Here is a 72,089-nt window from a genome sequence, read left to right on the forward strand (position 1 = left end):
GTTCTGCAAGACAGGATACTCAGTGACCACTGTCTCATTATTCTGGTTGCAAAGACTGAGTTTGTCAGATCTTTGCGCTCTGATTTCCCAAAAGCTGGCTATGCCTGGTTTGGGGTGTGCTATCACCACCACTGCCCACCAATGTGACAATCCAGCCCCGCGATCCCGTCCAATCTACTTCCGCTAGCGTACGCAGGAAGTACGGGTGCAGACGGAGAACGAAGACCGGTTGCTGGGTTGTCAGGGGAAGAAGGTTAATGCGACAGAGCGTGCCAATCCCGTCTAATCTGCTCCAGTTAGCATACGCAGGAAGTACGGTGAACAGACTGACAATGAAGATTGATCGTGCAGCTGCCGACAATATGTAATGGGACAATCACTCACTAATCCCGTATTACTAGGCCACTGTTGCCATGCAGGTCTCATGCACTAGAGACTGCTGGAGGCAAATTCACTGTGTCCGTAGTAAACGGTTAAGATTGGTTGGAGGTGCCCATACATGTACAATCCCGATTGTATGTACAATCGGTAAACTAAAAATATCAATTTCGCACTGGAAATCAGGTAAATTCACTGCCACCACTGTCTGGTTGTATGGAGCAGACAGTCTCCAACTAGCTACTCCTAAAAGGAAGAAACGGTTATTTACAACCTAGCTAGCAAATCAACAATTTATAAGTAAATAATAAAACAATGCGGTAGTATGACTGACTCTTCAGAGGGCAGATTCGTTATAGCAGCAATCAGATGACCAGAACAGACACAAGACTGAACGATAAAATTGTTAGTTTTATTCTAAAACTACATACACAGCTTAATTTAGCCCACAGATAGATATACCTGTCCGGCAGAACAGATTGGTTTGATAGAAAGAGAATAGAGATGAAAAGAAACAGAATGTCTTAATATACAGTTCAAATACTGTTATTGGTAGTCCATGTGGCAATCGCAAGTCTTTGGAGGAAGTCCAAAATGGCAGTTTTGCGCCAGTGTCCAACTGGCTGTTAGGATGTTGTTAGGCAAAGATTTTCAGATGATGGACCCTGAGCAACCGGGGCCCAGTTAAGTTATACCCCTCACTTCAGCAAGGAGGAGTTAGGGGGCGTGGATCACACACCTCTTTGGAACATGAGATATGCCCGCCCCTCTGATGGACACAAGAATATATCTGAATCATGATAGGTATTCTATCTTCAAAACCATACAGGTTATGTTAAATCTAATAACATTTTTAGGTTTATCAGAATTTATCGAGAACATTGATATCAAACTTGAGGGGTCAGACCCCTGGGGTATTACAGGGTTATTTTAAAACAGTCTTACTTCAGTTCTGGGGGTCCGATTGGTAAGGAAACCTCTCAGAACCAGTGTCATGTGGAATCTAATGCACTCTGTGAATTTGAAGGACCTGCGATCTTGGAACACCAGAAATATTACAAAACTGTGCCTATTATTAAATATAGCTTGTAATGATGGGTACACACTATGAGATTTTCTGCTCGACTTACTATCAGATCGATTATTTCCAACATGTTAGATTTGCTTTCCGATCGATTTCCGAGCATTTTCCGATCAATTTCCTATTAAAGTGCACGGAAATCGATCGGAAAATGCTCGGAAATCGATCGAAAAGCAAATCGGACATGTTGGAAATAATCGATCTGACAGTAAATCGACTAGAAAATCACATAGTGTGTACCCAGCATTGGGTTTGTTGAACTTTTGCGCGTCTCCAGTTGGCGTGATAAGGATCACTCCTGTCTTCTTTCAATTCAGGCCAAAAGGCTGCTATGTGTTGGACACCTGCTGGGTCGGTGCCTAGCAGTCTAAAAAAGAGCAGTGTAGGTGTGAGATTTCTCTCTCTCTGCCTGGTTGGGTGTCCTGGATGCCAGGAAACCCGCTGGTCACACTTAGGTGAGAGAAGCCATGTAACTAGAGACAAAGCCAGGAAGAAGAGAGGGAAAAAAAACAGTGGATTTAAACCAAGAATGTCATTTTGGTGGTTTTGCAAAGAAACTTGCGTTTGTGACTCCATGACGCATTCGATATGTCATATCGACGGCGTCACACGCCACCTTGAGTTTTTTTCCTTTATCTTGTGCTTATCGCTAACCGGAAGCACAAGGACGGGGAAACTTTTTTTTGCAGAAAGACTGAGGCCTCTGGTAAGAAACCATTGGTTTTTCTGCTGGGGCTTGTGATCGGTGATTGGGAACCATGTTCCCGTTCACTGATCACAGGGTTACTGGGGAAAAGCACAGGGGCGCGCCCGCGATCGCGTGCAGGAGCGCGGCACCGCAGCCGCCTGGACGTGAGGATCACGTCTGGGCGGCTGAAGGATGGGAAAACAAATTTTTTAGTAGAGAAATATATATATTTACATAGAAAGAGTGACAAAGTCCTGAAAGAGGGACAAATGAGTAGGAAAGAGGGACAGGGTTCCCACAGAGCAGAGCCGGCCTTTGGGGGTGGCAAGTGGGGCAATCGCCCCAGGCCCCGCTCCTGAAGAGGCCCCGCACCCTCTGCAGCGGTGGGGAGAGCGGGCATAGTAGTTAAAACTCACGTGTCTTCCTCCGATCCTCACAGCTACCATCTATTCCCTCTCCCAGCATCTGTGTATTGGTAACAGCGCCCCTTGTGGTGACATGCGGTCACGTCATCATAGGGGGCGCTGTTACCAATACACAGATGCTGGGAGAGGAAATAGATGGTAGCTGTGAGGATCGGAGGAAGACACGTGAGTTTTAACTACTCTCCCCACCGCTGCAGGTTGCAACCACCTTCATATCTAACCTGTACTGCGGGGCACCTACCTATCACATCTGTACTGCAGGCACCTATCTAATCTATACTGCAGGCTGGCACCTATCTAACTTATACTGCAGGCACCTACCTATCTAATCTATACTGCAGGCACCTATCTAATCTATACTGCAGGCTGGCACCTACCTATCTAATCTATACTGCAGGCTGGCACCTACCTATCTAATCTATACTGCAGGCATCTACCTATCGAATCTATACTGCAGGCTGGCACCTACCTATCTAATCTATACTGCAGGCACCTTCCTATCTAATCTATACTGCAGGCACCTACCTATCTAATCTATACTGCAGCCACCTTCCTATCTAATCTATACTGCAGGCTGGCACCTATCTATCTAATTTATACTGCAGACACCTATCTAATCTGTACTGCAGGGCACCTACCTATCTAATCTATACTGCAGGCACCTATCTAATCTATACTGCAGGCACCTATCTAATCTATACTGCAGGCACCTATCTAATATATACTGCGGGGTACCTACCTAACTAATCTATACTGCAGGCACCTATCTAATCTATACTGCAGGGTACCTACCTACCTATCTAATCTGTACTGCAGGGCACCTACCTGTCTAATCTATACTGCAGAGCACCTACCTACCTAATCTATACTGCAGGGCACCTACCTATCTAACCTATACTGCAGGCACCTATCTAATATACTGCAGGCACCTATCTAATATACTGCGGGGCACCTACCTATCTAACCTATACTGGAGGCACCTACCTATCTAACCTATACTGGAGGCACCTACCTATCTAACCTATACAGAGTGTGTGCTTCCACAGCGTGTGTGCATCCACAGCATATGTCTCTAGGCCCCGCATATGACACTCGCCCCAGGCCCCGTGTCCTCTAAGGCCACCTCTGCCACAGAGGGACTGTCCCTCTGAAAGGACAGTTGGGAGCTATGCATCCTGGATGTTTGATTTTATTTTGTCCAGCTATATACCGCATTGTCTGTGTAGTGAACAGAACTATTAATTACTGTATGATATCAGATATTCAAAACGATATTAAACGACAGTATTTGAAAATAAATGTAGATCATCAATCAAATGTATAAAAAATCGTGTGGTTATGCATTAGGGAATTTCGTCAGGTCAAAGAGCTGCCATGCAACTACAAGAAGCAGCAGCACATGCGACAGTGACTAGATGTACAGATCAATGGATGACGATGAATGACCCACGACCCCGCGCCAAGCGCTCCATGCCGCACTCTAGAACTCTCCCAGTCTGGCCACTTCAATGTCGTCACAGCACTCAGGGCTCCGCCTACTCTCTCAGAACCCGGCACCGCCTCCTGTGTGCAGCGTGCGCATGCGCGGTACAGCTCGCGCGCCTGGCAGTGAGCGGAGTCATGATGGCGGCGGACAGGCCGTGCTGATGAGACAGCGAAATAAGCAGCGGCTACAGGAGAGCGCGACTGGCTGACTTGTACGGCGTCCACCACATAAGCAGCACCGCTGCTGTGCAGGGACACAGAACCGGAAAGCAGAGGCTGATAGGACTCTCCTGTGAGCAGCCCTCTGCTGCCCCTCGCAGCTAACTCGAGGCCGGAGTGCGCCGGATACCAACACTGCAGCGCACGGGACCGAGAGGGTCACTTAGCACAGCCGCCATGCAGATCACAATGAAGACGCTGCAGCAGCAGACCTTCAAGATAGACATTGACAGTGAGGAGACGGTAAGGCCCGGGCACTGCTCGCACTGCGGCCGCTCGCGTGCAGGAGTCATACGGAACACACGTGAGCTCTGCCGACACGCCATGCTAGCTTGTCAGGCGCGGGGGCTATTTACAACGCTTGCGTTCTGTAAAGGGTTAAAGGAGTGCGGAGGAGGCGGGTTGCAGGCGCGTGCTCGTGGCGGAAGGAGTACACATGACCGAGCTGTGCCGCGCAGCCGTGTCACGTGGGAATGAGCTGTTTGCGCTAGGTGGTGCGCGCGGCCAGAAGGAGGGCTCGTGCACGCGACTTGTAGTTCCAGCAGGTATACATGCTGCTTGTGGGACTCCTGCAGCTGTTGCTCTGCCACTGCTCCAGTCATGCGCAGCTAGCAAAGCGCCTGCTCTCGTCTGCAGTTTTATTGTTCCTGATATTCTGGACTGGAAACTTTTTCTATAGTGCATGCGAGTTTTTAAAGTTACAAAAAAAACTGCACTTCTCAATATAAAGAACTTGCTGTCTGTGTAATTTGTCTCAGCACTATGTCAGTGTGTCTCTTGCAATAGAATGATTGGGTGTGTCCACATATAGAGGTACTTTTCATGCGGAGAGCTATGCATTTAACACCTTCCTTGTTCTGTCACATGGAAGTAGCAGATTTTCACATCTAGGCCTAGTAGGTTAGATGCTCATGACAGTTGCTGTGTAGAGTGGGTAGAGTGGAACATTGACCAGCTTGTATCTACCAAATGTGGTGGTTGGTCAGAGCAGCACATTCATGCTGCATGGTAGTAAGACTGTACACAGAATGTACTATATGTTTGTATTTAGAGATCTAGATTTACGCCATGCACAGTTCAGTGTGTGTGTATGCCGCTCCAGGTGAGGGTACCCTTGGAGACTTTCAAATGGTTTTAACGGAAACCAGAGATTATGTAAATTAAAAGATTTATACATACCTGGGGCTTCCTCCAGCCCCATCCGCATGGAATGCTCCCACACTGCCATCCTCGGTCTTCTCCAGCTCCGGTACTGGGTTCCGTAATGCCGGTCAGTTACTTACTCCTCCAGCCCGTACTGCACAGGTGCAGTAGTTCTGCGCCTGTGCGGTATTGTCCTAATGACGGGGAAACCACGTGACCCGTGCCATGGAACGCAGAAGAAGCCGACCCGGCAAGGTCGCTGTGCCAGCGGAGAAGACCGGGAGCCGCTGCGGCAAGGGCACAGGACGGATGCCACGGGCTGGAAGAAGCCCCAGGTAAGTGGATCTTTAAAAAGCTTAGATCACTCCTTTAAGGTAGCCAGTGACTCCCACTAGGTAGCATCCTCCACTCAGTGTAGGCAGTCACCACTCCCACAGTCAGTGGCTATCGCTTACCAGTACAAGCTTCGTCCTGTTTTTCAGCCACAAAATGCAGCTCCGCTGCTTGGCCTTCTGTCCCTTTTTATTTTTACTGCTTCTGTTGCGCCGATCCGCCTCTCTCCTGTCGTTCTCTTGCCAATTGACCAATGTGTTTTTGCTGGTTGTCAGGATTATGAGGCAAGTGTTAAGTAATATGGCCAGATTGGATATCAATCTGTAGTGGCATAAAGCAACATAGAGGATTGCACCAGGCTGAGAGGAGGGAAAGTAATGCAGGCTAAAGCCAGCTATTTTTCATAGGAGTTGCTGTCGCTGTTTCCTTAAAGAACAAGCGACATCCATGCTAACCTAGAAATAAAAACCACATATATAAGTAGGTAAATACTACCTCTACTTAACAGATGTATTGTGCTATCCACGTAACGATTCATGTCAATTTTAACAAGGAAAAGCAGAAAATCCTTTTCTAGGCAGTGGCCATCTTGCCAAGCTAATGCTGACATCATATCCTTCCTGACTCTCTTGTTTTCCTCCTTCTCTTGCTCATTGTGTATTCATTAGCTGCCCTCCTCCCAGAGTCTTTTTTTTTTTTCTACACATCCAATCACTGAGTCACCTCAGCCTTGCTTGTAAACACAAGTGATCAGCTAGGCAGGGAAATAGATGGAAGAGGAGGAATATATTATAGATAAAAAGAACTCCCAGCATTCAACTTTTTGGCACTAGGGCCAGTGCTCCTATAGTATGTAATAACTCCAAACCATAACAGCAGAAAAAAGTTTTGAATGCAGGATTAGCATCTTTATCACTTAATACATTCAGACCAGTTGCTGTTGAAATTTGATTTTTATGGTGAGAATACCGCTTTAACCACTTGAGGACCACAGTATTAAACCTCCCTAAAGACCAGGCACATTTTTACTAAATTGGCCACTGCAGCTTTAAGGCCAAGCTGCAGGGCCGCACAACACCACCCACATGAGTGATTTTCCCCCCCACCAACAGACCTCTCTGTTGGTGGGGTCTGATCGCCCCCAAGTTGTGTGTATGTATGTATGTATGTATGTATGTATGTATATGTATATGTGTATATATATATATATATATATATATATATATATATATATATATATATATATATATATATATATATATATATATATATATATATATATATATATATATATATATATATATATATATAATTTTTTTATATAAATATTTATATCTTAATTTTGTTAATATTGTTTCCTATTTATTTATATTTTTTTTTCTTTTCAGATCCCTCCCCAGCCGGCCAATAACGGCGATCGGCTGTCATAGGCTTCTGCCTATGAGAGCCGATCTTTCTCTTGTCCCCAGTACAGCGATCGCAGCGCTGTACATGTAAATAGACGGTGGTTTCGCCATCTTTACAGTCATCCCGAGTGGCAATGCTCGGAGACTGAAGGCGGGGCGGAGCTTCTGCCCCCCGAGCAGGAGATGTGCGCGGTCTCCTGCAAATCCCAGGACTTGACGCCCACCGGCGTTAGGCGGTCCTGGGTCTGCCGCCATGCCCATCTGCGTTAGGCAGTCCCAGGGGGGTTGAAGGACATCCGAGGTGAAAATAAACTGAGCTAAACAATTGTATCTATCCTCCTAAAAATGACTTTTTTTTTTTTTTAGCTACCCCACAGTTTTATTTTTAAATCTACTTTTTAAGTTTTTACTGCTTCATTGGGCTCTATTCTCAATGAGTTACCGCATGAGTTAAATTAGGTAGTGATAAACACCGACCAAAATATCTCCATTTTCAAATTCACAATTTTTTTTTACCTCATGCGGTAAAAGTGAGGTAAAAGTGTGGTAATTACCTCAAATTTATCTCCAATTTGAGATTCTCAATTGAAAAGTTGGTGTTAATTAAGGATGTTTTTATCACCTACAAATGGTAGGTGATAATTATCACTTCTCTGCTTTTGGCCTTCAGGATGGAGCCTATTGAGCTTTGTTTGCTCGAGTTTATGTCAGTTTTACATAGAAGGCAGAAAAGACGAGTGTGTCTAATCTCAAGGCGCACTTTCCGACCTCGTACAGTCTTTTAGATGATTTAATAGATGCCGAGGAGGAAATTCTTCTCTGCTCTAAAAGATAAGCAACAGCATAATTACCTTTAAAGAAAAACATTTCTTTGTTACAGCTGATACAAATCCAGCAAACAATCTCCAGTGTATGTACTTCCTGCTTTCATGGAAGCAGACATGGGGTTAACATCCTGTGTTTACACATTAGCTACTCTGCTGAGGCAGCCAGCTGGCAAAGCTGAGAGGTCAAATTACAGTTGTGATTATTCACAGATGAGGGGGAAGGACAGGCTAAATTATATACATACAGGGTGCATTTATATATGTTTTCCTTCTGTCCTGTGCAAGAGTTGAGGTCCCACTTTAAACGTGACAGGCTTTCCTGGGTCATCTCTGTGTAATGGGTGGCAAGTATATGGGCTGCCCTACAGTGGTCAAAAAAGCTTTATTTCTGTACCTATTACTGAAAGTTTTATCACCTGTTTTATCACCTGTTTTACCGCACTTTTATCAAACATTTATCACACTTGGTACATTTTTAGTGAATACTCACTTTTTTCACTATTTTTAGTGAATTATAACTGGAGGTAATTTTTCACCCAAAAAAGTTACCGCACATGGTTTTGTGAATAGAGCCCATAGTCTCTGCTCAATGACACATGCGTGGAAGTATGCCAGAGCTAAAATCTATGAATAAATTTCCCTTTTTATCTCTTTCCTGCTCTCAGAAGCCATTTTCTGCCTGGAAAGGGATTTATGGCTGTAATTCCTTACCAGTGAAGGCTACGCTATAGTCCGACCGGTCCCGACCCAGACAAAAACTGTCACTTGCATGCCTGATTTGTAACACTTTCAGGCAGAGAAAGAAAAAAAGGAACACATAGTTATTTGTGTACTTGGCACTGTACATACACGTCTGTCACCAAGTCACTTGTCACCTTGGATGTCCTTTAAAGGGAACCTTAACCGTGGATAAAAAAAAAAGTTTCACTTACCGTGGGCATTCCCAAGCCTTCTGCAGCCGTCCAGTGCCCTCGCAGCTCCTCCAGTGTCCTCCGGTCCCCCGCCGCGGCTTAGTTTAATTTTCAGCCGACTGCCAGTCGTCCTCCGGCAACGCGTCCTACTCTTCTGCATTCCCCGACGTAAAGCGCGTCATTAGGACGCGCTTTACGCCGGGGAATGCGGAAGAATAGGACGCATTGCCGGAGGCCGACTGGCAGTCGGTTGAAAACGACACTAAGCCGCGGCGGAGGACACTGGAGGAGCTGCGCGGGCACAGGACGGCTGCCGGAGGCTTGGTAAAGCCCCAGGTAAGAAACTTTTTTTTTATCCACGGTTAAGGTTCCCTTTAAGAAGTACTTACGACGCACTAGGATGCCACAGGACCCACTTTGAGAAACATGCTATTGCATGCAACAGTGCACATAGACTGAAATGACTCTTAAAGTCAAGTTTATGATCCAACTAAAGCTTCATATGCACACTAGATGAAACTTGTCGGAGGTGGCCGATAACGACCACCTCTGCCAAGAATCTAGTGACAAGAGACAAATCTCTCTCTGAATCTGGTAACAGAGATCTGTCAGCTGCCCATACACAGCAGGCCAATTCCCAATCAATTTTATGCTGAAATGTTTTCGGAATCGGCCTTGTGACGCCGCAATCGACCGCCCAGACGCTTTTTCCCTAATGTTAAGGGTTTCTCCCTGACCCTGATTTCCACTATTACAGGAACTGAAACCCATCCTAGAAAATAAAGGGCGTGCTACTAGCTGCTGATTAAGTAGCTGGCAACTGTAATAAGCATCCCTAATCTCAGGGGGAGCAGGTTCTGAAGGGTTAAGCAGTTTATGAGGAAACATTAGTGTAATTTATATGTCAGGGTTGCAGACTGAATGCTGATTCACACTCGAGAGCTTTTTCTAAGCACTTGCTAATGTAATGCTATGTGTGTGTTCTCGCTTAAAGAGACACTGAAGCGAAAAAAAATATATGATATAATGAATTGGTTGTGTACTATGAATAATTACTTTTAGCAGCAAAGAAAATATTCTCATTTTTTTTTCAGGTATATAGTGTTTTTTCTAACATTGCATCATTCACTAATATGTGCAGATTACACAACACTCAGCATTCAAAATTATTCTTTCAGAGCAGTCTGTGAACTAATGACCTCTCCTCTGGCAGAGAAAAAGAAAACAGTTGAGATAATAAAAGTCAGAAGACAGCCCTCTCCAGGACTTTCAATATTGCATAGAGATAACTGGAGTTTCTTAACTCTTCCTGAACTGGAAACAATTAGACTGATGTATCTGATCTTAATGTTTTATTTCTTAGCTGTACTACACATACAAATCATAATATCATAATTTTTTTTTCGCTTCAGTTTCTCTCTAAAGGACAACTGAAGCGAGAAGTATGTGGAGGCTGCCATATTTATTTCCTTTTAAAGAGACACTGAAGCGAAAAAAAATATTATGATTTGTATGTGTAGCACAGCTAAGAAATAAAACATTAAGATCAGATACATGAGTGTAAATGTTTCCAGTACAGGAAGAGTTGAGAAACTCCAGTTGTTATCTCTATGCAAACAAGCCATTAAGCTCTCCGACTAAGTTAGTCGTGGAGAGGGCTGTTATCTGACTTTTTTTATCTCAACTGTTCCTGGACTATTTACTTTTACTCTGCTAGAGGAGAGGTCATTACTTCACAGACTGCTCTGAAAGACTCATTTTGAATGCTGAGTGTTGTGTAATCTGCACATATTATAGAATGATGCAATGTTAGAAAAAACACTATATACCTGAAAATAAAAGTATGAGAATATTTTCTTTGCTGCTAATCTTCTAGTAATTATTCACAGTACACAACCAATTCACTATATCATATTTTTTTTTTTTTCGCTTCAGTGTCTCTTTAAGCAATACCAGTTTCCTGGCTGTCCTGCTGAGCCTCTGCCTCTAATACTTTTAGCCAAAGCCCCTGAACAAGCATGCAGCAGATCAGGTGTTTCTGACATTGTCAGATCTGACAAGATTAGCTGCATGCTTGTTTCTGGTGTGATTCAGCAACTATTGTAGCCAAATAGATCAGCAGGACAGCCAGGCAACTGTTATTGTTTCAAAGGAGGTAAATATAGCAGCCACTATATAACTCTCACTTCAGTTCCCCTTTAAGCAATGTGGTTTTATAAAAATCACCCATAGCATTCATGGCACCCAGCTGTCCCTCTTTGTTGCAATACAGCAGTCATGTGGGACAAGCTGAGACAACTACGTTTGATTTGTTGGGCCACTAACCGGAATCTTTGATTTGAACAGCTAATAGATTATGTTGTCCACCTCTATCCAATTCACCCACACCACACACACTTTTTTTTTTTACCATAAGGCACCCATCTCCCCCAAAAGTGCGTGTGGGGGGAGTCGGTTTTTTTTTTCCTCCAAATGGTTCACTTCCTGTGTGTCATCAGGAAGAGAAAAATAAATAAATCGCCAGACAAAAGAGCTTTGAAAAGTGCTTAAAGCACAAATTGCTCTAAAAGCGCTCACAAAATCACTCGGCGATTGTGAACAAGGCCTTACAGATTTCTAAATCAGAAAAGGAAATGTCAAAAGTAGTGCTTACAATTTACACTAAAGTGTGTGCTTTCAGAATTTAACCACTTATACGTTCAGTTTAGTTGGTGTTTAAGTACCTGAACTGCAAAAACAATGTGGCTATAGCTGGGGCTTCTTGCAGCTCCTCAAAGTTGCCAGCTGCACCTCCATTTCTGTGCTTTCCTTCTCATTACAGCGAACCTTAATTCAGAATTTCCTCTCTGCTCTAAAATATAGGCAACAGCATAATAACCTTTAAAGAAAAACTTTTTTTGTTACAGCTGATACAAATCCTACAATAAATCTGCAGTATTTCTACTTCCTGCTTTCATGGTAACAGACATATTGTTAACATCCTGTGCTGGCAGTCACCTGACATGGGAGAGATCAAATTACAACTTGTGATTAGAAACAGATGAAATGGAAAAACAGGCTAAAATCTCTAAATACATACAGGGTACATTTCTCTCGGGTTTGCTTCTGTCCTGTTCAAGAGTTCAGGTCCACTTTGAAGCTGCGATAGAATTGATCAATCAGAAATCAATTCTATTAAATCTATCGATCAATTTGCAGCCGATTTCGATGGATTTGATCTATCTGTCAGGATGGAAAATCTAGGTCGATCTGCTGCTGGCAGCAGATCGATGGCCCATAGAGTTGCATTGGATCTAATGGTACAGTAATGCATTTAGATTGATTTCCAATAGATTTCATTCTGAAATCTATTGGAAATCTTTTCCTAGTGTGTGGCACACATCAGATAGATTCCTGTCAGATTGGACTTGACAGGCATCTGACAGAAATCTGTCTGATGGTGGAATCTGCTGCAAATCTATAGGGGCCCATACACCTAACGATTTTCCCGCCGATGTACAGCAGATTCGATCACTGTGATTTAATCTGCCGTGAAATCGTTGCACAAACGCTGACCGAACGATCACTTTCCGTCCGAAACCAATCGTTCCTGTCGATCGGTTCGTGCGGAAGATTTCGCTCGGTCGCCGGCGGGTCGGGAGTGTGTCGATAGCGGCGTTCGAATGCCCAACGACCGACACTAGCGGCAATACATTACCTGCTCCATTGGCGCGTGTCCCCGCTGCTCCTTCTCCGCTGGGTTCCGGCTGGCTTCATTTACTTCCTGTCACGACAGGAAGTTTACAGTAGTGCGCCCTCTGTTTAAACTTCCCCGGACAGAAGTGATGCCAGCTGGAACCCGGAGCCCAGCAGGAGAAGGGACAGGGGGACTCGCACGGCCGGAGCAGGTAATGGTATAGCTGGCGGGGGGCAGTGGCAGCTCCACAGATTGTGAATCGGTTTCATAGTGAAAGGCAGCCATACGATCCCTCTCTGATCAGAGAGGGATCTATCTGTTGGTCGGTCTGATGGCAAATCGACCAGTGTATGGCTACCTTAATATGTAGTCGGGCAATGTAGCAAGTAAAGATATCTGGTAAGCTTCCCTTGTTTACAACATCTGTAAAGTGTATATCTAGTGAGTTTTAGTTCTGGGTAAACCAAAATAAAAAAAATAAACAAACCGTAGCAGTGCTGTTTGGTTAAATTGTTATTGGTATGTTTCTGGGTGACCTATTTTGTAACCATAATGCTGCATAAAACTTGGAAAGGATTTGTTGCAATCAGCGTTTTCCTTGTGGTTTGTTTGACAGGTCAAAGCTTTAAAAGAGAAGATTGAGCTTGAGAAGGGGAAGGATCAGTTTCCTGTTGCTGGCCAAAAATTAATTTATGCAGGTAAATTCCGAACAATTTGTCAAAATAATAGCCATGTTTAGCCATATCTATTCATGTTTCCTGAGAATTGTGACATCTGTTCTTGTCAGACTATAACTCTTAAAAATATACCACATCTGCATTATTTCTGACTAATTCAGCAGCTGGCATACTGTATGATTTAAAACCCTACTGAACCCAGGCCTTCTTATGCCAATTTATATATTGGGGGAATGATTAGTACCATTGTAGTTTAAAATTGATGACTCTGTTCCTATTGAGATTAGGTAATTTAACCCATACTCGCTGTAGGAAAAGGATGTTTTCTCACATCTTTCTGAGGGTTGGTGCACACCAGAGTGGTTCTGGCGTGCTTAAGACGCTTGAAGGGGGAAAACTGGCTAATGAAAGTGAATGGGATGGTGCACACCAGAGCGGGTCGTTTTTCCACAAACGCAAACTCGGGTGCTGCAGCATTTTTTAGATTTCTGAGGTGTTTCTGCCTCAATGTTAAGGTATAGGAAAGTGGAAAACCGCTCTGAAAAAAACGCTAGATCAGAGCGGTTTTCCAGGCGTTTTTTGTTGCAGAAGCTGTTCAGTAACAGCTTTACTGTAACAATATTTGAAATGTGATACACAAAAACGCTCCAAAAAAGCGCTAGGCATGTTTAGAAAACATGTATGGAATCGCTCTGAAATATGCTTCAAAAACCTCTAGCGTTTTGCAGATCTGCTAGAGGTTTTTGGTGTGCACTGGGTCAGACAGCTGATCTGAAAACTGCAAACTTGGAAAGTGGAATACAGTGCAGTCAACATGACTACAATTGACTGCATATTGGGTTGAGTGCAGTAGCTTTTCTTTTCCAGGTGCAGGGCATGTGGACCAGCAACTGGAAGGAAAGTCTTAAAGTAGACCAGAGATCAAAAGCAATAAAGATTCGATACGTACCCGGGGCTTCCTCCAGCCCCATAAGCTCATGTGAGCCCCTCAGCCTCCTCCCACGGTTTGCCGTTGAGCCGGCGTTCAGCCCCGGTAACTGGCTCAGTCACGTTAGTCCAGGTCTACTGCGCATGCGCCGGAGGTCCGCGAATGTGCAGAAGACCCAGACTGGACCCGACTGAGCCAGTTACTGGGGCTGATAGCAGCTGAATGGCAGACCATGGGTGGATGGATAGCGAGGGGCTCACACGTGCTTATGGGGCTGGATGAGCGCTACTTACCGGGGGCTTCCTCCAGCCCCAAGCTCCCAGCATGTCCCTCGCCGCAGCTCTGCACGCAGCCGTTCGCTGCAGCTCCGTCCCGGTCCCCGGCGATGTCAGGCCAACCCACAGGTCGGGCCTGCAGGAGAGGCACTGTCAATCGCCGCCACATGCACCGGAGCCACGTGGCGGTGATTGACAGTGCCGCTCGCGCAGGTGCAGCTGACGTCATCGCCGGGGAGCGAGCTGCGACGAACGGCTGATGGCAGAGCTGCGGCAAGGGACATGCTGGGAGCTTGGGGCTGGAGGAAGCCCCCGGTAAGTAGCGCTTATTTTGATAGTAATAGCCTGATAACTACTTTAAGTATTGAATCTTTATTGCTTTTGAGCTCTGGTACATTTTAAAACCCTAGCGGAACTGTTATCTATTCTGGAAACTTTTCACAGGGGGACAGAGGACGACTACTCAGGAGGAAGGGGACGCCAGGTACTAGGGGGACAATAATGGGGGGGGGGGGGGTGTTTGCAGATGCCCCTGCACCATGGACGCACCAGGTTTAGTATATATATTTTTTTTCTTTGGGTTTTGTCCTATAAACCTAGGTGTGTCTTATAGTCCCGAAAAATACGATACTTACATGACAGAAGTCATTCTGGTATCAGTAGTGCAGCAGTGGCTCAATCGCACACCTGAAACAAGCATGCAGTTAATCCAGTCAGACCTCAGTCAGTAACATCAGATCTGCATGCTTGCTCAGGGTCTATGGCTAAAAGTATTAGAGGCAGAGGATCAGCAGGACTGCCAGGCAACTGGTATTGTTTAAAATATTTTTTTTTAAAAAGTCAGGTTCCCTTTAAGCCATTTTCCCTGATAGCTGAGTCTGTGAGGAGGTGTGCCTTCAGCTGACCTACTAAGCACTCCACCCCCATGCCTATGACTAACCTGAAAGTGGTTCAGGCTGACTGGGAGTAAGCAGGCAGCACTAGTTCTCTCAGGAAGTGAATTGATGCAGTGGGCATTTTTTCTTTTTCATTTTTTTTTCAAAGACTGCATTATAAAAACAAAGTACAGGTAGTCCCCAACTTATGAACGCCTGACCCGTCGATACGAACGGCATGGATACTGTTTCCATGGGAACTAGCCAAAAAGAAAATTTTAAAATTGTACTTTTTTGAGAAAATCGATAAACTAAGAAAAAATGGCTTTTAAACTTGTATAAACAGGTACAAAGGGCAGAGGTGACACAAAGGGGGACATTGGTGGCATAGAGGAGGTACAGGGGACAGAGATGGCACAATGTTCCGACTTAAAGGACTTACGAGGCCAAGTTATGGAAAAAAAGTTAATTACCTGCTTCACCTTTTACGGCACGGAGGACGCCGTCCGCGCCCTCCGTGCCGATCCGCCGGGTCCCCCCGCTCGTCAGCCCCCCGGGATGGCTCCCGGCCCCACGGCCGGGTCGGCTCCCCTGCCTCTCCCAAAATGGCCGCTCGCTCTGGCCGCGGCTGCGCAGTCCGCATAGCCGCGAGTGCGGCTGCGCAGCTCTAGGGCCAACCTCCCCAATCCACGCTACGTAGCGTGGATCGGGGAGGTTGGCCCTAGAGTTGCGCAGCCGCACAATCCCAACTGGGATACAGTTGGGAACATCAAACTTGGAGAAGGACTTAGGAGTACTCATCGACAACAAGTTAAATAATCGTACTCAATGCCAAGCCGCTGCAGCTAAAGCGAACAAAATTTTGGGATGCATTAAAAGGGAAATAAAAACTCGAGATGCTAGCATAATATTGCCCCTGTTTAACTCTCTAGTAAGGCCACATCTGGAATATGGAATTCAGTTCTGGGCACCACATTACAAAAAAGATATTGCAGTTTTAGAGCAGGTGCAGAGACGAGCTACAAAATTGATACGTGGGATGGAAGGTCTCGCTTACCAAGAAAGGTTAGATAAACTGGGTTTATTTAGTCTAGAGAAAAAACGCCTTAGAGGAGATCTAATTAACATGTATAAATACATTAGAGGGCAATATAATAGCTTGGCGGATGAGCTTTTTGTCCCTAGGCCTTCAAGGACTAGAGGACATGAGCTGCGCATGGAGGAAAAACGTTTTAGCCATTTATTTAGGAAAGGGTTCTTTACAGTAAGAGTGGTTAAGATGTGGAATGCATTGCCACAGGAAGTCGTTATGGCAAACTCTATACCTGCATTTAAAGGGGGCTTAGATGCTTTCCTTGCGTTGAAAGACATCCATGGCTACAATTACTAGGTTATGCCTAATGATGTTGATCCAGGGATTTTATCTGATTGCCATCTGGAGTCAGGAAGGAATTTTTCCCATTTGGGGCTAATTGGACCATGCCTGGTGGGGGTTTTTTCGCCTTCCTCTGGATCAACAGGGGTATGTGGGGGACGGGCTGGAGTTGTACTTTGTACTGGTTGAACTCGATGGACGTATGTCTTTTTTCAACCAAAATAACTATGTAACTATGTAAGATTGAGAGTACATTACAGCCTTTGAATATACAAGATTTATTACTCAAATGTATATTAGATGTTTGTTATATGGGATTTGACTCCTAATTTTTCTAACTTGTACATCGTGAAGCTGCTATAGTGGATTGTGAAAAGTTTATGTGATATTTATTTTTATGCCTTATGTAGGTAAAATCCTTAATGATGATACAGCACTTAAAGAATACAAAATTGATGAGAAGAATTTTGTAGTGGTTATGGTCACTAAAGTAAGTGTTTGGATGTATTTTTTTTTCTTAGACCTCTCCTTATCAATTATGTGCATGTTTCCACCTTTATTATGTTACTTTACATGTGCATGGTTCCCAGTACAGTTTGCCATGTTTTTCATGACACATGGCACAATTTCCTTGCTGATATTATGTTGTGGAAATATTGGCCATTTAATCCAGGGTTGTGGAGTCTTGAGTTGAGGAGTCAAAGTAATTTTGGGTACTTTTGAGTTGGTGGTTTCATAAACTGAGTTGGAGCTGGATGATTTTTGTACTGATTCTACAGCTCTCATAGGTCTGTGGAGGAGGAGTCAGAGGAATTTTTGGGCACTTGGAGTCGGAGGTTACATACGCTGAGGAGTCGGATGATTTTTGTACCGACTCGCCCACAGCCCTGTTTTTAATCTGGCAACCCCCCCAGCTGACCTCTCTTATATCCATATTTTTGTTTGGTTTTTTTTTTACTTTACCAATAAAAGTTGAGGCTGTAAATTGAACTTGTATTATTATTACTGAGTAATAAGGCAGTCTATTCTGTTTAGTTCTTTACGTTGCTGATTATAGCGGCAGACATTATTTCAAGTTAGTTTCATGTAAGCAACTAGAAAATATACGGCCGAAACAGTTATTCAACTGGCTCTTAAGAGAGACTGTAAAGCCCAATCTACACAATACGATTCTTTGTACGATTAGATTACGATTCTATTTACGATCCGATTAAATCCGACCTGTCTGATCAGGATTCGATTCAGTTCGATTTGCCACAATTGCAAATCGAATTGGATCGAATCCCAATCGGACATCTCTGATTTGATCGGATCGTAAAATAGAATCGCACAAAGAATCATATCGTGTAGATAGGGCTTAAGATGAGTGCCCTAGTCTTAGTGAATTAGTCCATGTGTGGAAAATGAGTAACAATCTCTTGTTCTGTGCAACTAATTACCGTACTCTTGTGGCATGACAGAAAATGTACCGTAGAGCAGTATTCCACAACTCCGTCCTCAAGGCCCACTAACAGTGCATGTTCTGTGGATCTCCATAGTAGTTAATCAGCACTGCTGAAGCACAAATTATCCCAACAATTGGGGTTTCCTGCAAAACATGTAGTGTTGGTGGGCCTTGGGGGCAGGCTGCTCTGGAGTAGTTTACAAGCATGCACAGTACAATTTCAGTAACTTGTCAATCTTGGAAATTCATAAATGGCTGCAAAAATATTACATTTTCTATAGAAATTACAAAAAGACTGAAAGAACAGTGATGTGTTGCAATAAAGTGAAGTTTCAATTTAAAAGTCAGACTAAACCCAAAACTGTACAAGGTTGAATATTAACACAAATGTTGATTATTGTTAAATTTTAAAGTTACTAACTTTAGGACTGGAATTGATGTTGGTAAAGCACTTCTGCAGCTGTGTAGCCTCCATACATGCTCAAGACACTTTCGTGTTTGTAGCTTCCTCTTTAAAGATTAAGGTTTTACAAGTGTTCATCTCCTACTTCCTGTTACCTGGCTTCTATTGCAATGCATGGATTCTGGGAAATACTGTATAGTTGTTAATCTATTGATCCTACTTTGTGGGGTGTTAAGACTCATACACACTCTTTATTTCCTGGAACGACTGGTCCGTCAGACCCTCCTGCTGGGCGGGCGTTCCAGCAACAGTACAGCATGTGTAGTCTGTCAGGCAGACTGATGAGGCTGTTTCTGAACGATCTGCGCAGCGGATCGTTCAGAAACAGCCTTATCAGTCTGCAGACAGACTGTACACACGCTGTACTGTCGCTGGAACGCCCGCCCAGCGGGAGGGTCTGATGGACCCGTCCCAGGAAATAAAGTGTGTGTACGAGCCTTAAGTCACATCTGACTGAGCTGCCCAGCAGCTGAATCCAGATAGGGCAGTAAGCAATATGTTGTAGTGTCATTGGCCAATCAAAATATAAAGTGTATAACAGACTTGTAGCGGGGACTTAATCATGAGCTCCTCTGTGGAACAGTTGGTGACATGTCTGTACTCAGCAAACCCTGCATAAGATTTTAACTTTACCTACCGTAAGTTCCTGGAAATAGTTAATGCCTAGCTGTGGAAAAGGAAGTGCTCTGAAATCTTATTGCTGCAAATATTGAGAAATGTAACTAGCTAGGTGGTGTTTCAGTTAATCTTTGCTTGTATTTTTCATGTGTTTTTTTTTTTTTTTTTTTTTTTTTTTTTTTTTGAGTGCCAATTATTTACCTTATTTTATTTATTTTTTTTTGTAGCCAAAACCATCAGCAACCCCCTCAGTACCAACTCCAGCACCAACCCAGCCTGCTACCACTGCTACTGCTGCCCCTTCATCCCCGCCTCAGACATACACACCTATATCGCGAACCAATGCTCCTGTGTCCCTACCGTTCCCTTTACCTAATGTCCCTACACCTAGTCCAGTCAGTACTGAGCCACAAACTACTACTGGTACCAGAGAAGAGAAACCTGAAGAGAAGACAGACAGTCCTGAGGAAACAGTGAGCCCTTCATCAACTGAGTGCAGGTATATCCACACACACACACACACACCCCACACACACACACACACACCCCACACACACACACACACACCCCACACACACACACACACACCCCACACACACACACACACCCCACACACACACACACACCCCACACACACACACACACACACCCCACACACACACACACACACCCCACACACACACACACACCCCACACACCCCACACACACACACACACACACACACCCCACACACACACACCCCACACACACACACACACACCCCACACACACACACACACACCCCACACACACACACACACACCCCACACACACACACACACCCCACACACACACACACACCCCACACACACACCACACACACACACACCCCACCCCCCCCCACACACACCCCCCCCCCCACACACACACACACCCCCCCCCCACACACACACACACCCCCCCCCCACACACACACCCCCCCACACACACACACACACCCCCCCCACACACACACACACCCACCCCACACACACACACACCCACCCCACACACACACACACCCCACACACACACCCCCCACACACACACACACCCCACACACACACACCCCCCCCACACACACACACACACACACACACACACACACACACACACACACCCCACACACACACACACACACACCACACACACACACCCCACACACCACACACACACACACCACACACACACACACCCCACACACCACACACCACACACACACACACCCCACACCACACACACCACACACACACACACCCCACACCACACACCCCACACCACACACACACACCCCACACCACACACACACACACACACACACACACCTTTAGTGTGAAACAGTGCTGCAACACATGTTAAAGGGAACCCGAGGTGAGAGCGATATGGAGGCTGCCATATTTATGTTCTTGGAAACAATGTCTGGCAGTCCTATTGATCTTCTGGCATAGGTAGGGTCTGAGTCAAAATTCTGGAACAACCATATGGCTAATCCAATAAAACCAAACTCTGCTGTGTCAGAGTACCTGATCGGCATATGTCTGCTCAGTCTATGGCTGAAAGTGCACACACAGAATCAGGACGACTGCTAGGCAACTGATATTGTTTAAAAGGAGTTAAATATGGCGGCTTCCATATCGCTCTCACTTCGGGTTTAGTGATATAGTTAAATATGACCACTCTGCTGAGATCCTGTTTATATTTATTTTTGTATAAACATTTACTGTAATTTACACCAAATTTCTATATTCTGTAAAATCCAATTCCAGCTACACATTTTTCCAAGTGCAGACACCTTGTAAAGCTTGTTTTTAAGAAGCTCATAGTGTAACTGGTCTGTATTAGGCCCCCTGTACACTGCAAATCTGATTTGTGAATCTGATTTTTCCCTGGATGCTATCAAAACAAGAAGAAAAATGCAGCATGCAGTACCGATTAAAAATTGGAATCGCATGTAAAATCACGTCAAAATCACAAATTGGAATCGCATGTAGTGTGCAAGAGCTCTTGACTTGCTGTGCTGAGACTCCGGGTTAACCTACTCTTTATTATACATGCTATGTTTATTGCTTGCTCTTTAGCTAGGTGAAGTAGATGCTGATTTCCCCCCCCCCCCCCCCCCCCTTGCTAAACTGACCCACATATACTACCCTTGAATTGCAGTACTGAGATTCTGGGTTCCATATATAATGCTTTATATGTGTAATGTATTGTGGAGAGTAAAATGGCTTTTACATAGCTGTGTAACACTTCTGAGTCCGACCCTAATGCTGGGAATACACAGCTCGATTCTGAGCCATTTCGATGGCTCAATAGATAATTTCTGACATGTCCGATCTCCGGCCCGATCGTTTCGCAGCTCGATTCTGCATTGAAGACAATGCAAAAAGATAAAAAAAACTAGCGGAAGATAAGTGAATCGGCTGCGAAATCGAGCGGATAATCGAGCTGAAGAAGCGAGTGGCAAAATTGAGCCATGTATGCCCAGCATAGGGGCTGGGGCCCACTACAAGTGCCTTTGCATTGCTTGCCAGCAATCCCTATGTGGATGTTTCTACTGCAGAGCTGTGATTATGGATTCTACCGTACTTTGTTTGCGTGTGTGATAATGTGTAGGTACAGTGTTTACTCTTTTGGCATCTACAGCAAAGATTGAGTGCTTTTTTTTTCCCCTTTTGGTCTACAGCACTGATGTTCTGGTTTGGAGTTAACATGTGACTCTCTCCATGGGTGCAATGTTTATTGCTTGGTATTGTTGAGAGGGAGCTGTCTCTTTTGGTAGCATGTACAATATCCTCAAGGGTTGCAGTACTGAGGCTGGATTGTTACCTTATTTGGTACTTTATATAAGTTATGTCAATCAGTGTAAGTAGTATGGGGAACAGAGGTGTTTCTACTTTGCCAGATGTAGCATTATGTCTGTGTGTGATTGAAGCACTGAGTTTGCCTCGTTTGTTGCTTCTTTCTTGCAACTTATTGCTTATTATCCTTGATTAAAGCCCTGGGTAAGGCAGCTTTTTATATGCACTGAATTAAACATAATTTTAGTTTCAAATAGTTTTGACAAATGTCCGTTTACAAATAGCGAAAAGGTAAGTCCCTGGAAAAATTAAACATAATTTTAAAGTAACTATCTGCATAAGAAAAAGTTGTAGCTATTGGAAAATAAAGAAAAATGCCTCCCATATCAATTTATCGCCTTCTCGCATACTTAGGGGTGTCTGCTCACTGTCTCTATGAACCACTTTCTGTTTAATCACATGGGCCTTCTGGGCTGACATGCTATATCTAGCAGGTAGACCAACACTGTGCAGATAATTTTACATCTGTGCCTAAAGATCAAAAGATGGGCATAAAGAAAACCTGTAAGTGAAAGGAAAGTAAAAAAAAAAAAAAAAACTGGATCAAGGGTCGGCAAACTATGACCAGCGAACTGTACCCAGCCCACCTGTGCAGGGCCGGGATTGTGTGTCCCCCAGGAGGTGAACTGGCTTGTGAGCCAGTTCACTGGCCGCAGCTAACTGATCCAGGCTGTGGGCGTCTGTATTCCGGGGCTATGGGAAAAAGGCATCCGGAGCCCAGCACTGGAGTCTGTCTCCAGTGCTGGGCTCCGGCAGTCCTGCTCTGCCTTGACTGCGCAGGATATTTTATAGATCAGCGATCAACGCTGGAGGCTGAGGATTCACCTGGATGGAGAGCAGTTTATTTTTCTTTTCAGGTGCCACCAGGGCTGTGGAGTCGGAGTTGGAGTCGGGGCAATTTTGGACACCGGAGTTGGAGTCGTGGTTTCATAAACTGAGGAGTCTGAGTTGGAGTCTGAAGATTTTTGTACAGACTCCACAGCCCTGGGTGCCACCATGTACACCAGGGTTACAAGGGGGGGGGGGGGGACATTAAAGGGGAACTGCCTCTTATTTTATAAAGGAATCACTGCCTAATGTTCTAGGAGGAGGTTGTTGGCATACACGGCACAGTATCTGTTTCTTATAAGAAACTCTGCATTGTGTATTTTGTGGAGAAACGCTGCACATTATGCATATTTTGTGAGAAACTCTGCCGCACTGTGTATTTTGTGGGGTAACACTGCCACACAATGTGTATTTTGAGGGGTAATGCTGCCACATTGTGGTTTGGGATAATGCTGCCACAATATGTATATTTTGTGGGATAATGCTGCCACAATATGTATATTTTGTGGGATAACTCTGCCACAATATATATCTTGTGAAAAACGCTGCCCACGTTACGTGCAGGGCTGTGGAGCCGGAGCAGTTTTCGGTATGCGGAGTCAGTTGGTGGTTTTAATAAACTGAGGAGTCTGATGATTTTTGTACCAACTCCACAACTCTGGTAAGAATTAGACTAAGGAGTCTATGCTATTATGGGAACCCGGAGTTGGTGGTTTCATAAACTGAGACATTGGAGTCAGATGTTTTTTGTGCCAACTCCAGAGCCCTAGTTACGTGTATTTTGGGGATAGGCTGCCACATTGCGTACATCTGTCTGAGGGGTCTGCCTGCTGCTCCTGGGCCTGTGTTGGTTGCCAAAGAGGTGTGGCTGCTGATATTTGCTGTTTGTGGCGGAGAACGTTTCATCACAACCCAAGGTAAACCGTTTGGTTACTTAGGTTTTTGATTAAAAAAAAGTTTTAATATGTTGTCTGTCAGCTATATGTTTTTCTTTCATGTATATATGCAGTACAGTACTCGTGTAGGTTAGTACACAGAATGGTGCGTTATATCAGAATATTCTTTTTTGAAAAATTATATTCTGGTATAATGAATGCATGTGTACTGACCAACATGACACCTTATTGTTCATTTATCTGGAAGACAAACCTAGCTGAGGTTTTTTAGTTTGTTTTTTCACTTAAGCCTACTTTTCACTTGGTGTTTGAGGGGGAGGGTCTGACTGCTGTCCCCGGGCCTGTGTTTGGTGCCAAGTCTGGCAGCTGCCATATGCTGTTTGTAGGTGGGGCAGAGCTGGATCATCCACAAGGCAAACCTAGGCAGTTGCCTAGGGCCTGGGCAGGACATAGGGGCCTGATGGATGCTAGCTCCCACCAAATCTTAAAAAAAAAACCTGCAGGTGATCATCAGCAGTGTGCAAAAACTGCTATCTTGCCTAGTGCCCTATTTCATCTTAATCCATTTCTGGGTGGGGAGCCTGACATTTGTCTAATTACCTTTAGGATCACTTTGACTGAGTTTTGGGATAAAACTCGGGCCCTCTTCTGTCTTTGCATTACACTGTTACATACATTAGTTCTGCCCACATCCTGTCTTGGCCACACTAATTTTTCGCACTTACTCCTGTTCTGGTCCAGACCCTCAGGCAAACTTGAGAACACCATGTGGCCTCAAGTCAAAAAGTTTGCCCATCTTTGCTCTATATGCACTTGTTGGATATCTTCAGAGGAACCCTGGGTGGGAATGGGTGGGCTTAAGGATTGATTATCCATATGCTTCCCTCTACTGAGATACTGTATATATCCATATTTTTTTTCGACCCCAGTTCAGTTTCACTTCAAGCATTGCTCTTTTCCTTTGTTTTAACTTGTCCTCTTGCACCAGCTAATGGAAGGTCCACTTTTTATCCTCTTTGCAGTGTACCCAGTGATTCTACTCGGCCATCTATTTTTGAAGATGCAACAAGCGCCCTTGGTAAGTTTCATAAACCAAATAACTTTTTTAAAAAGCCAAAAATTAAAGTGTTTTGTCTGAGAGAAGGTTTGTGTAGACATGGAAAAACTATTAGACTACCTCCAGTGTATTTTATATACAAATAAATGCTGTTAATGGTATCTTTATAATACCTGAATGCACCTTTGGCGACTGGCAATATAAATCTGCCGGTCACTTCGAAGTGGCCAAAATTGTTAAACCCGAAGTCCTGGTATCTGCTTTCCTGAAGTCCTGGTATCTGCTTTCCTGAAGTCCTGGTATCTGCTTTCCTGAAGTCCTGGTATCTGCTTTCCTGAAGTCCTGGTATCTGCTTTCCTGAAGTCCTGGTATCTGCTTTCCTGAAGTCCTGGTATCTGCTTTCCTGAAGTCCTGGTATCTGCTTTCCTGAAGTCCTGGTATCTGCTTTCCTGAAGTCCTGGTATCTGCTTTCCTGAAGTCCTGGTATCTGCTTTCCTGAAGTCCTGGTATCTGCTTTCCTGAAGTCCTGGTATCTGCTTTCCTGAAGTCCTGGTATCTGCTTTCCTGAAGTCCTGGTATCTGCTTTCCTGAAGTCCTGGTATCTGCTCTCATCCCAGTCAAGTGTCTGGTCCTCCTATATTCCCAACTCCCTCAGTCCTGTCACCTGCTCTGTATGGGGAGGGCTGTCCGTTGGGGTAAATTTAGTATATTTTTAGTGATCTGGGTTGAAAAGGTCCATTTAAAGTCTGGACAATTAGCAATCCGTATACAATTCATATTTCCAGGAAGTAGGCACTCTAAGATTTAATAACTGTACATATATTTATATACCTAGATATCCACTAGGTAATCTTATGTCCTGCTATGTCTTTCCATTCTCTCTTTAGTAACTGGTCAGTCGTATGAAAATATGGTAACTGAAATCATGTCTATGGGGTATGAAAGAGAGCAAGTTATTGCAGCTCTTAGGGCCAGCTTCAACAACCCAGACAGGGCTGTGGAGTATCTCCTTATGGTGAGTATACGTGTTCTTTTTACCACAATTACGTGTTTTAATATCAATTTGCAGTTTTTAAGTGCACTAGAATAAATTAATTCTTGAGTAGGTTTTAGGAAGAATCCACTCCATAAACACAAAGGGATAATTAAGTGAAGGAAAAAAAGATTTCAACTTACCTGAGGCTTCTTGCAGCCCCCTGGAGTCCTCCTGTGCCCACAACGTCCTCCTGGTTCCCTCCGGTAAGCAGCGGCGACCCCTGCAAATCCGGCCATTCGCTGGCTATTGCGCATGTGCGCACCCTGATTGTGCTCCCGCTGCCAGGAGCACTCTGTGCATGCACAGTACGCATAAAGGCAACTAGTGATGACTGCCGGGGTTGCTGCTGCTTACCAAAAAGAAACTGGAAGATGTTGTGGGCACAGGAGGACTCCAGGGGCTGCAAGAAGCCTCTCAGGTAAGTTAAAATCATTTTTGTTCCACTTAAATATTCCTTTAAAGCTGTCAAATATGTTATCTGGAATACATGACAGCTGAGTGCTGCATATGTTTAAACATAAACTGAGATTGTTGGGCCAAAGAATGGCCTCTTAAAATGTATTACCCTTTCATGCTGGTGTGGTAATGTATAGCTACCTCTTCTTTATTCCAAGTCACTGGTTTCCTCTCTATGTGATGCCTTTTCTCACTCCAATAAAATGTCTGAACTCAGTGATGTACCCTAACTTCACTATGGCAATCGGGCTGCTCCAGAAATATGTTAGAATGCATCAGCTGCCGAGTCCAGACACAGTGCCAGATGGAGAATCCACAGAAGAGTGGAGCACGGCAACTTGGAATTTAGGAATGATTGCTATACACCACCTCCAGTTTAGCCTGCATAGGGGAATCACTGATGGATGAAGGCAGAAGAGCATGTTGCGGGTGAGGGAGGTACTTTGCTGCTGTGGTTGGGACACTACCTTTACAAAAGTGGGGTTAAGGTTGGGGAGTAACTACATTTTGGTCTGTAATCTAGTCAACCGTTTTTATTCTCTCAAGTAAAGATGGGGGTTTTGTGGAGTATCTATTAACTGTGTGTGTATGCACGTGGGAGTGCGGCCGTTGCTTGGGGGGGGGGGGGGGTGAGGGGGGTAATGGGAGAGCCCTAGTGCTCGTTTTTAAACAGGCAGGCTTATTTCTAGTTAACTTATGAGAATACTAAAGGAAGAGAACCAGGGTGGGCAGGCCCTCGGTTGTTGAAGCATTCAGTAGAGGCACAAGGTAATGAAAAGCATGCTCAAAACATCTAGGATCTGTTTGACACTATTCACTTTTCCTTATTTGTTGCATTATGGCAGTAGTTCCCAACCCACATACATGTGTCGCGGCACCTTCAGGTATGTGTCGCCGTGTCAGCGCTCTGTCTCCCTCCGCGCTGCTCTGCCCTCCCCCTTTGTTCCGTCCCATTGTAGTTAGTAGAGGACTACAATAAAATGGCCGCCGACAGCGGCCATTTTATTGTAGTCCTTTATCTATTATGGGACTGAACGAAAGGGGAAGGCAGAGCGAGACAACAGCAGCGCGGAAGATAATGTCCAGGTGGAGGAGGAGTGGATGGAGAGGCAACCTGGAGCAAGGACAGTGAGTGAGGCACTTTCGTGCCACACCTCTGCACATATTTAGTAGCTCCCGTTCCAGCAGCAACCCCTGGCTGTGAGAGAAGCAGCCCCTGTGCTAGCAGCAACCACCACTATAATAGCAGCAGCCCCTGTGCCGGCAGCCATCACGCACCAGCAGCCCCCACTATGCCAGCAGCAGCAAACGCCACCCACTAGCAGCCCCCACTATGCCAGCAGCAGTAGCAAAAGCCTCGCACCAGCAGCCCCCACTATGCCAGCAGCAAAAGCAACCCATCAGCAGCCCCCACTATGCCAGCAGCAGTAATGGCCACTTACCAGCAGCCCCCACTATGCCAGCAGCAGCAAAAGCCTTTCACCGGCCGCCCCCGCTATGCCAGCAGCAAAAGCCACCCACCAGCAGCCCCCACTATGCCAGCAGCAGCAAAAGCCACTCGCCTGCAGCCCCCACTATGCCAGCAGCAGCAAAAGCTACTCACCAGCAGCACCCACTATGCCAGAAGCGGTAACGGCCTCTCACCAGCAGCCCCCACTATGCCAGCAGCAGAAGGCTCTCACCAGCAGCCACCACTATGCCAGCAGCAGCAAAAGCCACTCACCAGCAGACCCCACTATGCCAGCAGCAGCAAAAGCCACTCACCAGCAGCCCCCACTATGCCAGCAGCAGTAATGGCCACTCACCAGCAGCCCCCACTATGCCAGCAGCAGCAGCAAAAGCCTTTCACCGGCAGCCCCCGCTATGCCAACAGCAAAAGCCACTCACCAGCAGCCCCCACGATGCCAGCAGCCGCAAAAGCCACTCGCCAGCAGCCCCCACTATGCCAGCAGCCGCAAAAGCCACTCACCAGCAGCCCCCACTATGCCAGCAGCCGCAAAAGCCACTCACCAGCAGCCCCCACTATGCCAGCAGCCGCAAAAGCCACTCACCAGCAGCCCCCACTATGCCAGCAGCCGCAAAAGCCACTCACCAGCAGCCCCCACTATGCCAGCAGCCGCAAAAGCCACTCACCAGCAGCCCCCACTATGCCAGCAGCCGCAAAAGCCACTCACCAGCAGCCCCCACTATGCCAGCAGCCGCAAAAGCCACTCACCAGCAGCCCCCACTATGCCAGCAGCCGCAAAAGCCACTCACCAGCAGCCCCCACTATGCCAGCAGCCGCAAAAGCCACTCACCAATAGCCCCCACTATGCCAGCAGCAGCAAAAGCCATTTACCAGTAGCCCCCACTATGCCAGCAGCAGTAATGGTCACTCACCAGCAACCCCCACTATGCCAGCAGCAGTAATGGTCACTCACCAGCAACCCCCACTATGCCAGCAGCAGCAAAAGCCTTTCACCAGGCATCCCCTGCTATGCCAGCAGCAAAAGCCACTCACCAGCAGCCCCCACGATGCCAGCAGCCGCAAAAGCCACTTGCCTGCAGCCGCAAAAGCCACCCGCCAGCAGCCCCCACTATGGCAGCCGCAAAAGCCACCCGCCAGCAGCCCCCACTATGCCAGCAGCAGCAAAAGCCACTCACCAGCAGCCCCCACTATGCCAGCAGCAGCAAAAGCCACTCACCAGCAGCCCCCACTATGCCAGCAGCAGCAGAAGCCACTCACCAGCAGCCCCCACTATGCCAGCAGCAGCAGAAGCCTCTCACCAGCAGCCCCCACTATGCCAGCAGAAGCCTCTCACCAGCAGCCCCCACTATGCCAGCAGCAGAAGCCTCTCACCAATAGCCCCCACTATGACAGCAGCAACAGCAAAAGCCACTCACTAGCAGCCGCCACTATGCCAGAAATGTAATGGCCACTCACCAGCAGCCGCCACTATGCCAGCAGCAGTAATGGCCACTTGCCAGCAGTCGTTAGTCTACGTGTCACGGAGATCTGAACGTTTGATGTGATGTGTCACGACTCCAAAAAGGTTGGGAACCACTGCATTATGGCATGCATTTAAAATCATAATTCTTAAACACAGTATTTTTATTTAATTTTTTCTCTAAAGGGAATCCCAGGAGACCGAGAAGGTCAGGCAGGTGCGGATCCTCCCCAGGCAGTCAGTGCCCCTACACAACCTCTTCCAGCAGCAGCTGGAGCAACTACAACTACGACTACAACTACAGCTATAACTACACCTACACCCTCCACAACAACTGGAGGTAAATGTTTTTACATCTGTCTTCTAGGTGAAAGGAAGTTGTGCATTTTATGGAATGTTTTTGATCCGGAAATTGGGCTAATTTACCCTTGTATTTAAAGTGGATCCGAGATAAACTTTTACTCATTGCATAATTGTGTTCCTTTCATATAGTTTATAGGGCATTCCTCAAGCCAAATACTTTTTTTTTTTTTTTGTTTTTTTTGTTTTGTTTTAATACTCCTTCTCACGAGAGCCTTGGAACTCTGAGCATTAGTAGCTTATGGGAGCTCAGTCTGGGCAGGAGGATGTGGTTACTAGCCAGAGATTTCAGAGGCAGGGGGGAGAAGGAGTGGAGTGTGACGTTTTCACAGGCTGAGGGCTGGAGATACAGATCAGTTTGCCTGTGTGTAACAGTGTTCTCCAGGCAGGTGGCATGAAAAAATAGCCGGGTGGGGCGAGATGAGAGAATGCAGGGCCGGTGCTTCTGTGTGCAAATCTGCTTACAGAATGGGAGGAGGTGAGCCGATGACAGCCGGGTGTTCACCAAAACTAGCCGGGTGGAGCACCTGGCTAAAAGAGGCTGGGGAGAACACTGTGTAATGTGACAAACGGAACATGGCTGCTCTCATATCACAGGAATAAATAATCATAAACTGTTGAAGCTGTTTGCAGCTAGATTTGCTGTGTAAACGTTAGATAAGATATATTGACAAGTTACTTGTTATAGATAGTTTTTCATCTCGGATCCGCTTTAAAGAGTAACTGTTAGCCCCCAAATTGAAATTTAAAACACTATTGCAATGTTTTATTTATTATATAAGTGAGCCAAAAAGCCAATGTACAAGTTAAAAATCAATCTAATTTTGTTACTATCTAACCTTTTCCCCCAGCTCCGGACGCAAGCCGCATATCAGATACTGTAGCATGCAGAGCATGCCTATGTCTGGCCGACCCCCCTCTCCCCCCCAGGACCAGGTGCCAATATATTCTCCCCACCGCAGCTGACCGCTCTGACACGGAGAGAGAGCGGCAGCACTTCCAGAGCAGCACCGCAGAGCAGCCGCCGCCGAGTCACATGTGAGAGAATCACATGTGAGAGAGATGCACGGCGCTGGCTGCTCTGCGGTGCTGCTCTGGAAGTGCTGCCGCTCTGTCTCCGGTCTCTGGTTCCCTTTAAAGAAGAATTGAATTGACATTTGATTGTGCACTCAATAAGAAAATATTCTTGCACATTTTTTTTTTTTTTTTTTTATGCTTTGAAGGAAACATCCGGGCCATGTAAAGAAAAAGAAAAAAAAATTAGACCTACTTACCTGGGGCTTACTTCAGGCCCTGGAAGCCTGTGTCCTGGCCAGGTCGATGGCTGCTGCGGCGAGGGGCGCATAGGCTTCCAGGGGTTGGAGGAATCCTCAGGTAAGTAGATCTGATTTTTTTTTTTTTCCTTTCCAATTGCCCGAATGTTTCCTTTAGGGCCCTTTTCCACTAGCGAAGTGATGCGAATGCGGTTACCTCGCCCGCATAACTTCCGCATATCCCGGAAGTGAATAGAGGAGACGGGACATAGATGCGGACGTGCGAGAATCTGCAGCATGCTGCAGATTCTCAGACCCCTTCACACCGCTCCTCCATAACCAGCATGCAATGGAAACTGTTCCATTGCTGTGCATTGGTTACAGTTTGGCCTCAGTGCGATGCGGCTATTTAGCCGTATCACATCGCGTGTAGTGGAAAAAGGCCTAAGCCCCGCGTGTAGTGGAAACAGGCCTAAGGGCAGATTCCGCATACGAATTACCGCATCCAAAATGCAACACGTTAGTGAATGGAGCAGTTCCCTCTCAGTGCAAATTTTTGGACATCATGCAGGAAAAATCTAGATGGTACGCTGCATTTTTTCGCATGTGGGTGTGATCTGGTGAATGCAAGTCCCAGGGCTGCATATATCCGCGTTACAAACGTGGAAATTCGGGTTGTGAACGCAGATTTACCCAGCAAGCACATGACATGGTGTTGCTAGGCAATTTTCAAATCGCAATGCAAATATTTGCACAAAATGTGTATGCGTAACGCGTATCTGCATTAAAACTGTATGCAAATTTCCGGACGCGATTGTAGGGAGCAGCCCCCCAAAGGGGTAAGTACTGCGCCCTCCCTTATAAGCTACATTGCTATTTAACTATACAAATCTTTCATGTGTGGTGTTTTTTTTTTTTTTTTTTTTTTTTTTATTCTTCCTGAAGAATTTACAATAAAAGGACTTTGATTGGAATCCTGTTGTCTAAGGAAGGTTAATTACAAGAAATTACATAACTAGGACGGTTCTGTTTTTCTTTCTCCTCTCTTATTTAAAGCAGACCTAAACTCAGAACTTCCCCTCTACGCAAAAGTATAATTATCTTTAAAGGAAAAGATATTTGTTACAGCTGAATGATAGAGTGCAGATTTATTGCAAGATTTATACTTCCAGCTTTATGGAAGCAGGCATATTGTTAACATTCTGTGCTTTCAAATTAACATCTGCCCTGGCTGTCAGCTGAAACACCTGAGGGATCACATTACACTGATTAGACACAGATTGGGGGGGGGGCAGAGAGATTAGACATACTAGACTCTAAAAACCAATCAGAAGTATTAATGTGACCAGATGGGAAGGGTTTTTTGGTCCATTGGGGTGGCGCAGAAACGGCAGCACCGCAGTATTGCAATGCATGGAACCGTTGCAATGCTGCAGGTTGACTTTAGATTCCTTGCTGGAATATATTGAAAATTGTTCTGCAGTGTATAGATTCAGCAAGAAATAGTTTGTTTGGGGCCATTGGGTAAAATCTGTGTGCATGGCTACCTTTACTCCATTGAAGCAGCACTGAGGGAGCTTGTCGCAGCAGGGTTTCTTCTTATAGTTGTGCCCTAAATTGCAAAGACAGCGCATCAGCAGAAGTGCAGCAAATTGTTTCATTGTTCAGCCTGTAACATGACATGTATGCTGTTCATTTATTTTATTTCTAGGAAATCCCCTTGATTTCTTGCAGAATCAACCTCAGTTTCAGCAGATGAGACAAATTATTCAACAAAATCCTGCCTTGTTGCCGGCACTTCTACAGCAGATTGGACGGGAAAATCCTTCATTATTGCAGGTAATTCCCTTATTAGCCTGGAAAGCTGATGTTCATCTTGGTGTGTAAGCCTTGGTGATGCGTTTGCTTGGAGTGTTCATTTTTTCAGTTGGGATTCAGGGCCTTTTTCCACTAGCCCACTTTCAATCGCATGGTGGAAATTGAAACGCGATTGCGATCGCATTTCATAGTGGAAAAGAGCCCTTACTTAGATTTTGGCTTTAGAACGCCTTAATTAGAACTCCCGAAGCATGCGTGTGCCACATTTTATAATCGGAGTAGAATGAATTAAAGCGGATCCGAGATGAAAAACTAACTATAACAAGTAACTTGTCTATATATCTTATCTAAAGTTTAGATAGTTTACACAGCAAATCTAGCTGCAAACAGCTTCAACAGTTTATGATATGTTATTACTGTGATACAATGAGAGCACCAATGTTCTGTTTGTCACAAGCTGAGAGCTGGAGATGCTATCAGCTTGCCTGTGTGTAAATTCAGTCCCCCCTCTATTCTTCCCTCCTCCCCTCTGCCTCTGAAATCAATGGCTAGTAACCTCCTGCTCAGACTGAGCTCCCATAAGCCCTTGCTACAGTGCCAAGGCACAAAAGGAGCTGTGGGCGAAGCTTGTTTAGTTTTTATAGGGAATTAGAGTACTAAAACAAAACAAGTATTTGGCTTGAGGAAATCCCTATAAACAATATGAAAGGAACAAAATTAGGCAATAAGTAACAGTTTATCTCGGATCCACTTTAAAGCTATAGTTATTGTAATGTTTGATTGCTTTTCATAAAATGTAAATCTTACAAAAAGCTTTTTCTGCAGCTTCTTCTCGCTCCCCAACTGTGGGAATTGGGCAATAAAGTCCTGCCTCATGGCGGCTGCTGATTTTGGCTGTGCTAGCCAGTGAATTGCTTGTGATTTTTAGCATGCATGTGACTGGTGGTGGAGGGTTCCTGTGAACTCTGGGGTTTTTGTGACCACTATTGGTGGGTTCAGAGGTTGCCTGAGCAGCTTTGAACTTTAGATCTATTTTCCACTCACACCAGGTTATCCACCAAATATGGCTGATTTTAACCAGTTCGGCCCTTCTGGACGAGCTTTCTCGTCCAGAAAGGCACTGCTGCTTTCCCTGCGTGGTGCGCGCGATCGGGTGCGCACCCACCGCTAGCCCCCCGATCAGTGAATGGGAATATAATTCCCATTCACCGATCTAACTTCCCCGCAGAAATACCGACGCTTTCTATCCAGAGAGCGTGGTATTTCTGCCCCAAGGAAACATCTACCCTGCATTTAAGTTCCTGGATGCGAGATCGTTCGCATCCAGGACTTTTTTCACTGTGGACATCTTGTGGCCAAATAGTAAACTGCACCAACATACATTTTAAAATAAACAATTATACTATTTTACATTTAAAATAGGCAGTTTCCCTCGCACACCAAAAATTACCCACATACATTTTTTATGAAAAAAATACAATAAAAAAAAACATAAATAGTTACCCAACGGTCTAAACTTTTTAAATATGCATGTCAAGAGAGTATGTTATAATATTTAAAATTATAAGCTTATAAATAGTGATGGACGCAAATTGAAAAAATGCACCTTTATTTCTAAATGAAATATCGTCACCATAAATTGTGATAGGGACATCGTTTAAACGGTGTAATAACCGGGACAGATGGGCAAATAAAATACATGGTTTTTAATTACGGTGGCGTATATTAATTTCAAACTATAATGGCCAAAAACTGAGAAATGATTAATTTTTTTCATTTCTTTCTTAATCTTCCTGTTAAAATGGATTTAGAAAAAAATAATTCTTAGCAAAATGTACTACCCAAAGAAAGCCTAATTAGTGGCAGAAAAAAACAAGATATAGATCAATTTATTGTGATAAGTAGCAATAAAGTTATGGGAGGTGAACGTTGCTCGGATGCATGAGATTTTCGGCACTGCGGCGCTGAACCGGTTAAGCAAGTCAATCACTTTAAAGGACACCTAAATTAAGTGTGATATGGGGGCATCCATATTTCCTTTTCAGCAGTACCAGTTGCCTGGCTGTCCTGCTGATCCTCTGCCTCCAATAATTTTAGCTGTAGACCCTGAACAAGCATGCAGCAGATCAAGTGTTTATGACGTTATTGTCAGATCTGACAAGATTTAGCTGCATGCTTGTTTCTGTTATGATTCAGACACTACTGCAGCCAAATAGATCAGCATGGCAGCCAGGCAACTGGTATTGTTCAAAAGAAAAAAAGAATGGCAGCCTTCATATACTTCTCGCTTCAGGTTCCCTTTAAACTTCAGGCTGTCATTCCACTTAGTGAACTGCTAATGTTGTCACTATGCCTCACCAATTCACTTTAACTCTGACTCTAAAGGCGGGTACACGGTCAAGACGGGTTGATCGTTAAAGGAATTCTATGAAAGTTGTACTATTTTCTGGCACCAGCATGAATCAATATGGCAAAAACAGTATGAATGGTTTCAGCATGTTTTTACTGTGCAGTGCTGTTTTTTTTTTAATCTACCTTCCTGACGCCGTCGTCTTAAGAAACTGACGGCGACGGAGCACGGGCGAGTTCATTATTTGAGGTGATTCCTCTTTTTTAGTGAGGCAGTGAAATCACCAGAGCGCGTTATACAGCGCGTGTCCCTCCGAACTAATAAGTTGCTATGAGGAGCTCTCGCTCTTTGTTGTGAAAGGAACTTCTGTGTGCCGCTGGCCCGCTGCTTCATTCTGCTCCATTCGGAGCAATAACGCGCCCACCTCCAGCTCATTCGTTTGCCGTTGCTTAACCAATGAAGCAGCGGCACACAGAAGTTCCTTTCACAACAAGGATTAAGAGCGAGAGCTCCTCATAGCAACTTATTAGTTCGGAGGGACACGCGCTGTATATCGCGCTCTGGTGATTTCACTGCCTCACTAAAAAAAGAGGAATCACCTCAAATAATGAACTCGCCCATGATCCGTCGCCGTCAGTTTCTTAAGGGGACGGCGTCAGGAAGGTAGATTAAAAAAAAACAGCACTGCACAGTAAAAACATGCTGAAACCATTCATACTGTTTTTGCCATATTGATTCATGCTGGTGCCAGAAAATAGTACAACTTTCATAGAATTCCTTTAATTTCCTGCATGATCAATCTGCTCACAATCAACAAAGGGATCGATTTTGTGCAGTACTGATCTGAAATCCAATCTTTTTGTTGTTTGGGAGCAGATTGGACATGCTGGAAATCTTAAGCCCATCAGACACTGGAATTGCATGATGTGTACCAGGCATAAAGGGCCTTTGATGGCAAAAAAAAGCACTACAGTATTACTTCTCTGATTTAACTTCTACCATTGTTTTGAATTGTATGTGTGAATACATTTTTTTTTCCTATTTTATACATTATTATTTGGCTTCAATTTTAACAGCAAATTAGTCAACATCAGGAACAGTTTATCCAGATGTTAAATGACCCAGTCCCGGAATCAGGAGGTCAGGGAGGTGGAAGAGGAGTTGCAGCTGAAGCTGGAAGTGGTCACATGAACTACATTCAGGTTACACCTCAGGAAAAGGAAGCTATAGAAAGGGTAACTTTATTTGTAACTGTAAATGATGGGTAAACTTCATCTGTTGTGATGGTATCCAGCAGTTTCCTGTTCGCATTCTGCTTGATTAATCAGTCTATGTAAGATCCTATGTAGTGTTTCCCAACATTTTTAAAGGACCACTATTGGGAAAAATTATAAATGTGTACATTGTAGATTTCACAAGTAGTACATTTCTCCCAGAGTAAAATGCACTATAAATTACTTTTCTCTGGTGTTACTATCGCTAAGCAATCCCTGGAAAGGATCCTTTCACTGTTGGTCAGACTTCCTACTTGCACACTATTTTAGCAGTTTGACTGAGCAGCTGCTTTTCAAGTGATTTTTGAAAATAAAGAAAACCCAGAGAATCCCCCATGAGGAGCTTGTCTAGTTGAAAACCGGTCAGTTATGTCCAATTTTTACTGACTGCTGTAAGCATCAGGAACATACGAGTAAGTAGTGTAATTTAATCTGGGAGATATGTACTGCTTATACTGTATGCGTATGTACTGCGTATATGTACAAATGTATTTTCAATGTCACAATTTTCCATGTTAGAGGTTTTTTAAGGTATTTACTGTTTTTTTGAAGACTTTACTACTAAAAGTGGTAAACTAAAAGTTTACTAATTACGTACCTTCCTGTTGCAGGTAACATCGAGTAATTAATTATTTAACCACTTCGCATCCAGACCTTGTTTTCCCCTTATTGACCAGAGCAGTTTTGACGCTTTAGCGGTGTCCCATTTTAATCCGCAATAACTTCATCTGTACTCGTGCCACTTAAATGATCTATATATCGTTTTTTTCAAGACAAACTAAGCTTTCATTGGGGGGTATTTGGTACGAAGTAAAAGGTTCCTTTCTATGCATTTTAATGGGACAAAATGGGAAAATTTTTAAAAAAGGCATGATTTCTAAATTTTGACCAATTTCTATTTGGAAATAAAAAGTGCTATTGACATAAACTGTGCCGCCAGTTAAAGTTGCCCCAGTATAGATATCCAGATGTGTCCCCAGTATCACCGCCTCTCCCAGTATAGCCAGATGTGGCCCCAATATCAGGTCCCCTGCGTTTGCCAGCCCTAGAATAGATTGACAGACGCACCCCCAGGAATAGTGCCCCTCTTTATAGCCATATGTGTCCCCGGATCAGGATTACCCCCATTATGGCCAGATGTACTGCTACCCATTATAGCCAAATGTGCCCCCAGTATACGATTATTGCCCCCCCCCCCCCCGATGCACCAAATTAGTAAACTCCCCCTTCCCCTTAGTCAATTAGATGCCCCCCAGCAAACATGAACCCCATTTTTACATATCCTGCCCCCACCCCCCCAGGATCGATAGCCAGATGCCGCCCCACCCCCCATAAGGGCAGCCCCCTCCGTGCAGAAATCGTAAAAAAAATCCTGGGGGGGGGGGGGGGGGTCTAGTTATACCCAAAGATGAGGTTTCTTGGCTGCCAAGTAAGCATACAGGGAGTGCAGAATGATTGGGCAAATGAGTATTTTGACCACATCATCCTCTTTATGCATGTTGTCTTACTCCAAGCTGTATAGGCTCGAAAGCCTACTACCAATTAAGCATATTAGGTGATGTGCATCTCTGTAATGAGAAGGGGTGTGGTCTAATGACATCAACACCCTATATCAGGTGTGCATAATTGTTAGGCAACTTCCTCTCCTTTGGAAAAATGGGTCAAAAGAAGGACTTGACAGGCTCAGAAAAGTCAAAAATAGTGAGATATCTTGCAAAGGGATGCAGCACTCTTACAATTGCAAAGCTTCTGAAGCGTGATCATCGAACAATCAAGCGTTTCATTCAAAATAGTCAACAGGGTCGCAAGAAGCATGTGGAAAAACCAAGGTGCAAAATAACTGCCCATGAACTGAGAAAAGTCAAGCGTGCAGCTGCCAAGATGCCACTTGCCACCAGTTTGGCCTTATTTCCGAGCTGCAACATCACTGGAGTGTCCAAAAGCACAAGGTGTGCAATACTCAGAGACATGGCCAAGGTAAGAAAGGCTGAAAGACAACCACCACTGAACAAGACACACAAGCTGAAACGTCAAGACTGGGCCAAGAAATATCTCAAGACTGATTTTTCTAAGGTTTTATGGACTGATGAAATGAGAGTGAGTCTTGATGGGCCAGATGGATGGGCCCGTGGCTGGATTGGTAAAGGGCAGAGAGCTCCAGTCCGACTCAGACGCCAGCAAGGTGGAGGTGGAGTACTGGTTTGGGCTGGGATCATCAAAGATAAGTTTGTGGGGCCTTTTCGGGTTGAGGATGGTGTCAAGCTCAACTCCCAGTCCTACTGCCAGTTTCTGGAAGACACCTTCTTCAAGCAGTGGTACAGGAAGAAGTCTGCATCCTTCAAGAAAAACATGATTTTCATGCAGGACAATGCTCCATCACACGCGTCCAAGTACTCCACAGCGTGGCTGGCAAGAAAGGGTATAAAAGAAGAAAAACGAATGACATGTCCTCCTTGTTCACCTGATCTGAACCCCATTGAGAACCTGTGGTCCATCATAAATAGTGAGATTTACAAGGAGGGAAAACAGTACGCCTCTCTGAACAGTGTCTGGGAGGCTGTGGTTGCTGCTGCACGCAATGTTGATGGTGAACAGATCAAAACACTGACAGAATCCATGGATGGCAGGCTTTTGAGTGTCCTTGCAAAGAAAGGTGGCTTTATTGGTCACTAATTTGTTTTTGTTTTGTTTTTGAATGTCAGAAATGTATATTTGTGAATGTTGAGATGTTCTATTGGTTTCACTGGTAAAAATAAATAAATTGAAATGGGTATATATTTGTTTTTTGTTAAGTTGCCTAATAATTATGCACAGTAATAGTCACCTGCACACACAGATATTCCCCCTAAAATAGCTAAAACTAAAAACTACTTTCAAAAATATTCAGCTTTGATATTGAGTTTTTTGGGTTCATTGAGAACATGGTTCAACAATAAAATTATTCCTCAAAAATACCACTTGCCTAATTCTGCACTCCCTGTAGTTCTGGTGCTTCAGTTATTAAATTGTCATGGATCGTCGTCATTCAATTTTAGTGAATATAAACCCCATGCTAAATTGTCATAGTTTTTATGGTTGGTCTGATCCATACATTGATACACTAAGCTTACTGTAATGTATGCAGGACTATTTATTATGGTCAGCATAGTGACACAACTTTGCTTGTTTTTCTTCCCTGCAGCTAAAAGCACTAGGATTTCCAGAGGGACTGGTGATTCAAGCTTATTTTGCATGTGAGAAGAATGAAAACCTGGCTGCCAATTTTCTCCTACAGCAAAACTTTGATGATGATTGAAGAGACTATTTTTTATCTCACTTCACGCCAGTGCATTACACTAACTTTGCTCACTGGATTTACTGGGATGATTTGGGCTCATATCCACAATATTGGTGTACAATAGTTGGGTGGGCGGGGTAGGGAAATATTGGAAAAGCTAGGACATTAAGCGTTCATATGCTATAATTGAGCAGTTACAGCAATCTGTGTGTATTACGGAAAAGATTAAAAAAAAGAAAAACACAATTTTTAAAACCAAAATACAGCTTCAGCAAGCATTTTCCCTTCTGAATACCATCTGCTATCTTCTATATATCATTATTTTTCAATAGTATATTTAGATCCAGGAATTAGTGTAATGCCCTGCCTCCTGTTTTCTTTCTAACCTGTACCATGGTCTTGAAAATAATTGGTGCTGCTGGAGGTATTGCATATTTGGCGGTAGCATCAGCTTATGACTTTGCAAGAGTCTAGGGCTTTAAAGGAAGGCTTGTGTAATGTAAATGCCAAACTAAGATAGATGATTATATGCTTCATTGGGTAATTCTGAGTAAAGGCTGAAATTAGTGCACAGACCACCTTTTGTACATGGTAAATGCTGTGAAAACAAATTCAGAAGCTCTTTCGTTGAATAAACTTCATTGGGTGTAAAGTGGCCAGTGGTGGCTGGCAAAACAAATTTTTTTTCTTGCCGTTTAATTGAAATTGGATAGCTCTCTAACTGCTAATTTTCTTCAATTTTTACATTGCAGTAAAGGTTTTAAAACAACTGTTGCATGTTTTTTGGTTTTGATGGAACCCACTTGCTGTGTTTTTTTTTTTTTCAGTGATAACTTCTGTCAGCTGATAATGTGCAGCCTCCTCATGGCCCTCATACCTGCCTCTTACTGAGGCCTGAAATTACACGTCAACCAAACCTGTATCCTTACAAGCTGCATAGTGTGAGGAAGATTTTTTGTTTCTCCCCCCTCCACCCCCAGAAAAATATTCTACTAGTTTATTCTGCTATAATGCTGGAATGACAGGGCTTGAGAGGTCAACACATCCTCTGTTCTTTTCAAAGAAGGCATGGCCTATAATTGAACTGTTAAATGTGTGTATTTACTGCTTATACTTTGGATGAATGGACAGATGGACAATCGGCAAAGAGAAGAAAAAAAACACAAAAAAAATTATGCACAACATTAAAATTTCTCCTTGTACAGTGTGTTGTTAAACTTATTTGTTGTTGTACTTGACTGCTGATCTATCTTGGCAGTGTGAGCCGTTGCCCGCCTGTCTAAATAAGGAGCTGTTGTTACAGGACTTCATAAATGCCGGAGGCCAGGTCATGATGGTCCAGGAAGTGTTTGCAATCATTGTTTGTCCCACTTTAATTTTTAATATTGGATAACACAATTGGGGAAAAAAATGTTCCTTCACTGATCCTATGGCAGATATGCACTGCATCTTTGTCATGTGACCTGTACACAAGACTTCAGTGGTACTGACTGTGCTTGAAAGCAGCGTGTAAAGCTGTATACACATGCTAGATGGTTTTTCTCCAAGGCAGCTATTCGGGGCCACCTCTGCTGAGAATCAAGTATGTGGATGGTGACCCTAGATTCTCCACGTCGTGTTGCTGAGGGCTTGTTCTCACTTGGGTGTTAAGTGGGTGATTCTCGCTAATTGGTGAAGCACTAGCACTTTTTAAAAATTAACTGTATAGCAGTGATTGTACTGCTGCGAGTGCCACCGATCGTGGGTGTTTCGCGATTAGAGGCAATCGCAAAACGTGTTCCCTGCAGCCTTTTGCCATGATTCAGGGGCGATCATGGTACAGTGCTTATAAAAGCGCTGATTACGATCGCTCTGAATTGCAAGAATGTACAATGATTTTACCATGCTACTTGTGGTAATATCACCCGTGCAAGGCGGTAGTACTAAGCTCTACTGCTTTTGCTACTTTGTAGTGAGAACGCGCCTTTCAAGATCCTGACTGGTGGATAGTCTCAGCCACGCACTAGCCAACCTTATTGTAATCCTACTCAGTGGTGCCCCAGGTGTCATCCCGACTGCCTGCTTTCCCTCTTCCTGTAGGTTAGTAATGCTCTGTACAGAATTTGGCCCCAAACTGTTATGGTGAGGTATCGAGTCCTGGTCCCTGCAGGCAGCATGGTGTATGCACATTTATGCAGCTTGAAAGCACAACAATCTAATGCCAGAAAGGTGGCTATTCTGTATGAACTCGGAACAATTTACATGTGACTAACCCTCCCTCACGTGTGTGCAACTTAATAGACCACTGTCATAAAAAATTGCAAAATTTAAAATACATGTAAACACATACAAATAAGTATGAGTAAAATGAGCTATACATTACATTTTCTCCTATGTTGCTGCCACTTATGGTAGTTAGTAGTGATCTGATGGAACTGACAGGTTTTTGATTAGTCCATCTCTTCATGGGGGTGTATCAGTATTTCATATATTTAAAAAAAAAAAAAAAAAACACTCCCTGGAAAGGATCTAAAAATGTGAGGAAAAGAAAACCCTGAGAATCCCCATTAGGTGATGGCCTAGTTCAAAACTTGTTAGTTCTGTCAGAGTTCTACTACTGACTATAAGTGACCGCAACATAGGAGAGAAGTAACTTACTCTGGGAGAAATGTACTTTTTTTTTTTTGTTCATGTATTTTATAATTTTTTTTGTAATATTGGTCGTTTGGGAGGCCACAAACCTTACAGTTTTGTGTAGACCAATATTACCACATATCCTTAGAATAAGGGTTGAAAGTTAGAGAATACTTTGACCAGATTGTATAGCTAATCTCTTGTACTACATTAAAGTGGTATGTTTGTACAACCTAGTGTATGGCTAGCTTCAAGCAAATCTCTGTAACAAAGGTGTGGTAAGCCCACACCATAGCGACAAGCTTCTTTGTCAAAGTGAACCTTCACCCAGTGTGGTTATACACAGGCTTGTGACTAATGCTGGGAATACACCATATGGTTTTTATCAGATAGATGGTTCGATAGAAGATTTCCGACATGTCTGATCTTATTTTCTATCGTTTTCTGATCAATTTCTCATAGGAGTGAATAGAAATAGATAAGAAAAGATAAGAGTTGCATATCGGACGGAAAATCAACTGAAACAAATGCATCGTATGTACCCAGCATTAGAATGAGGCATGCATCTGTGATGCAGGGGCTTATTTATAAATGAGTTTTAAAAATGCATTCTGCCATTTTGCATTATTAACTCTTAAACATGTTAAGATACAGATGTTTTTTTTCTTCCTGCAAAATAGAGATAATTGGAAAGATGCTACCGTAATGGTTACGGTGTGCATTCAAATTTAATACAAATTGTGTGCAGCTTGCCACAGGGCAATTTAAATGTTTCCTGACCATTTGTTTGCACTGTTTTAAGTTGCACACAATTTTAACTGTTTACATGCAAGTCAAAGTTATTAGAATCCCATTGGTCATCTACTGTGGTGATCATCTCTATGGGGGTGCAGAGCCTTTCCCACCTACCTTCTTGGCCTTTCCTGTCATCAGTCACTGCCATCGTATTTCAGAAAGGATAGGAGATTATCCTACTCTCCCATCAGTATGATTAGTCACTTGATGTGTCTGTCATATGGTCTGCACTCATTAAAGGGGGGGGAGGGGACAGCAGCCAGTACAGGAGCATTGTTGTAATCTTATGCCTAGCATACATGGAACGTTTCTTTCCTTATCAATCGAGCCGCTGATGGCTCGATTTGATAATATCCAACAGGTCTGATGACCTGCCGGAAATATTCCCCGCTCACTCTGGGAATCGATCGGTGCACGCGGTGGGAGTCCATCTGGTGGCTAATCGGCTGCCGGATCGACCCATGTATGCCCAGCATTAGGCCTCTCAAGTTGAACATAAGTAATCCATCAAACCTGTTTTGGATATTAAATTAACTTACCTACAGGTTGCTCCTTAGCCTCGTCTCTGAAAGCGTCCATCTTACTGCAGCTCAGCCGCAGTTAAGTTGCCATGAGTCCAGTGTCTTTCCCGCCACTGTTGCATGCTAGATGTCAAGGCATCAGACTACATCTCATTTGCGAATCTTCCTTAGGGGAGCTTAGTTTGTGCCTCTTGCACACTACATGCAATTCTCATCCGATTTGTGATTTTTACATCCAATTCCGATTTTGTGATTTATTTTTTTTTTTTTGATTTTTCGTTACTGCATGCTGCGTCTTTTCTTATTGTTTTGATAGCATCCAGGGAAAATCTGAAACAGTGTAGGGGCCCTTAAATGGGCTGTGTACACTTACCATCTCCCTGTGCAACTTCTGATAATATACAGTATGTACACTGTGTATGGAGAATGGATGGGTGCTGCTACACTTGCAATGGTTGTCACCCAAAGGAGCAACCTCAGATGAGTTCCATCTAGTGTTTGCATGCACCTTTAGCCTGCATATACTCTCTAACCTAAAGCTAGATGATGTGTGACTGTTATGGAGATTCTACTGTGTGTACCCAACACCTCATATCTAAAGAGCTGACACACCCCAGATCTTTAGTGACAGCGATGCTATTATAAATGCATTGTTGTCCTATGTTGTGTATGGCCCGTCGAGCCCCACTTCTCGATCCATAGCAACAGACAGGTTACTAAGCTAGCAATGCATCTGCACAGCAGTCAGTCCCAACTCCAGTCTTGATTCCTCGGGAGATAGAACTTGTGCAAGTCTAAGCCCAACCTAATGCATTGGGTATCATTCATAAAAGAGCTGTCGGTAAGAAGAATCAATGCGGGAAAACACCGCTGGCGGTATTTTAGAGTTCAGGGTGGACATTCATAAAAAATTGTATCCAGGTGCAATAGCACTGCGGAGATTTCCGGGACTAGGCAGGCGGTAGGCTTGCTGAGACACAAGAAGCTGCCGCGTTGATACATTTCTCCGTGTTCCGCTCTATTGCAGCTGCCTGGGAGGTCTGTGTCTCCACTAACGTTACATTGTTATCGCCGCATCAGAGGGGGCGGTATTTCCCGTCGTCCTACCGCTTGAGGAAATCTTTATGAATTCCCATTTTGTTACATTTTTTACGAAAATCCCCGCACAAGGCGCGGTGATTTATCGCTCTGCTCGGTAGTGTCAGTTTTTTTGCGGAAAGAGGCTTTATGAATGCCGAACTTGCTAAGTGTTCGGTCAGTCAGCTGTTTTAAGCATTTCCGCATGCGGAAATGCTTTATTAATGATAGCCAAAGTGGAGAAATCTGAACTGCCATATTATTGTGGATTAGCACAGTCTCCCCTCATTACCCCACCTGTCAGAAGCTGCCTTGTCATGTGGTATAGAGTCCTCATCTATTTTTTTTTTTTTTTTTTGACTGGTACATTTTAAGTACGTAATTGTTAATCTTTGTTCCTGAACACTGGATGATTTTATTATATCTGGTGCATGTCAAATTATATAGCAATGAAAAATGTATTTCAGTGAATCATAGATCCATTACACAGAGTGATCTAGTTCAAGTGTTCTTTTGCTGATTATGGCCTACAAGTAATTTAAAACAAACTAAATTTAGTAGATCAGAAAATTTGAATATTGTGAAAAAGTTCAGTATTGTAAATGTGTGGAGTTTCATTTCACTCAACCAAGTAGCACAAAATATCTGCAAAGGTGTCCTGACCCTTAAAATCATCTTAGTCTGGATCAATAGATCACACATTCATGGGGAAGATTGCTGACTTGACAGTTGTATAGAAGACAGTCATTGACAATCCTCCACAAAGAGTCATTGCTAAAGAAGCTGGCTGTTCAATGTGCTGTATCCAAGCATATTCATGGAAAGTAGAGGGGGGCAGAAAAGGTACTCGAGCAACAAGATGAACTGCAGCCTTGAGAAGATTGTGAAGTACAGTCCATTCAAGGATTTGGGGGAGAGAGCTAGAGTAAAGGTGGCCATACACTGGTCGATGTGCCATTAGATCGACCAGCTGACAGATCCCTATCTGATCGAATCTGATCAGATAGGGATCGTATGGCTGCCTTTACTGCAAACAGATTGTGAATCGATTTCAGCCTGAAACCGATCACAATCTGTTCAGCTGCTCCTGCCGCCTGTCCCCCCCCCCCGTATACATTACCTGAGGCTGGCTCCCGGGCGTCTTCTCCGCACTGCACCGCACTGCTGTTCTTGCTCCATCCCGGCGCTTCCTGTGTTACTCCGTGACCAGGAAGTTCAAATAGAGCGCCCTCTATTTCAACTTCCTGGTCACCGGAGTGACACAGGAAGTATAAGCGTACACTGGGAGATGCGGAAATGCGGTGCAGCGAGGAGAAGAGGACCCCGGAGCCAGCTTCAGGTAATGTATACATGCTCGGATCGGGCCCGAATCGTACGCCGCAAGCGACGCGCTCCTACCGCCGGGCGATCGAGGGTAATTTCCCGCACGGCGCGATCGACGGTCCGATCCGATTTCGGGAGGGAATCAGATCGGCGGGTGCGTTTAGCGCAAGCGATTGGCAGCAGATCCGATCCCAGGATCGGATCTGCTGTCGAAACGGCCGTGAATCGAGCCAGTGTATGGCCTGCTTAAGTCCTCCAAGAGCCACCACACACTGACATATGCATTCCTTGTGTCAAACCACTTCTGAATCAGAGACCGCGTGAGAAGTGTCTTACCTGGGCTAAGTGGAGACTGGACTTTTGCTCACTGGTCCAATAAAATCGTGTGCCTTGACTTTACTTTTTACTAAGCTGACATTTCTGTATTAAAAATTATTTTTTTTATTGGTCTTATGTAACAAGCAGATTTTGTGAAATACTGTACAGCAGTAATCGCCTTTGTTAGGCCCCTTGCACACTACGGGCTCGATTCACAAAGCTGTAATAAATGCTATCACGACCGTGATAAGCTTAGCGCGTGTACATGTTTGCGCACATTAACTTTACTGTTCACGCACTAACAGTGGTTAGCGCGTGAACCTTTACTATTACGCGCGCACTAAGCTTATCATAGCCTTGATAGCATTTATCACAGCGTTGTGAATCGAGCCCTACAATGTGATTTAGTTTTTTTATATTATTCAGCTTTTGATTCTGATTAAAAAGTACTGCATGCTGCTACGTTTTTTAATCGGAATAAAAAATCGGATTGTATAAAAAAATCAGAATCTCCTGTAGTGTGCAAGAGACCTCAGGCCATAAGCAGCTATATTAAAATAAACTCTTGAAATACTGTATCTCATTCGGTGTGTAATAAACCTATATAATATATACTCTTTAAATTGAATTACTGAAATAAACTATTTCAGAATCAATTTATTTGGTCATATAAGTTTACACTTACAAGGACTTTGCTTTGGCAGTTGCCTAACCACTTTCCCTTCCTTGGCACGAGTACCTACGTCCCTGTTTAGTAAACATGGACATAGATACTGCTGCGCGCTCCCACTTGCCCCTCCCTTCCCCCCGCGCTCGTTACTGCCGCCGATCATTTGCTGGGAGATCAATGAAGGGGAACAGTTCCCCCTTCATTGATCTAAGTCCCCGTGTGAACGACTGCAGCTGCCATTCATAAATCCTGTCCATGCAGTGCTACCTGTTTGCGTACTAATAGTATGCATCAGAAAGAGAGAAAGAGAAAGTAAAATTGCAGTAAAAAATGTTTTAATTATATGCATATATTGATAGTTTTAAACCTTTTAAATTAACCCCTGACCTCCCACACTCCTCCATAGTTCCCCAAACAATGTTGAGGTAAAAAAAAAAAAATACAATTAAAAATAAATACATAAATAGTTACCTTGGGGACTGAACTATTTTAATATGTATGTCAAAAGGGTACATTACGGATGAATACATTGTACTAGAGAAAAATTGTAACCGTTGCAATAACCGGGACAAATGGGCAAATAAAATGTGTGGGCTTTAACTATGGTAGCATGTATTCTTTTAAAATATAATGGACGAAAATTGATAAATAATGAATTTTTTTTTGTATTTTTCCTGTTAAAATACTGTTAGAATAAAATAATTCTTAGCAAAAAGTACCCCCCAAAGAAAGCCTAATTGGTGGTGAAAAAAAGAAGATATTGATTGTTTTGTTGTAAAAAGTAGTAATAAAGTTATAGGCGAAAAAATGGAAGGAGTGCTATTGCTCTGGTGTTTATGGGGAAAAACCTTGGAGGTGAAGTAGTTAAGACACAAACAAAACAACACAAGGACAAACAGTATATATATTACAAGTCAAGGACAGTATGTACAGTAAGTTGTAGTGGCAGTAAACTGGGTGAGCAGTGTTCACTTCCAGTTCTATGCTGTAATGCTTTCAAGTCCTAGAAGATCTAGTGTGGTTCTGCAGTATAGAGAATCTGTGACAAAAAAAAACCCTCTGGGGGATACTTGCCTCAGGAAGGGAAAGCCTCAGGGTCCTAATGAGGCTTCCCCGACCTCTGAAGCTTGAAGGAATCCAGCGCTGGCTCCCCGCCGAAACCACCCCTGACAAGCGGTGATATATTTACTTCTGTGGCTAAAAGTATCAGAGACACAGGTTCAGCAGAAGAGTCGGGCAACTGGTATTATTTTAAAAGGAAAAATCCATATCCTTCTCAGTTTAGGTTCCTGTTACGCCACATCTTACACAGTTGACTGGCATGCAGGTAAATAATCTTCCCAGCTTGAGACTTAAAGGATACACCTGAGAATTATAATAAAATCAGATTTACTTACCTGGTGCTTCCTCCAGCTACTGGAAACCTGTGTGTTCCTCGCCGGTGCTCCACTCCAAGCTGGTCTCCCAGGGTCCTCTCCGTAGCACCCGCTGACCCAGCTAGGTCGGTGGCCACTACGCATGCACAGAATGCTCCTGGGTATGCGAGCGACATGGCCTCGCGCATGCGCAGAGGCCGTCAACCGAGGAAGAAGTGTAGCTCCACCAATGCTAAAACTCCCACGTCAACGAGCACTTTTCTTCCACAGCACTTTACAGAGTGTATAATTTTATCACTAAGTATCCCTCAAAAGCCTCACAATCTAAACCCCTGCCATAGTCATATGTCCATCCGGCGACTTTCCAGGGCTGAGGCTGTAGAGACACGTTGCTAGCGACATGTTTTGTTGCTATGGGGGAGAGCGAAGGGCTTTTGGAGCAGCACAGGAGTGACATCATGCGATGGGCAGTGTGAGTGAATGCTCTGCACCTTGTTGAAGAGGTCAGCTAAGCTTATTGTTGGCCTAGGCATCAGGGTGCACGGGGGCCGTTATTGGCTGCCTCGTCAGAGTTTCATCTAGTGTATGTGTGAGGTTTTAAGCTAATTTGGGGCAAAATCAGTTAAAGGACACCTGAAGTGAGGAAACCTACTTCATGTCTGATACTTACCTAAGTAGTGGGAATGCTCTGGATACCAAAGAGCCTTCCCGGTCCTCAGTCCGTCCTGTCGTTTCTGCACCAAGCCTAGTTAAAGGGAACCTAAACTGAGAAGGATATGGATTTTTCCTCTTAAAGGGGAACTGAAGAGAGAGGTATATGGAGGCTGTCATGTTTATTTCCTTTTAATCAATACCAGTTGCCTGGCAGCCCTGCTGGTCTATTTCTCTGCAGTAGTATCTGATTAAAACCAGAAACAAGCATGCAGCTAGTCTTGTCAGATCAGACTTATAAGTCTGAACCACTGAAACACCTGATCTGCTGCATGCTTGTTCAGGGGCTATGGCTAATAGTATTAGAGGCAGAGGATCAGCAGGGCAGCAAGGCAACTGGTATTGTCTAAAAGGAAATAAACATGACAGCCTCCATATACCTCTCTCTTCAGTTGTCCTTTAGGGCTGGTTCAGACGGACGTCTGCGTAGCGTCGCGTCTGGGGGCGTTGCGGCGGCTGAGCGGTCAGGCTTTCAGTAGCCTTCGGTCGCGTCGTGATGCTGTTGCGGTTTTTTTTTCCCGTAGGGGAACATTAGCCGTCGCGGTTGGCCGCTCCCTGGAAGCTACATGTTGCTTCCAGGGGCAGCCCGAACGCTCGCGAAAATCGGGACCCGAACGCCGCGTTCGGGTAAAAGCGCGCAAAAGCTTGGTGTAAACGCTCTCATTCACTTGAATGGGAGCGTTTACCGCGACGGTCCGAACGCTTGCGGTAAACGCTCCGCAAGCGTCCGTCTGAACCAGCCCTTAAAATAATACCAGTTGCATGTCTCTCCTGCTGATCCTGTGTCTCTTAATACTTTTAGCCACAGCCCCTCAACAAGCATGCAAATCAGGTGGTCTGACTCAAGTCAGACTGGATTAGCTGCATGCTTGTTTCAGGTCTGTGATTCACCCACTACTTTGGTCAATGAGATCAGCAGGACTGCCAAGAAACTGGTATTGTTTATAAGGAAACATCCATATACCTCTCAGTTAAGGTTCCCTTTAAAGTTATTCCACCTGCTAGGTCGAATCAATCTTTGACACTCCTTGGGCAGCCATACTGTGCATAAGCGAGTCTGAGCTGGCTGGAGCAGTAGCATATCCAACTAGTACTGCTTTAGACAGGCCCGGATTTACCTTACAGGAGCCTATAGGCACAGATGTCCTGGCACCCTAGACTTCACCCTTCATGAACCTACAAACCTCCACCAAACTGCAGCATAGCTGTGTTGGCTGTCCCAGCTGTCACTTCTCCCTTACTTGCCTTGCCAGCCATAGGAAGCTACAGGTGTTCCTTAGTATTAGGAGGCCAGAAGTACTCTAAAGAATTAAGCAGCTAGAGGTGCCCCCAAGTATTAGATAGCTAGAGGTGCCCCTACTGAAGGGAGTTGTCAATGGAATGCCGAGAGCAGGGTGAGTAGCCTCTCATTTACACTGTCATCAGGACTCTGCATAGGGAAAAAGGGAGCGCTTGGGGAGGGAAGTGAGCCGCCTTTGCATCAGCAGGCACCTGTAGGCATGTGCCTACAGTGCCTTATGGTAAATCCGGCCCTGGCTTTAGAGGTTTGTTGCAGTATCTGCTGCATAGCGGATAGCTTGTAGCGTTCTTTTGGAAAACTAGCTGTGCATCCGCTTTCTGTAAAAATCGTTTCAGTCAGATTTGTTATTGCAAAGGATGCAATTAAAACTGATGAGTGAATGAGCCCATAGGAAAGTTCTGCATGTCTGTTGGTCTACTGCTATCCTGTCAGGGAAACAGTCTGGCAGGACACACTGTGTGATCAAACCTTTACAAAGGGAATGATACAAGATAACAGTTAATTACGGTAAATGTAATTTACCTATTAGAATGTAAGTGCAGATTGCAGTACCCCCCAAAAAAGGGGGGTTAGGTCTGCATTAAAATATGAAACAAAACTGCAATGGTGATATCAGAACCAACTGGGGCCAGTAGATACCAAAATGATGGAAACCTCAAACTGAAGTGAGAAGGCTATGGAGGCTGCCATTTTTATTTCATTTTAAACAATACCAGTTGCCTGGCAGCCCTGCTGGCCATTTTAGCTTCAGAAGTGTCTGAAACAAGCATGCAACTAATCTGTCAGATCTGACAATAATGTCAGAAACACCCGATCTGCTGCATGCTTGTTCAGGGTCTATGGCTGAAAGTATTAGAGGCAGAGAGTCAGCAGGGCTGCCAGGCAACTGGTATTGCTTAAAAGTAAATAAACATGGCAGCCTCCATGTACCTCTCTCTTCAGTTGTCCTTTAAGCATGTCAACCTCATCCCACAATGCAGTGCCTATCAATAAGTTCCTGTTATCCTGTTATCTCTTCCCTTTGCTGAAAATTCAGAAAGTGCCACACAATCGTGAACCATGGGGTTACACTAAAATTTCATTTGATAAACTCTTTCAATCATCCACCTGTGTTATATATAGCCTACATGTCGGAATTACCCATCCAATTCAACCAGTTCAAGTTTGTTAAAGAGAAACTCCGACCAAAAATTGAACTTTATCCCAATCAGTAGCTGATACCCCTTTTTACATGAGAAATCTATTCCTTTTCCCAAACAGACCATCAGGGGGCGCTGTATGACTGATATTGTGGTGAAACCCTTCCCACAAGAAAAGTTCGAACTTTTGTGGGAAATAGCAGTTTACAGCTGTTACCAACTGCCAAAAACCATGCAGCAGCTACATCACCTGCCAACAGTAAAATATTCACTGGAGTTCCTCTTTAACAAATTATGTAATATCATGTTACAATAATACCTATCGATCTACCCATCAGCACAGGTCACCTGACCATTCTGCGTTTTACAAAAAAATCTATTCTTTCAAGTTGTACTACAGAAATGATTTTAGCTACAGGCAGTAAATTTACCAGAAATGCTAGCATGGAGAATGCTAGACATTAAAGTACCCCTTAAAGAGACCCTGAAGTCTTTTCCACATTTTTATAATGTAAACCTCTTCAGCATTATAGCCTAAATTAAACCGCTGCAATCCCGCCGCAAAACGAGGGTTTAATCATAGTGAAAACGACCTGCAAAGTTCCACGACTTTGCAGGTCGCAGATTAAGCTGCCCTGGAGAGGCAGAGATTTACGCTGTAGCTCTGCCTCTCCGCAATCGATCTCCGCGGATCTCCGTCTCCTTCCCACCCCTCTCGGTGAAAGGAAGACTGAGAGGGGCGAGAGGAGGCGGCGATCGATTGCGGAGAGGCAGAGCTACAGCGTAAAGCTCTGTCTCTTCAAGGAAATTAAGCCCTGGGAGCTTTGCAGGGCTTTTTCTCTAAGAAAAAACCCTCGTTTTGCGGCGGGATTGCGGCAGTTTAATTTAGGCTATAATGCTGAAGAGGTATACATTATAAAAACGTGGAAAAATTGAGACTTCAGAGTCTGTTTAAAGGGGTTTTGAACAATATATTTTTTATAACGTTTGATTTCTGGTGCTGTGACATATCACAGCACCATCCTCCTGCAACCTACAGAGCCCACTGTCCCCCCCGCTCTACTAAGCTTTCAATTATTGGTGGGGGGGGGGGGGGAAGTGTCAGTTCTTCCTCCTCTCTGCCCATCCTTAGCTCCTATATGTAACGATCGGTGTAACACAGAGCGGGTTTGATTACCGGTGATCTGCAGTATCACCGAGAATACAGATATATACCCGATTATTGATGATCTGCAGTATCACCGATAATCAGATATATCTCTAACTTCTGGACACCTGGGTAAAGAGTGTTTGGTGCAACAGAAATACTTTGAGGACTGCACCTGAGGAGCAGGTGCACAGCAGTAAGGAGTACTGCACAGTAACACGTTGCTTCCGCAAGCCTGAGACTCTCCCGAGGGAGGGGTCAGGCTAGGAGTAGGAAGGACAGAGTGTGAGTGACACCAAGGAAGGGTGTCACCCACAGGTCTGTGAGCTATCTCTTGACTGAGGAGATAGCTCTCGAGGTCGGGCAAGCCTGGTCGGCAACAGACAGATCAGGGACAGAGACAGGAGACAGATGCGGAATCCTAAGACAAGCAGAGTTTGGCAACAGAGTATCAGATATAGCGAAGTACCTAATCAGAGATCAGAAGAGTAGTCAGGAAAGCAGAAGGTCATAACAAATAATCAACAATGCCTAGTCTTGGGTGTGAGCTCCTTGATCATCAACACCCTGGAACTGGTCTGAGTATAACTAGATGGTAAAGCTAATTCCTAGTCTGAGATGTGAGGTCCCTGGTCATCAACACCTAGGAACTGGTCTAGATAATAACACAGATAATATCACAGATACTGACAAGGTCTGAGTGCTACCACGTAGTGATCGCAACGCCAGACACCAGAGAAATGACCGGCACCCAGTATATATACACAAGCGCTCTCCAGCGCCTCCCCTAATTGCTGGACCAATGAAACCTGATAGAATTGTCAGCTGATCGGCTAGATCAGCTGACACCCTTCTGACTGCCATAAAGGCTCTGCCTCTCAGTGCGCGCGCGTGTCCTTCTGAACCTGTGTGGACTATCAGTCCCAGCCACACCAGACATGTGTTGTAATGCATCTGTTGGTTTGAACGCGGGGCCAGCCGCACCGCTGTCAGAGCATGCGGCGGTTTCCCCGCTTTCAGCCATACTGCTAGTGGTAAGCCCATGCGTGCAAACCACCGCGTCGGACGCGGAATCCGCCACCTTGTTCACTGGGCATGCGGCGGTTTCTCCGCGCTCCGTCAGGCTAGTGGATGCAGACCCATGCGCGCAATCTGCCATGTTGAACGCGGAATCAGCCTCCTTACTCTGAGTACTCGCGGCGGCTTTTCTCACAGTACCCCCCCCCCCCCCCCCCCCCCCCCGAGAAGTGGACTCCGGACAGCTCCTACCTGGTTTCTCAGGATATAAAGCGTGGAACTCCCTCCTTAATTTATCCGCATGCATGCGACACTCAGGTACCCATGTTCTCTCCTCAATACCATACCCTTTCCAGTGAACTAGATACTGCACTGAGTTCTGTACAACACGTGAGTCTAAAATCTTTTCTACTTCGTACTCAGGTTGGTCATCTACCATCACAGGAAGAGGAGGAGTGGAACCTACATGAACTGCTGGCTTAAGCAGGGACACATGAAAGGATCTTACACCACGCATGCTGGCAGGGAGGTCAATGGCATAAGTAACATTGTTGATCTTCCTGGTCACTGGAAAAGGGCCCACAAACCCGTTCACACTTGCGGTTTTGTAAAAAACGGAACGGATGTCCGGACCGCACCGGATCCGGACCGGACCTGATCTGTACGGTTCCTATCCGGTCTGTTTGCATCCGTTTTCCGTGCGGTATGAACACGGTTGCGGTCCGGATCCGTTTTCTTAACCACTTGAGGACTCAGCCTTTACCCCCCCTTAAGGACCAGCGCTGTTTTTTCCATTCAGACCACTGCAGCTTTAACGGTTTATTGCTCGCTCATACAACCTACCACCTAAATGAATTTTGGCTCCTTTTCTTCTCACTAATACAGCTTTCTTTTGATGCTATTTGATTGCTGCTGCGAGTTTTACTTTTTATTATATTCATCAAAAAAGACATGAATTTTGGCAAAAAAATGATTTTTTTAACTTTCTGTGCTGACATTTTTCAAATAAAGTAAAATTTCTGTATACATGCAGCGCGAAAAATGTGGACAAACATGTTTTTGATGAAAAAAAACCCATTCAGTGTATATTTATTGGTTTGGGTAAAAGTTATAGCGTTTACAAACTATGGTGCAAAAAGTGAATTTTCCCATTTTTAAGCATCTCTGACTTTCCTGACTACCTGTCATGTTTCATGAGGTGCTAAAATTCCAGGATAGTATAAATACCCCACAAATAACCCCATTTTGGAAAGAAGACATCCCAAAGTATTCACTGAGAGGCATAGTGAGTTCATAGAAGATTTTATTTTTTGTCACAAGTTAGCGGAAAATGACAGTTTGTCACAAAAAAAAAAAAAAAAAAAGGTTTCCATTTCTGCTAACTTGTAACAAAAAAAAATGAAATCTGCCATGGACTCAACATGCCCCTCAATGAATACCTTGAAGTGTCTATTTTTCAAAATGGGGTCATTTATGGGGTGTGTTTACTGTCCTGGCATTTTGGGGGGTGCGGAATTGTAAGCACCCCTGTAAAGCCTAAAAGTAGTCATTGCACTGTGGGCCTCTTAGCGCAGTTTGGCTGCAAAAAAGTGTCACACATATGGTATCGCTATACTCGGGAGAAGTAGTACAATGTGTTTTGGGGTGTATTTTTACACATACCCATGCTGGGTGGGAGAAATATCTCTGCAAATGACAATTTTTTGATTTTTTTACACACAATTGTCCATTTACAGAGTTATTTCTCCCACTCAGCATGGGTATGTATAAAAATACACCCCAAAACACATTGTACTACTTCTCCTGAGTACGGCGATACCACATGTGTGGCACTTTTTTGCACCCTAACTGCGCTAAGGGGCCCAGAGTCCAATGAGTACCTTTAGGATTTCACAGGTCATTTTGAGACATTTGGTTTCAAGACTACTCCTCACGGTTTAGGGCCCCTAAAATGCCAGGGCAGTATAGGAACCCCACAAATGACCCCATTTTACAAAGAAGACACCCCAAGGTACTCAATTAGGAGTATGGTGAGTTCATAGAAGATTTTACTTTTTGTCACAAGTTAGCGGAAAATGATTGTTATTGGGTTTTTTTTACCAAGTGTCATTTTCCGCTAACTTGTGACAAAAAATAAAATCTTCTATGAACTCACCATACTCCTAACGGAATACCTTGGGATGTCCTCTTTGTAAAATGGGGTCATTTGTGGGGTTCCTATACTGCTCTGGCATTTTAGGGGCCCTAAACCGTGAGGAGTAGTCTTGAAACCAAATGTTTCAAAATGACCTGTGAAATGCTAAAGGTACTCATTGGACTCTGGGCCCCTTAGCGCAGTTAGGGTGCAAAAAAGTGCCACACATGTGGTATCGCCGTACTCGGGAGAAGTAGTACAATGTGTTTTGGGGTGTATTTTTACACATACCCATATTGGGTGGGAGAAATACCTCTGTAAATGACAATTTTTTGATTTCTTTACACACAATTGTCAATTTACAGAGATATTTCTCCCACCCAATATGGGTATGTGTAAAAATACACCCCAAAACACATAATACTACTTCTCCTGAGTACGGCGGTACCACATGTGTGGCACTTTTTTGCATCCTAACTGCGCTAAGGGGCCCAGAGTCCAATGAGTACCGTTAGCATTTCACAGGTCATTTTGAGAAATTTGGTTTCAAGACTACTCCTCACGGTTTAGGGCCCCTAAAATGCCAGGGCAGTATAGGAACCCCACAAATGACCCCATTTTAGAAAGAAGACACCCCAAGGTACTCAATTAGGAGTATGGTGAGTTCATAGAAGATTTTACTTTTTGTCACAAGTTAGCGGAAAATGATTGTTATTGGTTTTTTTTACCAAGTGTCATTTTCCGCTAACTTGTGACAAAAAATAAAATCTTCTATGAACTCACCATACTCCTAACGGAATACCTTGGGATGTCCTCTTTGTAAAATGGGGTCATTTGTGGGGTTCCTATACTGCTCTGGCATTTTAGGGGCCCTAAACCGTGAGGAGTAGTCTTGAAACCAAATGTTTCAAAATGACCTGTGAAATGCTAAAGGTACTCATTGGACTCTGGGACCCTTAGCGCAGTTAGGGTGCAAAAAAGTGCCACACATGTGGTATCGCCGTACTCGGGAGAAGTAGTACAATGTGTTTTGGGGTGTATTTTTACACATACCCATATTGGGTGGGAGAAATACCTCTGTAAATGACAATTTTTTGATTTCTTTACACACAATTGTCAATTTACAGAGATATTTCTCCCACCCAATATGGGTATGTGTAAAAATACACCCCAAAACACATAATACTACTTCTCCTGAGTACGGCGGTACCACATGTGTGGCACTTTTTTGCATCCTAACTGCGCTAAGGGGCCCAGAGTCCAATGAGTACCGTTAGCATTTCACAGGTCATTTTGAGAAGTTTGGTTTCAAGACTACTCCTCACGGTTTAGGGCCCCTAAAATGCCAGGACAGTATAGGAACCCCACAAATGACCCCATTTTACAAAGAGGACATCCTAAGGTATTCCGTTAGGAGTATGGTGAGTTCATAGAAGATTTTTTTTTTGTCACAAGTTAGTGGAAAATGACACTTGGTAAAAAAAACCCAATAAAAATCATTTTCCGCTAACTTGTGACAAAAAGCTAAATCTTCTATGAACTCACCATACTCCTAATTGAGTACCTTGGGGTGTCTTCTTTCTAAAATGGGGTCATTTGTGGGGTTCCTATACTGCTCTGGCATTTTAGGGGCCCTAAACCGTGAGGAGTAGTCTTGAAACCAAATGTTTCAAAATGACCTGTGAAATGCTAAAGGTACTCATTGGACTCTGGGCCCCTTAGCGCAGTTAGGGTGCAAAAAAGGGCCACACATGTGGTATCGCCGTACTCGGGAGAAGTAGTACAATGTGTTTTGGGGTGTATTTTTACACATACCCATATTGGGTGGGAGAAATATCTCTGTAAATGACAATTTTTTGATTTCTTTACACACAATTGTCCATTTACAGAGATATTTCTCCCACCCAATATGGGTATGTGTAAAAATACACCCCAAAACACATTGTACTACTTCTCCCGAGTACAGCGATACCACATATGTGGCACTTTTTTGCACCCTAACTGCGCTAAGGGGCCCAGAGTCCAATGAGTACCGTTACCATTTCACAGGTCATTTTGAGAAATTTGGTTTCAAGACTACTCCTCACGGTTTAGGGCCCCTAAAATGCCAGAGCAGTATAGGAACCCCACAAATGACCCCATTTTACAAAGAGGACATCCCAAGGTATTCCGTTAGGAGTATGGTGAGTTCATAGAAGATTTTTTTTTTTGTCACAAGTTAGCGGAAAATGACACTTGGTAAAAAAAACCCATTAACAATCATTTTCCGCTAACTTGTGACAAAAAGTAAAATCTTCTATGAACTCACCATACTCCTAATTGAGTACCTTGGGGTGTCTTCTTTCTAAAATGGGGTCATTTGTGGGGTTCCTATACTGCTCTGGCATTTTAGGGGCCCTAAACCGTGAGGAGTAGTCTTGAAACCAAATTTCTCAAAATGACCTGTGAAATGCTAACGGTACTCATTGGACTCTGGGCCCCTTAGCGCAGTTAGGGTGCAAAAAAGGGCCACACATGTGGTATTGCCGTACTCGGGAGAAGTAGTACAATGTGTTTTGGGGTGTATTTTTACACATACCCATATTGGGTGGGAGAAATATCTCTGTAAATGGACAAATGTGTGTAAAAAAAATCAAAAAATTGTCATTTACAGAGTGATTTCTTCTACCCATCATGGGTATGTGTAAAAATACACCCTAAAACACATTGGTCTACTTCTCCCGGGTACGGCGATAGCACGTGTGGCACTTTTTTGCAGCCTAACTGCGCTAAGGGGCCCAACGTGCAATGACTACCTTTGGGCTTTACAGGGGTGCTCACAATTTAGCCCCCCCCCCCCACATGACAGGACAGTTAACAAACCCCACAAATGACCCCATTTTAAAAATAAGACACCACAAAGTATTCCATGAGGGGCATGGTGAGTTTATAAAAAAAATTCTTTTTTGTCGCAAGTTAGCAGAAAAGGATACTTTGTGAAAAAAAACAAAAACAACAATTTATGCTAACTTGTGACAAAAAACAAAATCTTCTATGAACTCACCATGCACCTCACGGAATACTTTGGGGTGTCCTCTTTCCAAAATGGGGTCATTTGTGGGGTCTGTCCTGGCATTTTAGGGCCTCTGCAATCATTACATGTATGGCCAGTATTTCTGCTATACTCCTTATATTGGGCATACAGGTAGTGCATTCTGGGCTGAAAGGAAAAATGAATGGCAAACATCCCTTCATTCGCATCGATCAATGTGGATGAACAAATATCTGCCAAAAAATGTGAAACAAAAAGAAAAGAAAGAGAGACATAGGAGCTGCCACCCCAAAAATCCAAACCCACCAGCTCGTATGCCCAGGCAATCCTGATTTATTCATCCACATTGATCGATGTGAATGGAGAAATCATTGCTTGAGTTCTTTTTTGATACAAAGTGCTTGCCAAAGCATATGAACCCCAACACCACACCTTGGCCCATATGCCTCGGCAAACGTATCTTTTTTACTGTGGAGGAGAAATCTCGTCCTACAGCGCTGCATGCACCGATTTTGTGTAACCTGACAGAAGCGCAATGCTTCTGTCAGGATGCACCATCAGTGCTGCAGCTGATTGGTCGGTCGGTCGGTCGGTCTGGATAGAAAAAAGAGAGAAGAAAAACGAAAAAAAACAAAACAAAAAGGAGGGGAAGGCGTCCGCCTGGACATAGGAGCTGCCACCCCAAAAATCCAAACCCACCAGCTCGTATGCCCAGGCAATCCTGATTTATTCATCCACATTGATCGATGTGAATGGAGAAATCATTGCTTGAGTTCTTTTTTGATACAAAGTGCTTGCCAAAGCATATGAATCCCCAACACCACACCTTGGCCCATATGCCTCGGCAAACGTATCTTTTTTACTGTGGAGGAGAAATCTCGTCCTACAGCGCTGCATGCACCGATTTTGTGTAACCTGACAGAAGCGCAATGCTTCTGTCAGGATGCACCATCAGTGCTGCAGCTGATTGGTCGGTCGGTCGGTCGGTCTGGATAGAAAAAAGAGAGAAGAAAAACGAAAAAAACAAAACAAAAAGGAGGGGAAGGCGTTCGCCTGGACATAGGAGCTGCCACCCCAAAAATCCAAACCCACCAGCTCGTATGCCCAGGCAATCCTGATTTATTCATCCACATTGATCGATGTGAATGGAGAAATCATTGCTTGAGTTTTTTTGATACAAAGTGCTTGCCAAAGCATATGAATCCCCAACACCACACCTTGGCCCATATGCCTCGGCAAACGTATCTTTTTTACTGTGGAGGAGAAATCTCGTCCTACAGCGCTGCATGCACCGATTTTGTGTAACCTGACAGAAGCGCAATGCTTCTGTCAGGATGCATCATCAGTGCTGCAGCTGATTGGTCGGTTGGAAAAAAAGAGAGAAGAAGAAAAAAAAAAAAAAAAAAAAAGCAAGCAAGCAGCAAAGCACTTCAATAACATTAACTTTTTAAACTTTATTAAATATGTTCAAACCAAACAATAACATTGGTAACCAAATATTAACTTTTTTGCTTACCTGTTTTTTGTTTTTTTTGTTTTTTTTTACCTGCGAGCTGAGGATAAACTTCTCCTCCCCCATGGGTCAATGTGCAAAGTGCAAATCGCACAGATATGTGGCGAAGTACATTATGCATTCTGTCCCAAGTGAAAGGAGAGGTTTCTGGCAGGCCAGTGTATTTGGATCTCTCAAAACCTGATGTTTGGGTTCACACTGCATACTGGCCTATCCGGTCGGTCGAGCCCGCCGCACCGTCTCGCCCAAAATAGATCTTCAGGGAATACCACAAGAGTAGCATTCGGCCTAGTAATTAACTGCGTCGCCGTAGACTAACATGACTTCCGGGCCGACCCAAATTGCCGCAGAAGCCACGCAGTAACGTAGGCATGCACTAGCGTTAAGTCAAGCACTTCCGGCGTAGGGGGGGACCGCAAAGTGTGACTTTTGCTAGGCAATTTGCCCTAACGCATCGCGCCAGTGTGAAATAGCACTGAGAGACCCTTGTGTGCCTACTGCTGTGTCTGTAGTTCCCTAGGTTCTAAAAGTGTGCCTTCTCATGGTACCTCTCATAACACTCCCCTAGGCATAGGCCAGGCTGGTCAGGACAGCGGGGACAGTAAACGGGGGTGTCATGCCTTATTCCAGCCTTGCTGCAGACACGACATCTTTTTCTGGGGTTGCGTTGAGTTGGGGTACTGGGAATCGGGTAGGCGTAATGCCTTCCATGCAGCCGGCTAGTTGCATTTGGGGGTTGGGCTCTGTCACCTTCTGGATAGAGGAGTGCCGAAACAATGTCTTCCTGGAATTGAAGGAAAGATCCAGTTCTCCCAGCCTTACTGTAGAGAACAAAGCTGTTGTACATCGCCAATTGAATTAAATACACAGACACTTTCTTATACCAGCGTCTGGTTTTCCGGGAAATTAAATAGGGCCCTAACATCTGGTCATTGAAGTCCACCCCTCCCATGTTGGCATTATAGCTGTGGACGGCGAGGGGCTTTTCAATGACCTCTGTTGCCCGTGTAATTTGTACTGTCGTGTCTGTGTGAATGGTAGACAGAAGGTAAACGTCCCTCTTGTCCTTCCATTTCACCGAGAGCAAGTCATCGGTACACAAGGCGGCCCTCTCCCCCCGTTGAAGTCTGGTGTTAACGAGCTGTTGGGGGAAGCCCCGGCGACTAGGCCGCACGGTGCCACAGCATCGGATTCCTTCTAACTTTAAGTGCTGAAAGAGGGCCACACTTGTGTAAAAGTTGTCCACATAAAGATGGTACCCCTTCTGGAACAAGGGTGACACCAAGTCCCACACAATCTTTCCACTGCTCCCCAGGTAGTCAGGACATCCGACCGGCTCCAATTTTGAGTCTTTTCCCTCATAGACCCTAAAACGAGATGTATAGCCTGTGGCCCTATCACAGAGCTTATACAGTTTCACCCCATACCGGGCGCGCTTGCTTGGGATGTACTGTTTGATGCCAAGGCGCCCGGTAAAATGTACGAGGGACTCATCTACACAGATGTTCTGTTCAGGGGTATAAGCATCTGCAAATGTGGATGACAGGTGGTCTATGAGGGGCCGAATTTTGTGGAGCCGGTCATAAGCTGGGTGGTCTCTTTCATGACAGGTGTCGTTGTCATTGAAATGCAGGAAGCGCAGGATGATCTCAAATCGCGTCCTGGACATGGCAGCAGAGAACACGGGCATGTTATGTATTTGGCGTGTAGACCAATAAGAGCGCAATACATTTTTTTTAGTAATACCCATGTTGAGGAGAAGGCCCAAAAAAATTTTAAGTTCGGAAACTTGGAGTGGTTTCCACCGAAAAGGCTGGGCATGGCAGCTTTTCGGATGGGCGGTTATAAATTGTGTGGCATATAGGTTGGTCTCAGCCACAATTAAGTCAAGGAGATCCTGGGTGAGGAACAGTTCAAAAAAGTCTAGGGCCGATCCTAGTTCAAATGTCTCCACCTGGACTCCAGACTGGGCGGTGAAAGGGGGCAGTATGGGTGCGGCGGGATCAGGGGAATGCCAATCAGGGTTTGCCAGCACCTCTGGAAAACCAATGGGAGTACGGGCCCGTCTACTTGGTGGCTGCGGATCGGATCTTAATTCACGTACCACCGAACCAGTTTCTACTTCCAGGATGGTGTCCGCCACTTCATCAGGGTCTTCTGCGGAAGTACTGGTGTTGATAGGCCCAGGAGATGCTGCGCTGCTGGTGCATGCCTCACCAAGAAAAATCAGATCAGCGCCACTCTGCTGCCCTTGAGACTGATCTTCCGCCACCTGCAGTCCAGTGACATGGGGTGTGGTACGCCTGGCTCTAGCCGGGACCTCAACCTCGTCATCGGAACTATCGGTCTGAGAGCCACTGCTGTCTACAGGATCGTACTCTGAACCCGAAGATTCGTCGAATAAGTCGACCCAATCATCCTCATCCGACTGGTCCATGTACCTGTAGATGTCTTCATTGGAAAACCTCTTTTTTGCCATGGTGGCCTGCTAAATTTAGGAGGTATTCCTCTGAGACTACCCAGGAAAAGAGCACCTACCTAGCGAAAGGGAGTACTTGAGAGGTAGAAAGCTGTGGTCACTGAGTTTAGATAAAAAAAATCAAAACTGATGTTTACAGTGCCACAGCTTGTGTACAGTGTTTTTTGCAGTGATCAGAAAAAATAAATTTCTGTCACTGCGGTGGGGCGGGCTGAACGCAGTGCAGGCGAACGATCAGGTCTGATCGGGCAAACACTGCGTTTTTTTGTGGATCCTAGAGACCCTAATATAGATCTGACTGTGATCACTAATAATCACTTACAGATACTATATAGTACCAATGCTGATTAGCGACAGTGATGACGCTAATTAGTGACTGTGGTGCAGTGGGCTGAGCACTAACTGACACTAACAACCCTTTTGCTTAGATAACTGGCCTAACTGTTTGTTACCACTAGTGATACTAAAAATTTTTTTAGATCACTAGGACAGTGATAGTGATGGTGATGGTGAGGGGGGGGGGGGGGGGGGTTGGGGATCAGAGAGCAATCACAAATAATCAAAAACAATCACGAGACAATTACAACACAATTACAGCAATCGGCGCAATCAAAGCCAATCACGGACCAATTGAATCCAATAACGTGACAATCAAAAACCAATTACGTGACAATTGAAGCCAATCACACGACAATCGATACTAATCACAGGGCAAAACAGCCAATCAGTGGGCAATTGGCACAATCAAAACCAATTACGGACAATTGAAGCCAATCACGCGACAATCGAAGCCCAATTACGTGACAATCGAAGCCAATCACACGACAATCGATGCCAATCACAGTGCAATTGAGACAATTGTAGCCAAACAAAGCACAATCAAGCCTTACAGACAGGAGATAAGATACACAATGGCAGGGGGGAGAATATACGCAATCAATGAACTAGGACGGTGTGGGGAGGATCGGAAGGGGTGGGGGGTGATCAGATACCCCTAAGGGGTAGTTGGGGGTCTAATCTGATGGATAGGAGTGACAGGTGGTGATAGATGGGTTATTGACGGGTGATAAGTGGGTGTTTACAGGGAAAAACAGATGTAAACAATGGACTGCTGATGTGATCAGGGGGGGGGGTGTCTCGGAGGGATCTGAAAGGGTGGGTGGGTGATCAGAAGCCCCTAATGGGCAGTTGGGGGTCTGATCTGATGGGGGGCAGTGGCAGGTGGTGACAAGGGATGATTGACAGGTGACGGATAGGTGATTGACAGCTGATCAGCGGGCAATTACAGGGAAGATAGATGCAGTATACGGGGGGGGGGGGGGGAGATCTGAAGGGGTGGGGGGTGATCAGATACCCCTAAGGGGCAGTTGGGGGTCTGATCTAATGGGGGGCAGTGACAGGTGGTGACAAGGGATGATTGACAGGTGACTGATAGGTGATTGGCAGCTGATCACTGGGGAGATAGACAGATGCAGGGGAGATAGATAGGTTCAGTATACAGGGGGGGGGGGGGGTCGGGGGGAGATCTGGAGGTGTGGGGGTGATCAGATACCCCTAAGGGGTAGTTGGGGGTCTGCTCTGATGGATAGAAGTGACAGGTGGTGACAGGGATTTATTGATGGGTGATATGGGGGGTGGTTAGGTCTGATCTGCGGGCTGCAGGGGGGTACAGGGGGGTGTCTGATGGGTGCTGCGGGTGATCGGGGGGTCTGTGGGGCTCCTAAAGTGTGTGTGTGTGTTGCTATACTATGCCTGCTCTCCTCGCTGGTGGTCGATCGCTAAGTGTGACCACCAGCGGGAGGCAGGCAGTATAATACAGTTTGTTACGTAAACAAACTGTATTATACTCATTCTATTGGGCAATTTGAATGTTTACAGCCCGCCGGCGCTGCTGATTGGCCGGCGGGCTGAAGTCACATGGGGGCCGAAGAGTGTGACGTAGCGATCGCGCGGCTACAGCCGCGCGATCGCTCGTTAATCAGGCTGCAGCCGGCGACGCAGTACTGCGTCGCTGGTCCTGCAGCTGCCACTTTGCCGACGCACGGTATAAGCGTGCGGTCGGCAAGTGGTTAAAGAGATAACAACCTGTCCCACAGGGCTGGTATCTGCTGCACCTGTAGGATGAGGTCTTCTGCTGTGTAGGGCCTCACCTCCTCGTTATCAGACATATCAGACATGTTGCTGCCAAAGAGCTCCAGCGTGAAATCGCTGCTGCTCCACTCTGTGAACGCTGGGCCCATGTGGTCCCCATCCAAAATGGCCGCTATACCATAGAAAAAGCATAGGAAGTGGGGTAGAACGTCCGTTTTTTATAGCCAGTGTGTTGTGCGCTCTCCGTTTCTCATTGGTTTGTATTGGACGGATGCAACAGTCAGGTTTCGCTCCGGATACGTCTGCCGGAGGAGCCGGACCAAAAAAATAGCGCATGTTGGATCTTACGCCAGAGTCCGGATCCGGTCCGGCTCCGGTCCGCATGGTACGGACGCATGTGAACGGACGCATAGACTTTCATTGCTATGCCGTGCGTCCGTTCCGTCCGTTCCGCATGCGGTCCGGCTCCGGCACGCCGATTCCGGACGGCGACCACCAATGTGAACCGGGCCTAACTTGGTCGAGGGCTGTTTCAGGGTCAAATGACGTGTGGACACCCAGACCAAGTCTCCTGGCCGGAACTTTCACTCTAAGGAGCGTTTCTTGTCAGCTTGACCTTTCTGACTTTGAAAAGCCTTCTCCAAATTATTTTTCAAGATCCCCCAAATGTTCTTAAATGACTTTTGCCAAGCCTCCAAAGCTGGAAACGGAGTGGAAGCTACTGGCAGTGGGGAGAACTTAGGCAACTTTCCAGTTACCACCTGAAACGGAGAAAATCCAGAGGAAGAGCTTTTCAAATTATTGTGCGCAAATTCTGCAAATGGCAAGAACTTGACCCAATCATTTTGCGCATCCGCAACATAACACCTTAGAAACTGTTCCAATGACTGATTCATTCTCTCAGTCTGACCATTGGTCTGTGGGTGGTAGCCCGACGAAAATGACAGTTCCATGCCCATTTGATGACAAAATGCCCTCCAAAATTTAGAAACAAATTGGACTATCCGATCTGACACAACGTTTTCCGGAATGCCATGTAGCCGGAAAATGTGGATGATGAAAAGATCGGCCAACTCCTGGGCCGAGGGGAGTCCTTTCAGGGGCACAAAATGGGCCATTTTACTGAAACGGTCGACTACCACCCAAATGACCGACATGCCCTCAGACCTCGGAAGCTCACCCACAAAATCCATGGACAAATGGGTCCATGGTTCTCTCGGGGTGGGCAAAGGCTGCAACGTTCCCACAGGTGCCAGACGGGAGGGTTTGCTTTTTGCACATACTGCACACTCTCTAACATACTCCTTGCAGTCAGTTGCCAATGAAGGCCACCAAGCACACCTAGCAACAGGGTCCTGTGTTCTGGTGGCCCCAGGATGTCCAGCATTTTTGTGGGAGTGGAACATCTGCAATATCTGGAGATGAAATGGCAGTGGTACAAACATCACCCCTTCAGGCTTTCCTTCCGGGACATCCTGCTGGAAGGGACTTAAAGTCTCCATCCAGTTGTTCCAGGTCTCTGTGGCTGCCAACACTACTCTCTGTGGGATAATAGTCTCTGGGTCTGAGGGCTGTGCTGTCTCTGGCTCAAAGCATCTGGACAAAGCATCCGCTTTAATGTTTTTACTACCTGGAGTGTACGTAATTACAAATCTGAATCTCGAGAAAAACAGTGACCACCGAGCCTGACGGGGACTCAATCTCCTAGCCCCCTCAATGTATTCCAAATTTTTGTGATCAGTGTAAACGGTAATCGCATGTTCTGCTCCTTCTAGCCAATGACGCCATACTTCGAAGGCCAATTTAATGGCTAGGAGCTCCCTGTTGCCTATATCGTAGTTTTTCTCTGCTGGTGAAAACCTACGAGAGAAATAGGCACACGGGTGTAATCTTCCCTGCAACCCAGAACGCTGAGACAGCACAGCCCCTACCCCGACCTCCGAGGCGTCCACCTCCACAATAAAGGGATATGAGGTGTCGACGTGTCTCAAAATGGGTGCAGAGCAAAACAATTCTTTCAAAGTGGAGAAAGCAGCCAGAGCTTCGGGTGACCAGTGGTTGGTATCTGCCCCTTTCTTTGTGAGACTGGTGAGGGGCGCTATGACTGTGGAGTACTCCTTTATGAACCTTCTATAGTAATTAGCGAATCCTAAAAATCTCTGGAGAGATTTTAGTCCCACTGGCTGAGGCCATTCCAGGACAGCAGAGACTTTGGCAGGATCCATAGAAAGGCCCGAGGTGGAAATTATGTACCCCAGAAAAGTGACAGATGTTACCTCAAAAATGCATTTCTCCAATTTAGCATAAAGCATGTTCTGTCTTAACTTGTGCAGCACAAATTTGACACGAGTCCTGTGCTCAGAGAGGTTATCTGAAAAGATTAGTATATCATCCAGATATACTAGAACAAATTTACCCAACACCTCCCTGAATACTTCATTAATGAGTTCCTGAAAGACGGCTGGGGTGTTACACAATCCGAAGGGCATCACCAGGTACTCGTAATGCCCATCGGGTGTGTTAAAGGCCGTCTTCCACTCATCGCCCTCTCTGATCCGCACCAGGTTGTATGCACCCCGCAAATCCAATTTCGAGAAAATCTTAGCATTGGTGACCTGAGTGAATAAATCGTCTATCAAAGGCAATGGATAGCGATTTTTTACTGTGATTTTATTCAGGCCCCGGTAATCAATGCATGGCCGAAGGCCTCCGTCTTTTTTCTTTACAAAAAAGAAACCTGCTCCGGCAGGCGACCGGGAAGGGCGAATGAAACCCTTAGCTAAGTTTTCACGGATGTACTCTCGCATGGCCACTTTTTCTGGCGCAGACAAATTGTAGAGATGACCTCTAGGGGGCATACAACCAGATCGGAGATCGATGGGGCAATCGAAAGGGCGATGTGGAGGTAGTTTCTCTGCAGCTTTGGGACAAAACTCATCTGAAAATTCAGAATATTGTTCCGGTACTCCCTCCACATGAATCCTGGTCTGACCCAAAATTACCCTCACTAAACAATGATGAAAGCAATGGGCTGACCAGCTTGTTAGCTGACCAGTGGCCCAATTAATCTGAGGGGAGTGAAGGTGTAACCAAGGCATGCCAAGGATGATAGTGGAGGTTGTCATGTGTAACACAAAACAATTCAACTTCTCCCTATGCAGCACCCCTATAGTGACTCCCACCTCTGGTGTCTGAGACAGAGGACGGTTACGTTGCAGGGGGGAATCATCCACTGCCGTAACTTGGATAGGTGGTGTTACCAGAGTGAGCGGAATACCCAATTTCTTAGCAAATTCGTAATCCATAAAATTAGCCGCTGAGCCCGAATCAACAAAGGCCTCAGTGACTTCAGATTTATCTTCCCATGTAATCGTACAAGGAAGAAGCAACCTTTTATCATCTAGGGGTAAAAGTTGTACGCCTAGGGTATTACCCCCAACTACTCCTAGGCAGTAGCGTTTCCCGATTTCTTAGGGCAATTCTATACTCTATGACCCCCCTCTGCACAATAAAGACATAACTGCTCTGAAATCCTGCGTCTCCGCTCCACTTGAGACAACTTTGACCGACCAATCTGCATTGGTTCAGGTGGAGGTGAAACTGGAGGAGGTGGAGTCACAGGAGGCGCTGCGTAGGACACCATCCTTACATGGTTTCTACCCCGGGTCTGTCTCTGATAGCGTAGCCTACGGTCGATCCTGATGGCCGATGAAATGGCCTCATCAATAGTCTTAGGTTCAGGCTGACTTAACATAAGATCAGAGACCTCATCTGACAACCCTGATAAGAAACAATCTAACAGGGCAAAGGTGCCCCACCTGGCTGATACTGACCACCTTCTGAATTCAGCAGCATACTCCTCGACCGGACTCTTGCCTTGACGTAACAACTTGAGCTTCCGCTCAGAAGTCGAGGCAATGTCTGGATCGTCGTAAATTATTGCCATGGCTTTAAAAAATTCATCTACAGAGGTTAGGGCTAAGTCTCCAGCGGGTAGACTGTACGCCCAGGTCTGAGAATCGCCTGATAACAAAGTCTTAATAAATGTGACCCTTTGGGCCATAGTTCCTGAAGATCTAGGTCTCAACTCAAAGTATGATAACACTCTACTCCTAAAATTTCGGAAATCAGATCTGTGACCAAAATTTTTTTCAGGTACAGGCATGCGTATGTCTGTGCTAGGAGGAGATCGCACTTCATCCACAGCCGTCTGGAGGGTTTGTAAAGACCCGGACAAAGCGTCAATTAACGCCCGGTGATTACCCAGCACTTGGTTGATGGTATCCACCGAAGTGGTAAGTGCACCCAGACGGTCGGTGTGTGCGTCCATTTGCATTTTTCGGTCTGGCGTTCTGTAACGATCGGTGTAACACAGAGAGGGTCTGATTACCGGTGATCTGCAGTATCACCAAGAATACAGATATATACCCAATTATTGATGATCTGCAGTATCACCGATAATCAGATATATCTCTAACCTCTGGACACCTGGGTAAAGAGTGTTTGGTGAAACAGAAATACTTTAAGGACTGCACCTGAGGAGCAGGTGCACAGCAGTAAGGAGTACTGCACAGTAACACGTTCCTTCCGCAAGCCTGAGACTCTCCCGAGGGAGGTGTTAGGCTAGGGGTAGGAAGGACAGAGTGTGAGTGACACCAAGGAAGGGTGTCACCCACAGGTCTGTGAGCTATCTCTTGACTGAGGAGATAGCTCTCGAGGTCGGGCAAGCCGGGTCGGCAACAGACAGACAGATCAGAGACAGGAGACAGATGCGGAATCCTAAGACAAGCAGAGTTCGGCAACAGAGTATCAGATATAGCGAAGTACCTAATCAGAGATCAGAAGAGTAGTCAGGAAAGCAGAAGGTCATAACAAATAATCAACAATGCCTAGTCTTGGGTGTGAGCTCCTTGATCATCAACACCCTGGAACTGGTCTGAGTATAACTAGATGGTAAAGCTAATTCCTAGTCTGAGGTGTGAGGTCCCTGGTCATCAACACCTAGGAACTGGTCTAGATAATATCACAGATACTGACAAGGTCTGAGTGCTACCACGTAGTGATCGCAACGCCAGACACCAGAGAAATGACCAGCACCCAGTATATATACACAAGCGCTCTCCAGCGCCTCCCCTAAGTGCTGGACCAATGAAACCTGATAGAATTGTCAGCTGATCGGCTAGATCAGCTGACACCCTTCTGACTGCCATAAAGGCTCTGCCTCTCAGCGCGCGTCCTTCTGAGGGATCGGTTGAAAAGGGCGCCCGAGCTGCCTGTATGAAAAGGGCGCCGCCATAGACATCAATGTTATTTCTGGAAATATGGGCTACAAGGTGTAGAAAAGGGCGCCCGAGTTTTGATATAGGCTACAAGCGGGCTCCCCTTTGTAGCCCATATTTTTTCGGCTACAAGGTTTTCGGCTACAAGCGGGCTCCCCTTTGTAGCCCGTATTTATTTCGGCTACAAGGTTTTCGGCTACAGTAAGGTGCCCCTTTGTAGCCCATATTATTGCCTTTTTTTCTAGCCGAAGTTTTTATATGGGCTACAAGCGCTGGAAGCCAAATTATTTCATTCCCCCACTATCCATGGCGGCCTGGAGGGGGAATAGTAATTAACACATCCCGGAGTTTTTTTATAGCCGAAGTTTTGATATGGGCTACAAGCGCTGGAAGACGAATTATTTCATTCCCCCACTATCCATGGCGGCCTGGAGGGGGAATAGTAATTAACACATCCCGGAGTTTTTTTGTTGCCGAAGTTTTTATATGGGCTACACCAGGCGCCTTTTTTGTAGCCGAAGATTATATGGGCTACACCAGGCGCCTTTTTTGTAGCCGAAGTTGGTATATATGGGCTCCACCAGGCGCCCTTTTTTACTGGCGCCCTTTTCATGTAGACCCCCTTCTGAACCTGTGTGGACTATCAGTCCCAGCCACACCAGACATGTGTTGTAATGCATCTGTTGGTTTGAAAGCGGGGCCAGCCGCACCGCTGTCAGAGCATGCGGCGGTTTCCCCGCGTTCAGCCATACTGCTAGTGGTAAGCCCATGCGTGCAAACCGCCACGTCGGACGCGGAATCCGCCGCCTTACTCTGAGTACTTGCGGCGGCTTTTCCGCGTTTTCTCACACTATAGTTCCTGATCTGAGACTGCACACAGCGTGCAGTGGTACTGCACTGTGTGCAGGCTTTTGATAATTAAGGTCAGAACGATATTGTATATTAGTACATCATTGTTCTGACCTTACTACAAGATATAGCAGTGCTCACTTGTAAATAAATGTCATGATATAAACCACGGTTCACACGTGAGCAAGTCAGTTCTATAAGGCTGTTAACGCCCACTCCAAGGACGGATCGTTCTATTAAGATGCGTGCAGATCTTCAGATATATTAGTCAAGTTTGCTAGAAGCGCTCATAAACAGTCCATAAACCTTTAGCACTGATGCATACAGTAGGTCCACCCCCTTCATAAAGCAACTCACCGGATGGTGCGGCCTAGATCGGCCCGATATCGTTCCTGGGGTATATGGCATTGGCCACCCCACTGCATACTTATCAAAATGAGACTGCGCTCAGTGTCCTATAATCACCACTGCTCCGGGCGGCACACTATAAAAGAGAAAGATGATTCCCACAAAGTTCCAGTCAAAATAGCAGCGCCAACAGGGTCCACTTGTAACCTTCACAGGACCTTTAACCTCCTTGGCGGTTAATTTTTTTTTAAAATTGGCAAAAAAATCATTTTTTTTAATTTATTTTTTTTGGTTTCATGTAAAGCTACCAGAGTGGTAGCTACATGAAACACCACTAGAGGGCGCATGTGGCCCTCTAGTGCGATCGTCGCCGGCATCAATGGCAAACAGGGGAGCGTGTATACAACGCGTTCCCCTGTTTGGCTTCTCCTGTCGCCATGGCGACGATCGGCATGACGTCATGGACGTCAGCCGACGTCCTGACGTCAGGCGCACTCGATCCAGCCCATAGCGCTGCCCGGAACTCATTGGTCCGGGCAGCGCAGGGCTCTGGCGGGGGGGGGGCCCTCTTCTGCCGCTGCGTGCGGGCGATTGCCGCAGAGCGGCTGCGATCGAGCTGTGCGCGCGGCTAGCAAAGTGCTAGCTGCGCGCACAGCACTTTACATGACGAAAATCGCCCCACCAGGGGCTGAGATAGCTCCCTGCGCGGCATAGCCCGAGCT

General features: G+C 45.1%; 1 protein-coding gene across 1 annotated transcript; it reads left to right on the plus strand.

Annotated features, from left to right (window-relative positions):
• Nucleotides 1-4,152: 4,152 nt before the first annotated feature.
• RAD23B (RAD23 homolog B, nucleotide excision repair protein) lies at nt 4,153-40,843 on the plus strand. Its single transcript, XM_068234442.1, has 10 exons — nt 4,153-4,519; nt 13,189-13,270; nt 17,113-17,192; nt 19,455-19,726; nt 24,851-24,906; nt 25,773-25,900; nt 29,491-29,644; nt 32,629-32,756; nt 36,162-36,320; nt 39,541-40,843. The coding sequence occupies exons 1-10, from the start codon at nt 4,454-4,456 to the stop codon at nt 39,652-39,654; spliced, it is 1,239 nt and encodes a 412-aa protein (XP_068090543.1). The 5' UTR covers nt 4,153-4,453; the 3' UTR covers nt 39,655-40,843.
• The last annotated feature ends 31,246 nt before the right edge of the window (nt 40,844-72,089 follow it).

This window comes from Hyperolius riggenbachi, chromosome 1, assembly GCF_040937935.1.
Source record: "Hyperolius riggenbachi isolate aHypRig1 chromosome 1, aHypRig1.pri, whole genome shotgun sequence".
Taxonomy (NCBI): Eukaryota; Metazoa; Chordata; class Amphibia; order Anura; family Hyperoliidae; genus Hyperolius; species Hyperolius riggenbachi.

What these genes read in the sequence shown, in the direction of transcription:
- RAD23B (XM_068234442.1), top strand. Translation starts at nt 4,454, where the DNA reads ATGCAGATCACAATGAAGACGCTGCAGCAGCAGACCTTCAAGATAGAC. An exon ending in AGATGCAACAAGCGCCCTTG is followed by an intron (nt 24,907 to 25,772) that starts GTAAGTTTCATA and finishes TTCTCTCTTTAG; the next exon opens with TAACTGGTCAGTCGTATGAA. An exon ending in CTGTGGAGTATCTCCTTATG is followed by an intron (nt 25,901 to 29,490) that starts GTGAGTATACGT and finishes TTTTCTCTAAAG; the next exon opens with GGAATCCCAGGAGACCGAGA.